Raw genomic sequence first — 50,781 nt, 5'->3', positions numbered from 1 at the left:
AATATGTTGGGCATATAAATATATTAAAACTTCAAAAAATATTGACGAAAATTATTTTTTGGAAGTGAGAGTCTAAAGTACGATAAACATACCTTAAAATAAAAATTCGCATTAAACGCACAATATGAAGTAAAAGATGGAAAAATCTAATCAGGAAAACTTAGCTGTTTCAGACTCAAATGAAAATTCATCCATTGACCTCCACAGTAAAGTAATAGGTTCGTGTTAGAATCCCTTCTGACATGAACTATAAAACTGGAGTGAAAACTAACTAAATAAGGAATGTTTTCATTGGAATATTACGCGTGAAAATAATCTAATCGATTAGTTTTACAAGCACGTGCTGATTTAGGTGCGTGGGGGCGGGTTTACCACCTTTTCTTTATTCTTATCTATAACTAATGGCTGTCAAATACGCTTCAAATAGAAATTCAATGGATCCGCAACTCATATAAACCAAAAAAAAACACGATAAACCCGTGCATTTTCCGCACAAAACCCATATGTACAAAACAAATACGATAATGATTTTATCAAACCGAGGATTATTTTATTTCAATATGTAATTCTGGCATAGTAAACTGTGTTGGTATTTTTAATACATTATATGTTTGAATAAGTTTTCAGTATCAGATTCGGCAACCGTTTAAAATGTGTTTATTACCCGTTTACAGGAGTTTTTGCGTGGTTAAACTTAAAATAATAAAACACATTAACAATATAATTATGTTTCTAAAGGAAAAGAGGAGTTCAATGAGAAAAAATGTTGGACGCTACAGAGGATAAATGTTTAATCCGAAGGGTGACGAAGTTTCATGCTTTTTCTGTAAGTTTTTTGTTGTTCTGTTGAATAGTTCGATTGAACTTTACGTTTATAGATACAAACTACACTAAACCAGTTAAAACTTGATTGAGACTGGTCGGAAATGCATTAACAGCAAAATACACGATTTCATACACGGACAATATCAACACTTCGGCTCAATACAGTAAAGAGTCAACAAGGGGCCTTGGCTTAGATACCATCCAGACACCAGTGACATCTGGGATACCCACAACCATCGAGCGAGTAACAACCACCGAGCAACCTATAACCACCAGGAAACAGACAGACACAGTGATGTCAATAACCATGGGGCAACCCACAACCACCGAGCGACCTACTATCAACGGGCGATCCGCGACCAACGGGCGACAAACAGCTTTTGAACAGAGTACGTCTACACCTGGTGCGTTAACCCCCACGTAATCTGAACAGGACAACAATAAAGCAATTCTTTGTATCAACAAGCCTTCGTGGATGATAGGTATATTATCAATAGCGTTTTTCTAACGAAATGGCATTGGTGAATAGTAGATTAAACCCAGGTATTGTTTAAAAAATCACTTTTTGTATAGGGCGCTTCTGTGGAACAACTTATTAATAATAAAGCTGGTTCGGTACTATATTTAAAAGAAGAAACCGGTATTTGGTATTTTATTAATAGAAAAAAAAGTAGTTCGAGGTCACGTGGTCAACTAGCCTAATAACTTTTGGGTTATTAGGTTACTTAGTTATCAGGCTGATTTAAAGACAGGATAATTATGTATAGGCCATTATTTTTTATTGTTTGTTTCACGGGAGCGCCCGATCCTGTTTTTCGACAAATACAAATAAAAATAAAAGTCCCTTTCGGGGTTTTTATTTACATTTTACCGGCCGACCTAGTATTTTATCCAAAACTTGAAAAAAAATCGCGCAGATTAACGAAAGTGTTGTTAAAAGTTTGTTTATAATACGGGTTGTTTCGTTGTGCCTAGTCGACTTGTAAAGCGTCAGCGATTTTCATTGGCTATTGCAGTCAATACTACACGCTATTAACCAATCGGTGAGTATTTTACAAGATTATTATATTGTATTCTCGCAAATGGCTAACGTTAACAACAACGCGGCGAATGGGGAATTAAAAATGGAGAAGAAATTATTTCAATTAGAAAAGTAAATCTTGACAACACAATTTATGACATCATTCACATATTATGTGAAACGAACATAAAAATTATAAGCGTATTTGCAGAGGTGGCACCATCGATAACATTCGATGTTATACGAAGTTTTGGGTAGGTTTAATAAAAATGCGTATTTATTAAAATCTAGATCCTATATTATTTTATTTTTTATTGATAAAAATCCACATCCCGAAAATGTCCAAGAAGAAATACTTAACGTTACTTTAATATGATGAACATGAGGACTGAACCACAGGTACTTGCATCAATAATCCCATTCCCCACCCACCCATATATATATATATATATATATATATATATATATATATATATATATATATATATATATACTATATTTAGAAAAAAGTATGCAAAAAAGCTTCTTATGAAAATGACATTGGGTCCGGATGTTAATATGTCCAAAAGTCACAAGAATAGGCGTATAGTATCCAAACCTATGAATTCCAAAGTCTGTTGTATTAAAAATCGTTTTTAATGTGCATATTCCGCCCGTGGATGAAAGTTAGAAAGTTGGTTGTTAAAGCTATTAAACAATGTCAGAAGTGTTTAAGCCTTTTTTATTTAAGTCAAATGCATACAATTTTTGTTATAAACATACTTATGATATAAACTCAACAAAAGTTTAACGATCACTTTACTACACTATACTCCTCGCGTGTTTAGTCTCTATTAAAGCAATATACATGCAAAAGGTGCTTTTACATGTACATTTAAATATATATAAAAGTATGTTAACTATTATTATAAAAAGCTTCTACAACATTGTAATGAGATATGTTAAACACCTTAAGGTTAATGCAAGTACATGTATACATAAGGTTAAATTGGCTGAGATGCTAAATTTTCAAAAAAAAATAAAATTGGTTAAGACAGTTTTATTTTTATTTTTTTTGGTTGACTGCTCACTTTTCATGCATTTATTTATATTAATCCCTCCCCCCCCGACTAATTTAAAAAAAAAATCCCGTAAAACAGATAATAACAAATCTTGGCCTTACCCGTTAACAGTTTATTATCACACAAAGCTTATTCACATTATTGAGATATGAGGTATAATATTAAATACAGATACAGGGTTCAGGACAGGGTTAGGTTATACACATTTATTTTAAAGTGTGTGCATGCTTATCATATACACATATTTACTTACAAAAAAACATAAGCACATGAGCATATTAGGATGTATCTAGAGCGATCATACTTCTAACAAAAAAATGCCGGATGGCTTATGCATACTGTGTGATTTTCTAGAGTAGAAATAATCCTAGTTGTACTACACGCGGTTATATAACGTTGAATACCTGGTTTCAATATATTTATCTTTGAATTGTGTATATATGTAATCCTTAGTTAAAGGAACTTTAAACTTATGTTCCGTAGTATTATTTATTATTGTGTTCAAAAACTGTATATATTCATATATCATATTTCACATAGATATCGAATTGTTGCGAATACTGAATATAGCACACGAATTCCGATGTTCTTTATTGAAAAGTCTACCACAGAACAGTCGTTACAAACGCAAGAATTCCGCAACTGTCATACGTCGACGGACATGTAAAGACTGGTTGTCGCGTCAGCGGTGATCTTCACCCTTCCAACCACCTCTGACCCCTGACAAACGCAACTCCGATCGAGCCTGGGTGTTCTTCTCCCTCGAAGCCCCATCCTGCTAGGTTGGGTTAGGTCAGCCATATTTTGCGCCAGGATGGACATCCACAATTAATTGGTCTATGACCTACATGCGCGATGCCGATATATTCTTTCCATACGGAACCCTTGAGTGACGTTCTGACGCATACAGTCGAAATTACAGTGCCATTTATGAGAAGAAGACCAAATTAGTTGCGTGGTTTGTTAGTAATTGCAGAACGCCTAGACGGAGGGAAGATTATATTCAATAATTGAAGAATGCCGGCTTATAGATCGATATTTATGGTGGATGCAGTCTGCAGGGATTAACCCTTCCAGATCCCGATACAATCGTATAAAAAAAACTCTGAGTGGATACTTTTTCTACTCTGCGTTCGAAAATTCCATTTACAAAGATTATGTTACAGAAAAGCTATTTGCTAATTATAACTATGAAGTCATACAAGTAGTCCGAGGTGGAACGGACTACAAACACGTCCTGCCGGCAAAGTCCTAATTATATACCGCTGATTTCTATAGTCCAGTTAAAATGGTGGGACATTTTAAAGCACTAGTGGGCAACAAACTAAATATATTGAAATGTTGGTAAAAAACACAGTCTTCAGTTGAACGGTGATCCAAGTTGCATTAAACAATTTTGAAAGTTGTGTGAAAAGTTGAATACGTTGGACGAGAAAATGAGAGTTTATACTTCTATGCATGATCACTATAGACAAGATCGATGCAAGCGTTGATAGAACCTGGTACTCGGCTTGTCGTGATGCCTTGATATACAGCTGCAAGCCTTGATGGAACCTGGTACACAGCTTGTCATGATGTATTGATTAACAGCTGCAAGCCTTGATGGAACCTGGTACCCAGCTTGTCGTGATGCCTTGATATATATTTTTTTGGCAGAGTTGCCTTTCACTACTCTTTAAGTATGGATCATGTTTAGCTTTCAATATTACATCTCTGTTGATGAGATGTCAGCCTAATTATCGAGAGACCATATTAAACATGTTGTTTGGAAAAGTGTGTCAGTTATAAGACTAACAGTTATGATAGATGGATATAAAGTTAACTCATCTTCCAAATTCAACAGCCTCTGATCGGCAATAATCGTTAAGCGTTAAACATTGGCGACGTTCGGAAAACCATTGCCTCAGCAAATGCTGTTATTTGAATATGCGAGCATTTAGTCAAGTCATTATGACGAAGCTTTAGACCATTATTTAAAGCGACACTATAAATATTTAAGGACTTGATCAATGTAAACATAAATATTTAAACTGAAACACACTGAAAGACGACAAAAAACTCAAACACAACACATGTATTTTCACTGTAGCATACGCTATAGCAATTGGCACTGCACCAGGTCATATCATTTTTTTCATCAACATGTTGAATGTAAAGTCGAATCTGTCCACCAATACGAGTTTTTTTAAGAATATCTGGCGGATATGTAACTAGGGGACATTGGTTGATATAATTTTCGGTGCAAAAACTTTTTCACTGGCGTTCCTTTTAAGAAATTTGTAAATAAAGTGCTAAAAAGGGGACAAATAATTGCATCGTCGACTTCAAATATTACAATAAATCCTGAATAATAATAACCAGGATTTTTCAAACATACATTATTATACCTCCTTTGCATATACCAAAAGATTTTTTTCATTCAAAAATGCCTTTAAACAATTATAGAACTGGATTTACTTATCCTACCGAAATTCAGCAAAATGTATCGGCAACTTTTCCAAGCACATACACCTTTTCAAAGCATATCGGGTATCCGGGGGTGTATATAGTGCATACCAGAGTTATAAATATTCATGTCTGAAACCACACGGCCCAATTCTTTCATACTCGATATGAAGCATCCTGCATAAATCTTCAACAAACTTAAATGAAATAATGCCCCCAGGGTCAACAATTGCCCCGCCCCAGTGTTCACGAGATTTACATTGACTTGTATAGAACAAATCTTTAAAATCATCGGAAACCTAAAAGCCTATCGCTTTCATATTTTGACTGTAGCATTATTTTTTTCCAGGGCTATATCTCAGCTATCATGCAAGATTTCAACATGAAACTTCATGGGTGTGCAGAAATCAATGGCAAGAAGTGCACTGCACTTTCTTAACTAAGAGTTATTGCCCTTTGTTGTTTTATAGGCTGTAATTTTTGAAGGCTGTGTCTAGCTACACGCTACAAAGATTTCAACATGAAACTTCATGGGTGTGTTTATAAATAGTAATGGCAATTCATTTGAAACAATTACCCTACACTTAAGCATTACCTATTAATTATTACCCTACACGTAATGATTACACTGTATATCATGGTATTAGCACCGATCCATAAACAAAGTTTATTTCGCGGGGGATATCAATTCAATGACTTTGCTTGTTTAACTTTAAAATAATAATCTTCCAGTAGGTCAGTGTGTATCCCATCGAGATCCTTTAGAAATAGTGCATACATAAATACATGTACAGTGAAATGTATAAAATAATTTGCAGTTTTACTTTCGTCTTATGACGTCATTTCCTTTTTGTTGTGTGTGTCTGTAACATTGTTGTGCATTTGACCGGAGACTGAGATGAGAGATGAACCACTGGGTTTCTTTTTCTTTGGTATGTGGTGTTTCTCAGAATGTCACAGCCAAAACACTGTTTGTTGTCAGTTACTGTATGTTGGTGAGATACTTTTTGTTTGAAGTTATATGACAAAGTTTTATTTTTATTGCAATTTTCAGAAGAGAACAGATTCAGTTTTAAATTGCGACGAGAGTTCTCAGTGAAAAAATGGTCTTTAAGTAAATGTGCAAAATACGATATCGTAACGATACCGCTGCGATATATCGCTATATTTCATTATCCGATCCATCTTACGACAGTCGTCGGCATAACCTTAACTTTAGATCCCGATAAGGTATACAAACAGATATACTGTATTAATTAATGCTTAAATTCGGTTTCCTTCAACACTTGCTGTAGCTACACAACATTGACATGGCATTCGTGAACACCATTAGGATAAACAACATCCCTTTGATGGCTTCTTAGATAGAAATAGGCTTTGTTCATGCAAGTTTTGAACGAAAATAATGAGAACTTAACATTATACTAAGTGAGGTATGCTTCAATCGATTGAAATCACTTGAAAGATGCAATATCTGTAATATATGTATTCATAGAGCTTAATATTGACAAGTGATAAGACCATCTATAATTTGTGCATACCATATATGCAAACAAATTACTGATAAAAATTCTGGTTTTATGTAAATGTCTTTTTTACGTCAGGTATACTGTCATATTTAATTTAGGAGTTTTTATAAAACAAATACGAGACAGCACCAAAGAATACTTCATTAAATTATGTTTTCATTACATTGACATTTTCCAACATGTAAACTAGCTTTTTGTACATATGTTTTGTCTACAAAAAGAAATGCGATTGCAACGGAATCACCAGATTTAATATGCAAGAACCGACGTTTCATAAAAACAATTTGATAGATTCCGTCAGTTAAAAGTAGCGTTATCCAACTTGAAGACTAAAAACTGACTGCCGCGATTTTCTTTGAATGTCTACATCCGCATTATGTTTACATGCAAATCCGAAGGGTGACGAAGTTTCATGCTTTTTCTGTAAGTTTTATGTTGTTCTGTGTGATAGTTCGATTTACTTTACGTTTATAGATACAAACTACACTAAACCAGTTAAAACTTGATTGAGACTGGTCGGAAATGCATTAACAGCAAAATACACGATTTCATACACGGACAATATCAACACTTCGGCTCAATACAGTAAAGAGTCAACAAGGGGCCTTGACTAAGATACCATCCAGACACCAGTGACATCTGGGATACCCATAACCATCGAGCGAGTAACAACCACCGAGCAACCTATAACCACCAGGAAACAGACAGACACAATGATGTCAATAACCATAGGGCAACCCACAACCACCGAGCGACCTACTATCAACGGGCGATCCGCGACCAACGGGCGACAAACAGCTTTTGGACAGAGTACGTCTACACCTGGTGCGTTAACCCCCACGTCATCTGAACAGGACAACAATAAAACAATTCTTTGTATCAACAAGCTTTCGTGGATGATAGGTATATTATCAATAGCGTTTTTCTAACGAAATGACATTGGTAATAGTAGATTAAACCCAGGTATTGTTTAAAAAAAGCACTTTTTGTATAGGGCGCTTCTGTGGAACAACTTATTAATAATAAAGCTGGTTCGGTAATATATTTTAAAGAAGAAACCGGTATTTGGTATTTTATTAATAGAAAAAAAAGTAGTTCGAGGTCACGTGGTCAACTAGCCTAATAACTTTTGGGTTATTAGGTTACTTAGTTATCAGGCTGATTTAAAGGCATGATAATTATGTTTAGGCCATTATATTTTATTGTTTGTTTCACGGGAGCGCCCGATCCTGTTTTTCGACAAATACAAATAAAAATAAAAGTCCCTTTCGGGGTTTTTATTTACATTTCACCCGCCGACCTGGTATTTTATCAAAAACTTGAAAAAAAATCGCGCAGATTAACGAAAGTGTTGTTAAAAATTTGTTTATAATACGGGTTGTTTCGTTGTGCCTAGTCGACTTGTAAAGCGTCAGCGATTTTCATTGGCTATTGCAGTCAATACCACACGCTATTAACCAATCGGTGAGTATTTTACAAGATTATTATATTGTATTCTCGCAAATGGCTAACGTTAACAACAACGCGGCGAATGGGGAATATTTCGAAACCAAATTAATTAAAAATGGAGAAGAAATAATTTCAATTAGAAAAGGAAATCTTGACAACACAATTTATGACATTATTCACATATTATGTGAAACGAACATAAACATTATTAGCGTATTTGCAGAGGTGGCACTATCGATAACATTCGATGTTATTCGAAGTTTTGGGTAGGTTTAATAAAAATGCGTATTTATTAAAATCTAGATCCTATAATATTTTGTTTTTTATTGATAAAAATCCACATCCCCGAAAATGTCCAAGAAGAAATACTTAACGTTACTTTAATATGATGAGCATGAGGACTGAACCACAGGTACTTGCATCAATAATCCCATTCCCCACCCACCCATATATATACTATATTTAGAAAAAAAGTATGCAACAACGCTTCTAATGAAAATCACATTGGGTCCGGATGTTAACATGTCCGTCAAAGTCACAAGAATAGGCGTATAGTATCCAAACTTATAAATTCCAAAGTCTGTTGTATTAAAAATAGTTTTTAGTGTGCATATGCCGCCCATGGATGAACGTTAGAAAGTTGGTTGTTAAAGCTATTAAACAAAGTCAGAAGTGTTTAAGTCTGTTTTTATTTAAGTCAAATGCATGCAATTTTTGTTATAAACATAGTTATGATATAAACTCAACAAAAGTTTAACGATCACTTTACTACACTACACTCCTGGCGTGTTAAGTCTCTATTAAAGCAATATACATGCAAAAGGTGCTTTTACATGTACCGTACCTTTAAATATATATAAAAGTATGTTAACTATTATTATAAAAAGCTTCTACAACATTGTAATGAGATATGTAAAACACCTTAAGGTTAATGCAAGTTTACATAAGGTTAAATTGGCTGAGATGCTAAATTTAAAAAAAAAAAAAAAATTGGTTAAGACAGTTTTATTTTTATTTTTTTGGTTGACTGCTCACTTTTCATGCATTTATTTATATTTATTTCCCCCCCCCCCCCCCCGACTAATTTAAAAAAAAAATCCCGTAAAACAGATAATAACAAATCTTGGCCTTACCCGTTAACAGTTTATTATCACACAAAGCTTATTCACATTATTGAGATATGAGGTATAATATTACATATACAAATACAGGGTTCAGGACAGGCTTAGGTTATACACATTTATTTTAAAGTGTGTGCATACTTATCATATACACATATTTACTTACAAAAAACATAAGCACATGAGCATATTAGGATGTATCTAGAGCGATCATACTTCTAACAAAAAAATGCCGGATGGCTTATGCATACTGTGTGATTTTCTAGAGTAGAAATAATCCTAGTTGGACTACACGCGGTTATATAACGTTGAATACCTGGTTTCAATATATTTATCTTTGAATTGTGTATATATGTAATCCTTAGTTAAAGGAACTTTAAACTTATGTTCCGTAGTATTATTTATTATTGTGTTCAAAAACTGTATATATTCATATATCATATTTCACATAGATATCGAATTGTTGCGAATACTGAATATAGCACACGAATTCCGATGTTCTTTATTGAAAAGTCTACCACAGAAGCAGTCGTTACAAACGCAAGAATTCCGCAACTGTCATACGTCGACGGACATGTAAAGACTGGTTGTCGCGTCAGCGGTGATCTTCACCCTTCCAACCACCTCTGACCCCTGACAAACGCAACTCCGATCGAGCCTGGGTGTTCTTCTCCCTCGAAGCCCCATCCTGCTAGGTTGGGTTAGGTCAGCCATATTTTGCGCCAGGATGGACATCCACAATTAATTGGTCTATGACCTACATGCGCGATGCCGATATATTCTTTCCATACGGAACCCTTGAGTGACGTTCTGACGCATACAGTCGAAATTACAGTGCCATTTATGAGAAGAAGACCAAATTAGTTGCGTGGTTTGTTAGTAATTGCAGAACGCCTAGACGGAGGGAAGATTATATTCAATAATTGAAGAATGCCGGCTTATAGATCGATATTTATGGTGGATGCAGTCTGCAGGGATTAACCCTTCCAGATCCCGATACAATCGTATAAAAAAAACTCTGAGTGGATACTTTTTCTACTCTGCGTTCGAAAATTCCATTTACAAAGATTATGTTACAGAAAAGCTATTTGCTAATTATAACTATGAAGTCATACAAGTAGTCCGAGGTGGAACGGACTACAAACACGTCCTGCCGGCAAATTCCTAATTATATACCGCTGATTTCTATAGTCCAGTTAAAATGGTGGGACATTTTAAAGCACTAGTGGGCAACAAACTAAATATATTGAAATGTTGGTAAAAAACACAGTCTTCAGTTGAACGGTGATCCAAGTTGCATTAAACAATTTTGAAAGTTGTGTGAAAAGTTGAATACGTTGGACGAGAAAATGAGAGTTATACTTCTATGCATGATCACTATAGACAAGATCGATGCAAGCGTTGATAGAACCTGGTACTCGGCTTGTCGTGATGCCTTGATATACAGCTGCAAGCCTTGATGGAACCTGGTACACAGCTTGTCATGATGTATTGATTAACAGCTGCAAGCCTTGATGGAACCTGGTACCCAGCTTGTCGTGATGCCTTGATTTATATTTTTTTGGCAGAGTTGCCTTTCACTACTCTTTAAGTATGGATCATGTTTAGCTTTCAATATTACATCTCTGTTGATGAGATGTCAGCCTAATTATCGAGAGACCATATTAAACATGTTGTTTGGAAAAGTGTGTCAGTTATAAGACTAACAGTTATGATAGATGGATATAAAGTTAACTCATCTTCCAAATTCAACAGCCTCTGATCGGCAATAATCGTTAAGCGTTAAACATTGGCGACGTTCGGAAAACCATTGCCTCAGCAAATGCTGTTATTTGAATATGCGAGCATTTAGTCAAGTCATTATGACGAAGCTTTAGACCATTATTTAAAGCGACACTATAAATATTTAAGGACTTGATCAATGTAAACATAAATATTTAAACTGAAACACACTGAAAGACGACAAAAAACTCAAACACAACACATGTATTTATTTTCACTGTAGCTTACGCTATAGCAATTGGCACTGCACCAGGTCATATCATTTTTTTCATCAACATGTTGAATGTAAAGTCGAATCTGTCCACCAATACGAGTTTTTTTAAGAATATCTGGCGGATATGTAACTAGGGGACATTGGTTGATATAATTTTCGGTGCAAAAACTTTTTCACTGGCGTTCCTTTTAAGAAATTTGTAAATAAAGTGCTAAAAAGGGGACAAATCATTGCTTCAAATATTTCAATAAATCCTGAATAATAATAACCAGGATTTTTCAAACATACATTATTATACCTCCTTTGCATATACGAAAAGATTTTTTTCATTCAAAAATGCCTTTAAACAATTATAGAACTGGATTTACTTATCCTACCGAAATTCAGAAAAATGTATCGGCAACTTTTCCAAGCACATACACCTTTTCAAAGCATATCGGGTATCCGGGGGTGTATATAGTGCATACCAGAGTTATAAATATTCATGTCTGAAACCACACGGCCCAATTCTTTCATACTCGATATGAAGCATCCTGCATAAATCTTCTACAAACTTAAATGAAATAATGCCCCCAGGGTCAACAATTGCCCCGCCCCAGTGTTCACGAGATTTACATTGACTTGTATAGAACAAATCTTTAAAATCATCGGAAACCTAAAAGCCTATCGCTTTCATATTTTGACTGTAGCATTATTTTTTTTCCAGGGCTATATCTCAGCTATCATGCAAGATTTCAACATGAAACTTCATGGGTGTGCAAAAATCAATGGCAAGAAGTGCACTGCACTTTCTTAACTAAGAGTTATTGCCCTTTGTTGTTTTATAGGCTGTAATTTTTGAAGGCTGTGTCTAGCTACACGCTACAAAGATTTCAACATGAAACTTCATGGGTGTGTTTATAAATAGTAATGGCAATTCATTTGAAACAATTACCCTACACTTAAGCATTACCTATTAATTATTACCCTACACGTAATGATTACACTGTATATCATGGTATTTGCACCGATCCATAAACAAAGTTTATTTCGCGGGGGATATCAATTCAATGACTTTGCTTGTTTAACTTTAAAATAATAATCTTCCAGTAGGTCAGTGTGTATCCCATCGAGATCCTTTAGAAATAGTGCATACATAAATACATGTACAGTGAAATGTATAAAATAATTTGCAGTTTTACTTTCGTCTTATGACGTCATTTCCTTTTTGTTGTGTGTGTCTGTTACATTGTTGTGCATTTGACCGGAGACTGAGATGAGAGATGAACCACTGGGTTTCTTTTTCTTTGGTATGTGGTGTTTCTCAGAATGTCACAGCCAAAACACTGTTTGTTGTCAGTTACTGTATGTTGGTGAGATACTTTTTGTTTGAAGTTATATGACAAAGTTTTATTTTTATTGCAATTTTCAGAAGAGAACAGATTCAGTTTTAAATTGCGACGAGAGTTCTCAGTGAAAAAATGGTCTTTAAGTAAATGTGCAAAATACGATATCGTAACGATACCGCTGCGATATATCGCTATATTTCATTATCCGATCCATCTTACGACAGTCGTCGGCATAACCTTAACTTTAGATCCCGATAAGGTATACAAACAGATATACTGTATTAATTAATGCTTAAATTCGGTTTCCTTCAACACTTGCTGTAGCTACACAACATTGACATGGCATTCGTGAACACCATTAGGATAAACAACATCCCTTTGATGGCTTCTTAGATAGAAATAGGCTTTGTTCATGCAAGTTTTGAACGAAAATAATGAGAACTTAACATTATACTAAGTGAGGTATGCTTCAATCGATTGAAATCACTTGAAAGATGCAATATCTGTAATATATGTATTCATAGAGCTTAATATTGACAAGTGATAAGACCATCTATAATTTGTGCATACCATATATGCAAACAAATTACTGATAAAAATTCTGGTTTTATGTAAATGTCTTTTTTACGTCAGGTATACTGTCATATTTAATTTAGGAGTTTTTATAAAACAAATACGAGACAGCACCAAAGAATACTTCATTAAATTATGTTTTTATGACATTGACATTTTCCAACATGTGAACTAGCTTTTTGTACATATGTTTTGTCTACAAAAAGAAATGCGATTGCAACGGAATCACCAGATTTAATATGCAAGAACCGACGTTTCATAAAAACAATTTGATAGATTCCGTCAGTTAAAAGTAGCGTTATCCAACTTGAAGACTAAAAACTGACTGCCGCGATTTTCTTTGAATGTCTACATCCGCATTATGTTTACATGCAATTATCATGCGGTGCTTTTGTACTGTTCAATCCACATCGAGTAATAGAAGCTCACATCTAAAAGTTGTATCTGTAAATTATGGTTCCTTTACATCCCCTCTTTGCCCAGAAAACAAACAAACACAACTCTTTTTTTTGGTACTAGCCGTTGGGACTCACATACCAGGGCCCGCATTCACCAACCCATAATAGGACTAAAGAATAAATAATAGACTGACAACCAAAAAGAATACTTCCAGCGTTTAAAAACATACAGGCAACCACTGGTGATTATGTACTCAACAAAACATTCTGCAAGAAAAATAATGTAGAAAGAGGTGGGTAATGCCAAGTCTAAAAATTGTTTGGTGAATACGGGCCCACCAACCAATTCTTCGAGTTAAAGATAAAGAATAGACTTGGAATCAAGAAAAAAAATTGTTCAGTGTTTGAATATATACAGGCCTCCACTGGTGATTATGACATTAACAAAATGTTCTACATGAAGAATGATATAGATAGAGATGCTTACTAATTAATTCCTTGTCTGACTCAAAATAATAGCAATTCTTGAATATATAAATTTAAAGAATGTTCTTTATTCTTAGACTTAATTCTAAGAATTGTTTGGTGAATACGGGTCCGTTTATTATTTAACTTAACATCCAATCCACCATCATAACATATGTATCACATAATAGCGCGCATGAAAATACAATCTTTCCTCATTCATCATACAGTATCATCCTATGTCAATTTAGTTCGATACATTTTTTCAACTTTTCAATTCCACACTCGTATATCATTTCCATAATATAAAATATTCACAAATAACTATAAAAATAAAGAGGTACACCATGCGAATTCCCAAGGCTGAATGACAAAAACTGACCACTTTTCAACCATGCATCAATATAGTCGTGCTTCTACAGCGCCTCTAGCGGCAAATTTATACTGAAGGGAACGTAATTTTAGTCTCATTCAATAAATTTCAAACGCCAACAAATACATTTATTGCTTACTTATTCAGTAAGCTACCACTTTTAATTATGCATTTCCGGTAGCACATTAAGGACTAGGAGGGTTTATTTCTGAAGTCACTACGCACTTGCATTAAACACCGTTTTCCCAGAGCGAGGCTCACATTATATTACATATCCAGAGTAAAGGATCACGTGACTTTGATGCGTTCACGGTTAAACGTCATGAATAAAAACACACCGGTGTTTTTACATGCACCCTGATATCGTTATATTAGAAAGCCGTTCAAAAGTGAGGGTCAAGGGACATGTACAGGCGCTTACTGGTCCGCACTCTCCAATTACACCAGCCTCACTCACCCTCTCTCCGTGGTTAGTTCCTATTCCGCAGGAACAAACTGTTCCCCGTCAGAAACGCTTCACCCACAGGGTTTATACACTGTACACAGCGGACCCTCTATTCATTACGTAACATTTTCCCCGCTATATAATATGGCAAAAGCAAGTTAAACTTTGGTTAAGTTTGTCATTTCGATCATGCCCTTGTTTACCTAAAATATTTAATTTCTGTAGAAAGCTTAACTATTTTTATGGCGAATTAAATTAATACCAATAAATACCGATTACATTCATTGGATACGGTCTTGGCATAAAAAAATGATTATTTGTTTCAGCTAACTATAAGCAAAATATATGCACAGCGCATTAACTCAAGGGACGTAATTCGATTTCCGAGCGCGTTTGAATGGATACCAGTTATATTTTAAAGGAAAAAAAACACAAAACAACATCAAGACATATTCAATGCTCCTCGGAATTACTGACGGGTTTTGTTTCGCAACATAACTTCTCATAAACGGTTCAAAACGACTTGAATTGTATGTTCAATTGCAAAAGGAAAGTGAACGTCTAAATCATAATTATAAACCGCAACATTAAAGTTCGCAATTTTCTGTAGGATATTGTGACAAAAACCTCACTGTAATGGTCATATTAACTAATGAAACTTTTTTTCGTTAACATTCAATGACGTAACGGTGTGTTTTTGAATTAAGGTAAACAGAACCCGTTATCCCCCCACAAGAATTTCCACCAATTTAGACAAACAATTTAAAGCAAAATAAAAATGAATGCTATAATTATGTTCCAATGAAGTCATCGGAGATATTTATTGAGCATAGTATATTTGTCTCAGTTTATAATAACATTGTCCTATAATATGTATCATGTGATGCTGTTTATAAAAATATCAGTTTATTGACAAAGTCAGCAGATTCAGCAAAAACATGCATTTGGCCACATAATAAAGATATATACAAAAAACGATTACACAAATGAAATACTAAATAAAACCATATAAAATAAATAGAGATTTGAAGATATACAAATGTACCGGGTACATCAAATACTAATAACTAAATATCTTTGTTAACATCATAAGTGTTATAAGCAAAAACATGGGAAACTAGCAAGGATATAATTTATTTAAAGATATGATTGTAAATGAATGTATATACAAGTATTCTGAATTGTCTAATGTTAGTACTGGACATTATAGATTTGAGTTTGTTGGCTGTGTGAAGGAGTTGTTTACTTTATACTAAATTCTTAAATCACGAAAACGTGTACATATACATAAGAAGTGATATTCTGATTCAAACATGTAACAGCTACACTGCTCATATTTGCTGTTTTCTCTCACAATGTTATTGTATCTACCAGATGCTATTTCAAATGAGTGAGCTCTTGAGTCTTAATTTTGTCAGAGCTTTTCTATGGCAATCATTATCAACACATTCAATATATTTATCGAATGTATGATCCGTTTAAAAGTTAACATAATGATGTAATTTACTTTGCAAATGTATGCTATCATACTTAGACTGGATATATTGATAACGTAGTCGTTGATTGAGGTTTTGATAATTGTATGTGAGGTTTACATTTTCATGCAATACACAGCTAAAGCCTAAACTGTCAATAAGGTTGTCCACTATTGTTTTAAAATAGCGTTAGCAAACGTGTTATATGTGATATTCTTATCATACATATATTAATTCGACAAACTCTCTTATAAGATCTTTTTAAGTGAGTTTATCGAATTTATAATTGTAAGAGCCCTTTCTTAACAGATAAAATAAATGGGAAACGACGACTTAGTTCGCCCAAGAATTCTGTATTTGATGTCTGTTGGCGGACACCTTATGTACATTTACAAAATTAAGTATTGTCAACCTCATTGTTTTTTCAAATACCCAAACTTCAATCAAAATGTTATTATGGGAACATCTCTATACGGACATGCATGATTTTACATTGCACAAGAGAATACACAGCAATTATCCCATAAACTGTCAAGAGCACTGATAGAAATACTGAACTAATACGAACTATAATGGAATCATTTTCATTTATAGTTTATGAGTTAAAAGTTATAGTAAAGGGATTCCAAAAGCTTATCGTACCAAATTAGCAAAAGTTCGTCGAAGCTTACGCAAATTGTGTCGTGACAAACAAATTAAGATTTAAACAAAAACTACATCATACAGAAAAAGAAGCATTATGGTTGATAAAGGAGATGCGATGATATTGCATTTAAACGAACATCTGATATCAAACCGTTTTAGCAATCTGTATTAAAACCAGTTACATGTAAGTTAAAGACAACTGAATTGAAAACAGAATATAAGTCAAGGAGCTATAATAAAAAACCCGTTTTCAAACAATTTCAGTAATACGCGAGAAACGCGGGGCCTTTATTATTATTATTATTTGCACTGTCTTGTGTTAGAAAAAACTAAAAATATTAAACATCCAATAATCTGGGCAATCTAGTTTCAAGCCACCCTTTCATCGAAATAAAGTTGTAGGAGACAAGTCAACGTAAAATTATACCAGTTATAAAAATAATTAAATAAATACAGCAATCAAATCTTACCTCGATTATAGTGCATAAGTAGTATCTATGCACACTGAACGGGAAAATATCTTTTAACCGTTTTTGCATGTAATCGTACCAGTATGTTAAACATAAACAAGTTATCGTTTTTTATTGCACGTGCTCTTTGATTTGACTATCAGGCTTGATATATAAACACCCTTTCTAGAATGAAGCAGCTGTGTATAAGAAATACGAGTTATACCATTTGAACCGTGCTCTGTGAAAAGGGGGTTTAATGCATGTGCGTAAATTTCCGTCCCAGATTAGCCTGTGCAGTTCGCACAGGCTAATCAGGGACGACACTTTGAGCTTTTATTTTTTTCATTTTCAAGAAAGTCTCTTCTTAATAAAAATCAATTTTAGATGGAAAGTGTCGTCCCTGATTAGCCTGTGCGGACTGCACAAGCTAATCTGGGACGGCACTTTACGCACATGCATTAAGCCCCCTTTTCACAGAGGGCGGCTCATTTTTATTCTACAATTTAAACAAGGTTTAAAAACACCAATACAGTTAATATATTCTCAAAATCAAATGACTTGCATAAGTTTTAAAATCCCGTGGTATGAACGGTTAATATCGGTAAAGAAAACTGTTCTCTGCAATATGTTTGTTGACTGTAAAGTTATACATGTTTGGTATGTCAATACATGAAACAACGCACATTATTATATTATAATTATTTAGGTCTGAACATGTTTTGTGGAAATCTTCCTTAACATGGATAAGGATAATAAGAACGCCGTTAACCCATGTATGCCTAGCGTCTAGAAAAGGGCCTTGTCAAACAGCGTAGACCCAGATGAGACGCCGCATGATGGGTCTGCGCTGTATACTTAAATGAATTTTTGTCAGAAATATTCTAAATATAGAAATAAATATACTGGACATACCTAATTTTTGGAAATAAATTGATCCAATTTGTAAGGAAGGGAGAGTCCACTAGGCATATATGGGGTAAAACGAGAGAGTCAAGTGACGAGTACATGTGGTGTCAGCGGGATTACCTTTCTCACAACTCACCCCAAATTACAGCGAATTACTTAAGGTCACTCCAGTGTTCACTATAAGTTGGGCACAGTAAACAGCGGACCTGCGTTCACATCGTGATTAATTACCTTCATATAATACGGTAAAAGCAAGTTAAACCTAGCTTAAGGCATATTTTTGTTTCCGATATTGTCGTTGTTTATCTTAAATATTAAGTTTCTGTAGAAATCTAAATTACTCTAAAGGCTATTTTAAACAAAACCAATAAATAAGTATAAAGTCATTAGGATATGGTCTGGGTTTTTAACATATTAATTCGTTTCTGTAAACTAAATTCTGAATAATATGAAAAGTACAATATCGCAAGGGACATAATTCGATTTGCGAGTGTGTTTGTACTGGATAACAGTATTATGTTGACTGAAAAAAAATCGACAAAACATATTTACACACACAAAAACAAAATAAAGAAGAAACTGTGTACTTATCGTAATAGCTGAACCTTAATGTTTTGCCACTTAAGATAAACGGTTCAAAATGATTTAATTATATATTAAGTCCAAAACGAAAGTCAAATGTCTATTAATATCATATATCTTGGGTATACCTGACGCGCACCATAAAAGGTCGCAATTCAGGACGTTCAATAACAATTTCCGCCTCTCACGAAAATTTGAACTACAATTAAGGAGCCGCGCTCTGTGAAAAAGGGGTTTAATGCATGTGCGTAAAGTGGTTCCAGATTAGAATGTGCAGTCCGCACAGGCTAATCAGGGACGACACTTTCCGTAAAAACTTGATTTTTGCTTGGAAGGGACTTTCTTGCAACGAAAAAAATCATAAAAGCGGAAAGTACCTCTCTGAATAGCCTGTGCGAACTGCATAGGCTAATCTGGGACGACACTTAACGCACATTCATTAAACCCCCTTTTAACAGAGCACTGCCCATTTGCAATACATCGCTTTTCATTGGGTCTGTGTCAGTTTTAAGGCTCGATATGTTTACATAAACACAAACTGTCAACATATATCATCTTTTTAATAAGTTATTATTGTTATGTTGTATGGAATGAAACAAAGTAAACATACATTTGATCTATGTGGTGGATAATAAAAGGTAGTCTCCTATTACATACTTATGGAGGAGTTGACCAGCAAATGTTTTTAGTGTTTTCATTCGAAAGCAAAAATAACGTTACAGTAAAAAAAGTGCAAAATATCAATAATTTACAGTTTTAAAGGGACCTTTTAGCGTTTTGGTAAATTGAAAAAATAAATTTTTTTTTTCAGATTCGCAAATTTTCGTTGTAGATATGATATTTGTCATAAAACAGAAATACTGAACATTTACCATGCTTTTAAATATCCATAATATGCATCTTTTAACGATTTACAAACCTGAAAAATATCAAGCGTTGCAACGCGAAACGATTGAATAATTTAGAGAGATCTGTTGTTATATTTTGTGACACTACAAGGATTGCTTATATAAAGTATCAAATACATCACTCATTGTAAGTGCGCTGATGGCCGAGTGGTCAAAACATAAGACTTTTACTAAAGGGGTCAGTGGGTTGAGCCCAGTTGAAGGTTACATTTTTTTTTTCTTTAATTGTATACTTGTTTTTTAATGGAGCTTTTAGATCCAATGTTTACATTTATCAATACATGTATAAAGCAATGAATAACAAACTTCAATACATCCCAAAGTCTGTGAAAAAGTCCCTTTTAGTAGTGATATATCAACAAATGTAACGCATATGTTCAAATTAACAAAGCGAAACCATTATTTTAGACTTTGTTGTTCCACGGCATACCGCTGCGTTTCGAATTGTAGTAAACATAATCTGTTATCCCTACACAAGTATAAACACACAAAGAATGTTTAGCAAAATACAAATTATTGGCTTACAGATATTTACCATAAATATTTATTGAGCATGTTATATTGTTCCTATATATAATTCAATGTATTCTCCTATAATATGTGCTATGTAATGCTATTTATAAACAAGTTCTGTTATGATTAGAAGAATATCTCTTATGCATTAACGGATTTGTTAAATTTCAACTGAGTATTTATGAGTATTTACAGGTAAACCCTAAACTGCCATGAGCACTGGAAAAAAATACGAAACCGAGCATATTTTAAAAACTTTTATGGTTCACAATGTCAACTTGCATAACACACGATCATCTATAAATACATATGATAACACTGTTTACATACAAAGATTAATATCAAACAATAAAAGTGCTGCACAGAATTAAGTATCGTACATCAAAACTTCTACATACATTTTTCACATTACGAGTACTTAAAGGGCATACACACTACACACAACAGTGTTTTGTACACTATTTTATTCAAAATATTAGTTTCTACACATCAAAATATTTGCTTGTTGTGCTAATCTTTTAAAAAGGCCTGTTTTCATATGTTTAGATGCAACCAAAAAAAAAACAACAATACAATAATCTGGTGCATTTCTACTAATGAAGTTGATTTAGTCCAGTATAATACTGAAATTGTATTGAGTAGTATTTAGTAAAAAAGTGCATAACTTTCTTCAAGTTAAACACTGTCATGGAAAGAAATATATGCCAGTGGTAAAAAAAGAATTTCATATGTTGGATGATACGTGAAGATTCTGTGATAATAAATGAGTTTAGAGACCTTAAACAGGGAAAGGTGCGTCTTTTTTAAAAAGAAAAGGGCAATAACCCAAAAGTGCCGGGACCTAGTTGACTGGTTATTGAAGTTTGCATCTATTTTATGTCAACACAAATTTGCAGAAAGTTTCAAGAAGTTTCAATGAAAACTGTACCAGTCAAAAAGCATTAATCAGAAAACAGCAAAATACTCAATTAAAACTTAATGAGTTTATGAGCAGAAACTGCAAATTTGTCATTTTTTAAATAAAGGCAAATATGTCTTAAGTGCCAGGTGGGAATTAGCTGGTTCTCAAACTTAGCCTCAATTTTATGTAAAAAATAGTCCATATGTTTGGTGAAGATTCCATGAGAACTGTACGACTTAAACAAAGAAAAGCCACACGCCCTCAACTCTGACAAGGATGTTTGAATACGCCCCCTAAAGAGATGGGAGGATAATAATAATCTGTTAATTAAAAATGTCACATGTTTAAGTAAAAATAAATCAGGAACATGTGTATCCACTACGTGGATGTGAGAGTTGTTGCATGTAATGTGTTTGACATTTGATTCAGCAGTTTTGAGGTGCAGATGCGTTTAATTTTTTTATAATTTAATTCCATTTCCAAAGTACTTGTATGTCACACACTTTTAAAAATGTATTTAGCAAGTACATAAATGCACATTTCCAACAAAAGAATTATCTGTGAACAAATACAAGTCTAGAGTAGAGCATTCACAATTAATTATATTCATGATAAGGAGAACAAATGACTTAAACAATAACCATCAAGACTTGAAAAGGTATTCAGTTAATTTAGATGAATCCAATACATTCAGCATTTATGTAAAATTGAGGAAGAAAAATAAATATTGAATGTAGCAATTGCTTCTGGTGGGATTTAAAAAGGATAGGGTGATGATTTGTCAAATGGGAAGTTAAGGACAGGCCTTCATATTATCCCTAAGGCATATTTTCAATATAGAAAGTGTTGTATAAGTATATGTTTCATATCAAATGTATTTATATTTTAAAAATTATTTCTATATACATAAAAAAGTTCTGCTGTGGAAATGTAATCAATTTATTGAACTTCAAATAAAATTGCATAATAATGCAATCAGATAACAAAAAGGACATAGTGAGTGCCCAAGGGGGCAGGGAAGAACCTTGGTACAGAAGAGTGCTGAGCCCTTCTGTTAAGGTAAAGCTGGAGCAATGAATGTAGCTAAACAATTTTGTCGGAAATCTTCTAACAAATTGGCATCACTCACAAGTGTACAGTTTAACCCATTTATGCCTTGTAGACTCTCCCATCCTTTTAAATTGGATCAATTTATTTCCAAAATTAGGGATGTCTAGTATATTTATTTCTATATTTAGAATATTTCTTACAGAAATTCGTTTAAGCAAACAGCGCAGACCCTGATGAGACGCCCCATCATGCGGCGTCTCATCTGGGTCTACGCTGTTTGCAAAGGCCTTTTTTCTAGACGCTAGGCATAAATGGGTATAATATAATTTACAAGCCATTGATAACATGTCCTGTTAATAGGTAGGTTATATAAAAACATTGTATTATCATATGAACATGTGCATTAACAATTTATATTCTGACAACACTACTACAAACTATTTACAAGAATGAGAAGTTACAAAAATCCTGCAGATATGAATTAACCCTTTCCACCATAAGAAGCATATGAAAATGGCTTTTGAAACCAGCATAAAACCAGAACAGCCAACGAGTAACTCGCAGTCTTTTCAGGTTTTATGGCGTTTGCTGCTCATCAGTATCTAAGGGTTGGAAATTAAGCCTTTAAAACTTGAATTTAGTAAGAAAGGTATTAATTTAATTTAACTTTCTATTAAGCGACTTTAAATGCGTTAAAATACATATCTAAATGGTAAAGGGTTAAACGGTTACACTTTCTACATATTAAACAATACAATAACATTTAAAGCTTCTATCCAGCAAAAATATATACTAATTCATTTAAAGTGAATGAAGTCATTTCACCATAAACAATTTTGGTGGCGAAGGAAATAAAAAAAAACATATGTTGTGTTGCATGCTGTTTGCAGGTCATTTATTAAAACGCAAAAAGTGTCTCAATATTGAATATGAATTTTTTTAAATCCTGGTTGAAATTAAAGCCAAGAGTTGGCTTGCATATTCTTGAACTTGAAATGCATGCTGTTTCTTATTTGTATTATGCACCTGTTAGTTTAAAAAACATTATTATCAAATTTTTAGTTTGAATCTCAAAAAACATTCAAACTTTGTATGAGACATCTCCAAAACACTGGTTATTACAAACAGTCCAAATAGGTCAACATTATTGATTAAATATTATTTACCAAAACACAGACAGTTTTGTTTCAACTTAGGAACAATGGATGTTGGAATCAGCTTCGTCACAAAACCTTTGTGGAGGAAAAACACCCTTGAAATGTTTAACAAAAAAAGTTTAAATACATCCACAAAAATTGAGATTTATTTCTCAAGCAATTTAGGCTTAAAAAAGGAGAAATTGTACTTAAACAACGTACATGTAATTTCGCACTTATGGCTTAAAGATTTATTCTGGATTAGCAGATCACTTTTTTACATCTGATAAAATGAGCTATTATTTCTTTATCATTTTAGGCATCAAAAAAGAGGACATTAACTAAAACGATGAAAGTTCCCAATCATGGCTTTACGAAACTCCAGGAAAACCAATATCCTAATAACTACCCGTTCACATGTTCTCTTTTTCTCTCACAATAAATTTAGACATGGAGTTATCCTGAGCGCAGGTCAGTTTCTTGTCAATGTCTTTTATCTGCTTACGCTGAACGATGTGCGCGGGAGAGTTTATGTCGACTGTGCGCGTCGACAGAGGCGACCTTGTTACGTCCTTGAGCAGGCTGGAGGGCTTTGCAGGAATGGCGGCCATCTTGGAATCTGATGATGAAGTCTTTGAGGGGAAGAGCTCTTTGGGCTTCGATGTCTTCTGTTGCTTCTTCTTTTTCAGTTTTGCATTACGTGTCATGTCTGAAAACAGTTATTTTGCATGAGTTTTTCAAAGCAATTTTAGCCGTTTTAGCCTGATTTTTATTAGTGAATTAGATTAGTTTTTCAAAGCATCTGGTCAACCTGAAGAAAAGGCTTGTAAACCTGGTGAACAATTCTCTGTTCACGCAAGAAATGAGGTATTGAAAGTTTAAAAATAAAATTCCGGGAAAAATGTATGTATGGGCAATTTGGAAAGTCTGTTTTATCATTATCAACTCATCACACTCAGTGCTTATGGTGGGCAGTTGTAATGATTGGTTGTAATTGTCAGCAACAATTACCTTTGTTTAAATGAGCAGTATCGGCCGTGCTTTATGAAAAGGGGGTTTAATGCATATGCATAGTGTCGTCCCAGATAAGCCTGTGAAGTCCGTGCAGGCTAATCAGGGACAACAATTTCTGCCTAGACTGGATTTTTGCTAAGAAGTGACTTTCTTTAAACAAAAAATACCATAAAAGCGGAAAGTGTCATCCCTAATTTATTCTGTGTGGACTACACAGGCTAATCTGGCAAGAAACATTACGCATATGCATTAAACCCCCTTTTCACAGAGCAAGACCCGTATCATCTTCATCAGTCACTCACAGTAAAATTTTGGTGGATTGAAGTTTCAGACAAGTTAAACTTAAAGCAAGGTCAAATTTGTTCAAAAACGTGATCATCTGGTCAAATAATGATATAAACCAGGGCTTTTTTCCTTCTGTGAGAAAGACCGTTTTTCACAGATTTGGACAATTCACGACTCAAATTTTCACAATTTTAGAAAGTTTGAAACTCTTTTTTTTTACAATTGTATAATGTTCTTGACTCAATTTTTCACAATTGAACAGTTCACAACTCATTTTTTCTAAAAATGGGGTGTGGGGGGGGGGGAAAGCCCTGTAAACAACTATTTTATCAAAACTCTCAGAGCTCCTTGAAGTTCTTTGAAGCATTAAAAATAAAACAGAAACAACTTTTGACGACGAAATTGCAATTAATTGCTTAAATTACACCAGTAAACACATTCAAGATTGGTTTCAATTAAAGAAAAACAAAATAAATATTTTGAGACTTTATCCTTAAACCAAGAATGATTTCTTGTTGACACCATATCCAGCCTTCAAAGCAACATGTAGCAAGAGTTAGAAACTAGCATTTTGAAAAGTTTGTCCTACCTTATTCATTCAATTCTTTTTGGTACATAGAAAACAAAGTTTTATTTTTAAAATCTACGGGTACATGACAAAGGATAGAGTCCATTTATGATTACATGTAGCTGTAATTCAGCCCTTGCTAAGTTTCCTAGCTTGAACTGTACCTAATATGAGTTGTTTGTCAAATTATAGAGTTCATTAATGATTATAAGCCCTTGCTAATGTCCATGCTTGTACTGTACCTAATATCAACTGCTCCCCAGTGGGCACCAGTCTAGTGGACTCGCAGGTTGGGAAGTCTTCAAGGGACAGATCTTCAATGCCCGTCACTCCAAGGTGGTGTTCTGGAAGCAGGGAACCATCTTCATCACATGACTTGGTCACATGATCAGTGGGTTCGTTGTCAAGTGCATTAAGGTCAAACCTGTGTACTGAAATAATACAAGAGGTAGCTTTTTTACATTAATGCAAAAGTGCACATTTTTTTTTTGGGGGGGGGGGGGGGGGGGTCGAATTCCAAATGTGAAATAGTAAATATTTTTCCAAAATGACAGCCTAAAATTCCCAATTGAAAGTGTCCCCCCAGCTAAAAATATTTTGGAAATTAAAGTTAAACATGTAGCTTATTTCCTTATGCAGTTCTATTCATTGAATCAAAGTAAATATGGTATTGAAAACATTAATTCTTAATTAAAATGTTATTTCCGCAACCAATGCTTAAAATGGTGAAAAACAACACTGGTGTATTCAGGCAAGTTAGATGCTGCGCTAAAAACCAAACAGCAGTGAACCTGATAATTATACAAACATGTACAATGACATACAAAGCTTATTTGTCAGGGTAATCACTTGTGTCAGGGCAACAAGGAGTGATGCAATAAGCAAGAATAACATGTGAATAACAGATAAGTTACTTGTTAAAAAGTTTAAGAAGTTACAAATAATGGTAGCTTGTATGTTATCAATATATCACAATCTTACAGTTATAGTTATAGATGCACTTGCATTGTTCAACACATGAAAATTATGAAGCAGAGGTCAATCTAAGCAGTCAATGTTTGTTAATTTCTTAAAAAATTTATCTCAATACATAATGGTGTGTATACATCCATTATACAAGTGTTGTTGTTTCTTCAATCAGTACGATAAACTAGTTTGATTCAGTGAGTGGATGTTGGTGTGCAATACAATAACATTGTTCAATCCTTAATTTATCAATCTGCATTTTATCATGCTCATCCTTTATTTAATGTAGAAATCTGCATTTTGTCATGCAAATAATTATTTAAAAGCCGTAATAATCAAAATACTTTGATAAAGACAGGTTTAATTGCACCAGTAAGAAAACAAACACTTTTCAGGACCCGTGAAACTAGAACTTTGTCACAGATGTGACGAATACCCCCACATGCCGCATTGACACAGAATATTTTGCATGTTTGCATCACAAAAAACAGTGGACACCATGCTCGATGTTTAAAATGCACTAAGTGACCCATGACCTAGTTTTTGATCTGGCATGGCCCATGTTCGAACTTGATCTACACATCATCTAGATACAATTTCTGACCAAGTGTGGTGAAGATCGGATAAAAACTACTTGAAAAAGAGAGCGGACACCATGCCGAATGTGTAATATGTACTAAGTGACCCAGTGACCTAGTTTTTGATCTGGCATGGTACATGTTCGAACTTGGCCTTCAGTGATTTTTTTAAACCTGCGAGTCCTGCGTCCTGGACTCACAAAAACCACTGGGGATGCAAAGTTTCGAATTATATGAGTCCCAGAAATGCATTGAAATTTCTAAAAAAATAATATCGTTTATTAAATGCTTTCCGGTGGTTTATAGAGAAATATCAGTGAATTAAAACTGATAATTTCACTGTTTCAAACAGTGAAAATTATCAGTGAGAATTATCGATAATTTTCATTGTTTGCTGTGAAATGACGTCATTTTTTTGACGAAATGACGTCATTATCCCAGCAAAATTCGTTAGTTAAACTCTTGAACAATGTATATAAACGGTGAAAAAATGCATTAAATAAAAAGAAAATTTGTTGGATTCGGCGGATTATCCATTTTAATTCACTCGTGATCATAGAAAACATATTTTCTATGATCACTTGTGAATTAAAATCGATAATCTACCGGATCCAACAAATATCCTCTATTTAATATTTGGACTCATTCTTTAAAGTTGGGGACTCATAGATATGCAAGGTATCGAGTCCCAGGACTCAGATCTTGGCATAGAGATAATCTAGATAAAACTTATGACTAAGTTTGGTGAAGATATTGGATGATAACTACTTGAATTAGAGAGCGGACAACATGCTGAATGTTTAAAACGCACTTAGTGACCCAATAACCTAGTTTTTGACCCAGCATGACTCATATTCAAACTTGACCTAGACATTATCTAGATACAACTTCTGATCAAAATTGGTGAAGCTCGGATGAAAACTACTTGAAATAGAGAGCAGATACCATGCTAAATGTTTAAAACGCACTAAGTGACCCCTTGACCTACATGTAGATTTGACCCGGCATGACCCATATTCGAACTTGACCTGGGCATCATCTAGATACAACATCTGACCAGGTTTGGTGAAGATCTGATGAAGACAACTTGAATTAGAGATCGGACACTTAATATTGACAGACAGACTGACTGACCGGCAAGTTAACTCCTATATAACCCCCTAAACTTTGTTTGTGGGGGTATAAAAATGGGGCACTAAGTAATGCCATGCACATCACATTGCAGTACTAAATACCAGTTTTTCCTCCATTTGGGGCAGCAAGAGGGGTCCTGTCAATGCCCACCGTGGGTGACCTGGGGTCCATCAAGTCTTGCAGCAACCCTTCTGGGGTTTTGTCCACGACTATGGGTGTGCGGGTGATATCGTTGGTGGGAGAGCGTGGGTCAACGGAGAGGACTCGACTCCTGTTGGTGTACGGTGGGGAGTCTGGACTCTGCAGTAGTGAAAATACCAATGAGTCTTGCTCTGTATTAGCAGGGTTAACCCTTTGCATGCTGGGAAATTTGTCGTCTGCTAAAATGTCGTCTGCTGAATTTCTAAAATTAACATTTTCTTTGATTTTTGTCAAAGAATACTATCAGAATAGCAAACAGCTTGGATCCTGATGAGACGCCACGTTCTCATCTGGATCCAAACTGTTTGCAAAGGCCTTCAAAATTCGGTTCCAGCACTGAAAGGGTTAAATGCATGTGCATAAAGTGACATCCCATATAAGTGTTTGCCGTGTACACAAGCTAATCAGGGAGGACACTTTCAGATTCTGCCATCTTTGGTATTTTTAGATTAAAGAAAGTCTCTTCTGTCCGAGAGAAAATCCTGTGAAGCAGAAAGTGTCTTTCCTTATTAGCGTGTGTGGAGTGAGGGACCAAACTTTATCCACATGCATTAAACCCAGTTGTCATAGAGCTATGCTAAAGTGTTGATAAAATAGGAACTCCTTAATTATTTTCCCAAAACTGCTTAACCAATATTCTGCATAATGCTGCATATAACAAGTCGATTTAAAAACACTGTTTCTTCATTAGCAATCAACCTACATTTGATGATTTCTGTTTGTTTTTAAAACTTTTAATTAAAGTTAAACTTTCAACATAATTATATGTTACCAAGAATATAGACAACACTAATTTGGATCCTACTTTTATTATACAACCTGTAGAAAGTTAGTATGTTCTTTTTATAAATGGAATAGACAAAAGTTGTATAATGTTTAACATGCTCTTAGGAATAACATAACAATTTATTTCTGTGAATGGAGTATCTTTACTTAAAAATGTCAATGTGCTTAGAAAACTAGGTGTTGTCTTTCAATGAAACGCAATTGCAACTTCAGCAATTGATGTTTGATGGAATACAATCTATAGAATAATATTTGTATACATGTAGCTTGCAAATCACCCTGGGCCTTACAGCATAATTCTGTTTGACAAAATTGTCACCTCATGAAACATATGGGGTGTTGTCACAGATTATTTAAAGCCATTTGAACTTGATAACATGTTGATCACATTCCTTGACTTCAACAAAGTCTTTTTAGTTTCCAACCTCAAGTATCAGCCAAATTTTTTATATTTTAATTCACTATTCTCGGTAATCGGCTATGTTGAATCGAATTTATAAATGTAGAAGATACGCATTTCAAGATTTGATTAGCAAAATAAACAATGCTTTATCAATGACTGAAATGAAATCTTCCTCAAAACAGGAATACTTACAGTGAATCGGATCGTTTAAACAATTTCTTGAATGATACATAGCGGACAATTGGAATTTTCTTATTAACCCCTAAGCCCATTCCAAAAATGTTCTACACTTCACAGTATCTCAAAAATGTTCAAGGACACACACACACAAAAATTGCAATTATAAGAAATTCTTACCCCTTCCTGTGAAATTTCCTCGTGGCTGCTACTGGCTCCCATGTTATAACAAGCTTATTTGGCTTCGTCTAAAAATCTCTTAAATTCTGAAAACAGGAAGGCTTAAAATTAACTGCATAAAGCAATATGTACCTATCTAAAATAGTGGGTTTTATAATACACTGGACCTAACATGTTTGGGGTTTCATAAATCATTTGGCAATAAAAAAACACTAGCATATTAAAAGCATGTGCCCAAGGTACTTTATTGATCTGGTTAATATGCCCAATAACAAAAATGAAACTTTGCAAGAATTATAATTTTCTTTCTCCACCCATTTTTGGCATAAATTTTTTTTAGCCATTTTGTAAGCATTTTTTAATCAAAGTCTTCAATGGGATACATCGCTTATGTTTTTTTATAAACAACCAATATCACACTATTCCCAACTTGAATGTTAAGTTTTAATCTATAGGAACGATAAAAAATAAACATACACTGTAATTCCAATATGAGCCACAAACCGGCATAGTAAATAAGTTTGATACTCATATAATATTGCCATGTTGTGTTGTCATTGCATCATTTGCTAAAACATGTTATTATTAAAATATTAACTCTTCACTTGTGTTGTACCCCTCATGACACCCTGTCCATCCTCATTTTTCTGAAACATCTCACATTTGGTACTTTGGGGGAAAAATAAACAAATATAAACAAACACACTCAAGTATTAATTTTGTGTTATTGATGTATTTACCAAGTTTAATTAATATATTTAACCTTTCAAGTTTAAACTGCTATATATAGAGCCGACTATAAAGTACGTCATGCTCCAGTAGGGGGAAGGGGGTGTAAGAAAGTGTCACACTGTGACAGTTTGTGACATGGGGGAGGGTATGGTCAGGCCACGTGTGACATCACACATTATTTTTTAAATTTTATTTCTAATTTATTATGTTTTTTAGTAGAATTAGATAGCTTTACAAATAATTTTCAATGATTTTGTGATAATGTGACATGCCTCTTTGTTTTAAATGAATAGGACGGGAGCTATCGATTAAGGAGAGAAAACTCAAAAATGTTGTTTGAAAGTCTGTCCAAGATTATTTCTCATGGACAAACAGGCTGGAAATATTGCTTGGTTATTGGCCGGCTTCACGTGAGTAAATGGCTGGACAGATTTCTTTGAAGTAAATGTTTTTTGAAAGGTTGTCCAATTGCCCATAAGAGGACCAATGGATGCTTTGGATTTAAGCTATTTTTGCGGCCCACAAAGAATGGTCTATGATAAATTCTATTTAATGACCTTGAGATCAGGAATCATATTTTTTTCGGTTTTGTCGGTCCTAGACCGATAGGGGTCATGAAAGACCAATTGAAAATCCCAAAATCTGATTCTGTTTGCTAAAATTCCCATGTCATGAAATTGATTACACGGTGTGCATGCTAACACACCCTAATGACACTCTTATCTCAAGTAGGTGTGATAACTTGTGAACAGCGGATTAAAGACGCATCCGAAAAGATGCGCCTGAAAGCACGTGCTGTAACTAAACAAAACATGCCAATACATTTTCCACCAGCGTAATAATTAGAGCTGCAACGATTCGATCCGATTCATCGAAAATCGATTCACAATGCTTCGATTCGATTACGATACCAAACCTATCAAATTCGATTCGATTCTTTAACATATATACATATATATACATAGATACGTAAAGCGCGCTGTATTCTGCCTATTGATACAGGTAGGTGTTGGTTTTTTCTTTACCTGTAATTACGACGCGCACGATTGGCTGCTTATTACTTTAGTCATCCAATCAATAAGCCCGTTACGGTCTACTTTAGGAAAAAGCATCAAAATGGCTGAACAAGTTGTTGCCGACAAATTGAAACTATCAGATGCGCCTAAGAAGCTAAAATCAAAAGTGTGGCAGTATTTTGGGTTTCGGGATGGTAGCCCTACCAATAAAGCAAAGTGTAAACTGTGCTTCATGGATGTGGCGTACGCTAAGTCTGGCTCAACCACTAATCTAATGCAATATGCCAAACGCAAACACAGCGATTTTCCTCCTTCTTTATAAAGTACCGGTAAACGGCACTTTCCCAATTACGAAAAAAAAATAAAAATTTCCCAATTGCTGTCCTTAAATTCCCAATAAAAGGTAAAAAAAAAAAAAATTTTTTTTTTGTTTTTTTTTAAAGCAACATTTTGTTAGTTTCCCTTTGCAGCTCTATAGCTTGAACCTAGGTTTATATAATATTGACAGCTTGAAAACACTATGTTATCAATTTTAAAGTATTTGGGAGCAAAAAATCAAATACACCAATTTCCCAATTTGAGGTTTTCACGACTCGATTTTTCCCAATTTTGAGGTTTTCACGACTCGATTTTTCCCAATTGGACCGGTACGAGTACTTTTCCCAATTGGACAAGGAAAATCGCTGAAACATAACGTTGATTTAGCAAGACTAAGACTAAGAGGTCGCACGAGTGCAACTAATCAAGTCGCCAGCCAGAAAAGTAGTTATATTTCTGTTGGAGTTTTGTTAAGTTTATTAGAGAATGTGATTTGTCCTACAGGTAACAGGGGATGCTGTCATGGCACAGTGGTAGACATGCTTATAGCGGTTTTGGGTAAAAGTATAATAGTGATAATACTACCATTCAACTGATTCCAGATACGTTCTTCTGATTATTTTTTTTTATATTATTGTGTAATCAACACAATCTTCTAGTCAGAAGTTTTTATATTAAAATTTAGTCCTAATTTGCTATTCTTTTTTATGTGTTTTATTGAAATCACATTTGAACAGAAATGTTAATTTTGAGGCATAAGAGTGAATATATGATAAAACTAGGTTTGAAGATGAATCGAATCGAAAAAATCGGTATCGGAGTGTCTGAAATCGAAATCGAATCGAGCTGTTGGTGAATCGTTGCAGCTCTAGTAATAATCCAGTTATATAATTATGAATGAAAGTCGCTGATCTGAATGACAGAAAGGCCGAAAGTTATTTTTATGGTCGGAACTTCACATGCAATAGTACACAAGAAAAATAATATACATTGTTAATGTATAAATCTTTAGTAAAACCGTGTTAGAATCGAAATAATTCGTGTACTTTATAGTTTGTTGTTGAATAACTCACGACCCGAAAATTAGATGCGTTGTTTCAGATGCTTCGCTCTCCTGATTTAATCCCTACTCATCTAAACTATCGGCTCTGGGTTATTCAGGGCCCTTAATCCATTTTAAGGGAAGCGAGTTGCTACCCATAGCAGGGGGAATTTTCGCGGTGTTTCCCTTTTGGGGGGATTTTTTTACTTACTCTCTAATTATTACATTTGTACATGTTTGCACTATATTCATTGCTTTTTTCATAATTTAGTATGTTTGGCAAGATTAAATTAAAATAGAATTGAGATATAATAATCATGAGAAACATCTAATTATGAAAAAAGTAAATTTTTTTAGGGGTAGTTTTGCTCCAAAAAGGGGAAAAAGTATACTTTTCAGGTGGGGGAATGCGGCCGAATTTCGGCCGTGAATTTGACAGATTGAGGGCCCTGATTATTTGACAACAAACTATAACGTACACCAATTATTTCTTAATTATTTGGTTTGTTATTTCAGTAGCCAACCTACGCACAGACATTTGTTTGGTTCAGTGCATGTTTGTAAGCTATTATCGAGTCAACAACGATTTATAACATCAGTATAAACTTACACGGATTTATAATATTGACAACAATGAAAAAGTCTGATAAAACAGCACACAAAACAACATTAAATAGCAAATGATAAAAACAGTTGAGAAAACTCGTATGTTCCGTTTTAAATAAAGCCTAGGGGAATTTTACTTGTACATTTATTATACCACCTTCATGAATGGCAAAATCAATGGTATATATAATTATTTTAACGTAATTTGTCATGATTTCGGACATAAATTTTCGGATACTTTTTCCCCATTTATATCCAGACCGATTGATGTTGCAGGAAAATATGATCCCTGCTTGTTATGATTCCAATATCAGAGGGTGGGGACTTTTTTCATGGCTCCTTTTCAATTTTTCTCTCATTAAACATGATTATATATATTTATTTGAATATATTAGGCTCCTAGGCCCATATACTATCCACAGGTGTTGGGCGCGTGGCCAGGTCACTTTAACACTATCAATATGTCATTAAACAACTTTTTTCATCAAAAAAAAAAAACCTGATATAATACATTATATCAGAATTAAAATAAAAATGATTGATGAAAAAAGTTGTTTAATGACATATTGATAGTGTTAAAGTGACTTGGCCACGCGCCAAATACCTGTCTATCTATCCAGGGTACGTTACTTCCACCTCATGTGTGCCAGGGCCCTCATTTTTACCGCTGAATATAGGCGGCTTCCACCATGAAAAAAGTATACTTTTTCCCCCTTTTCAGCTAAAAATTCCCCCTCCAAAAAAAAAATAATGTTGCCAGCTGGTACTGGTATGGTGCTACTAACCTTTGATTCAATGTATATTTATGTAAATCACATTAAAATATAGCAATTTTAGGTGTTTAATGGTTGGTGAAAAGATCTAAAATTCCCCTTTTTCCCCCAAATGACGCGAAATTCACCCTCATGAGGGCTGTGGGTGGCTTCCCCTAGCCAGTGATTTTTTTGCTTTAATTTGTTACAGCCTGTGCCATTTGAATTGAGAAAACTAGCGCGATAAACCGTGAAATTGGGAAAAATAGCGCGATAAACCATGAAATTGGGAAAAATTAAGCATTATAAATAGGATTATAAGTAACAGAAGTGATATTGTTTTTAAGTGCATGTTCAGGGGAGTTTCCTAGGAAAGGAGTCTGGTCAAATTGGGATTTTTTTTAATCAATAAAAGTGGCAAGTTTGGGAATGATTTATGGACAAAAATGACTAAATTCAAGTTATATATTTTGTAAGATGTTTAAAAAAATAAAGTTGAGACCTAGATTTAAAAAATCATAATTAAGTTATATGAGACTTCTTTCTAAAAAAAAAAAAAAAAATCTTTTTTTCGGAAGTTGGGCTTTTTTTGGGAAATTTGGGTCAGATTTTGGGGAAAAAACGTGTATTTTTGCGATTGGGAAGCAGCCGAAAATCGGCTGTAAATTTGAGCAAAAAAAAATCACTGCTAGCGCCAAGAGAGGGCCCCGTGTGCTAGCAATAATTTTTATAAATTGGTATACAAAGCAGTGCTCCAGCTGGGCCTAAATCGAAGGGCGCAGCCCCCTGCCCTCCCGAACCTCCGCCCTGCCCCCCCTCCTAAAAAAAAAAAAAAATAATTTTTTTTTTTTTTTTTTACATATGATTATTCATAAATCTCTTATTACATTGTAATTAGTTTAATCCTCATTGTAGAAATTATATTTGAATGGTTTAATAATAATGGGAATAAGACAATTATTTATAACATATAAATTAACATGCAATAGAAAGCATTCCAGAAACACCCGCGCGCTTGACCGTGCCCTTTTCACAAAATACTGCGCGTCGAAAGTGCCCTTTTCACAAAATACTGCGTGTTGAAAGTGCCCTTTTGACAAAAAAGCCACCCTGCCCTTTTCAAATTCTAGCTGGAGCACTGCAAAGTGACAGTCTGGATAACCTCATAATGGTAATTTGATGTGACAGAAAAATCGCTGAATTCACAGACTGTGACAGAGCATCTGGACCTCTCAGTCCAACTTGTTGACGCTCTCAAATATTAAGCTACTTTTTTATTGGTAATTTTTGTAATTTAGCCCATATAAAAAGTATTTCTAAATTCTTTGCACGTCTTATAAATATGACTACTGGACCTCTAATTTTTTTATTTCGTATAACCAATGAAATGCACTGCCGTGAATGGTCTTTGGAAATGAAATTCAGGTAGAAAACAAAAACTGACAGTGTGTATATGTATAGAGGATCATGGCAAGGAAAATATCCACTGTTAAACTTGCGAAACTTCTAAAAAAAAGTTTTAGAAAAGACAGATTTGAAAAATAAACGTGATTAATGTCTATTTGAATCAACGATCGCGAAATCATATGACAACCTGCTTAAACGACTCTTAATCAATACAACCAGACATGCATACAAATATAAATCGCATAATCTATAACCTATCAAAATACATCATATCATATGTATGAAGTGTTCAATAATCAAGTAAATAACAAGTTTTACACATTAAAAATATATGTTTACATTTTTGAAATTCGCACGTTCGTGGTGACATTCCACTTATTATGACAGGCTACACACAACTATAGAGAAACTGTTGGAGGGTGACATTTCCAATGTAATACATCGCAAATCGAAGCACAACAACCGTGGAAAAGTTAACCAATTTATGTTAAAAACTGTTCTTTTCATTAACCTGTTCATAATAGACTTATTTTGCAATAAATTTTTACTCCGAGGAATAGCGCCCTGCCTATAGCGTTAGTCATTATAAATTGCAGCTGTAGAGTCTTTTGATGATTTTTCCTTTGGCAGACTCAGATTTATTCTGAACGCGAATTATTTCAGCTACCTATAGCGTATGCCACGGTATTCTCACAACACTTAAAGGAATAATCATTCGCGTGTAAACACCATGTTTATATATAGGATAAATGGTACGATATACAATCATATTTGACTTCAATTCTTCTCATTTGTACTTTTGTACAACGAAAAACCTTAAATTTTAACTGTGGTCACAACCAAAATCAACGCCACTGTCTGTCGTTATTACTTCGGTTATTTTTGCCGTAAAAATCATTAAAGGGCTCGTCCAACAGATTTTGGCATTTATTGAAGCATGCCATTAAATGCTTTATATTGATAAATTTAAACATTTGACCTACAAATCTCCAGTAAAAAACAAGAATACAATTAAAAAAAGGAAAAACAGTAACCCTCAACAGAGCTCTAACCACTGACCCCTGGAGTCCTGGAGAAAAAAGTCTCCCGCTAAGACCACTCGACCATCCACGCTCATGCTTAGAGCGGATGTATTTTTTACCTATATAAGCAATCCTCGCAGTTTCCCAAAATATAACTACAACAACAGAACTTTCCAAATTATTCAATCGTTTCGCGTCGCACGACGCTTTATAATTTTCGGGTTTTTAAATCGTCAAAAGATGCAAATACTGGATATTTAAGAGCATGGTAAATGGTCAGTATTACTATTTCCTCAAAAATATCATAGCAAAAACAAAAATTTGCGAATCTGAAACAACTTTTTTTAAATTTTGTCAATTTACCGAGATGTAAACAGTCGTTAAACTGCTGGACTACTGACATCCTCAGTCGAGAGCCACCGATCACTGAATGTTTCGACCCATTAATCTCGATACATTCTCCTGGTGGTGGGTCCGCAGGGGTTGATCAATCCCCTACGTGTCAGTAGACGGCTGCCAGCTCCTCTCTTCTCTCCTCAGCCAAAGCCATCTCGATGCTCTCTCCGCTGCATCCCCAAGTCTGTTGACCGCTCGCTTTCTGTCTCTTCCTGTCAGGCCAAGTGCAGTGAAAAGTCTCAAGAGAGACTTTGACGGAAAGCCTCGGACGCCGACCTCCACTGGGAATAGCCACATGTGCCACCCCTTCTCCTTGCATTCCCTCTGCAGATCAGCATATTTTGCTGTTTTCCTCTCCATCGCCTCATCACAGCGCGACTCCCAAGGAACTGTGAGTTCAACCATCACCAGACACATGTCCTTTGCCGACCAGATCACCATGTCGGGGCGTTGTGTTGTCTGGACTACACTTGGGAAAACCAGCCTGCGTTTCAGGTCAACAGCCATCTCCCATGACTGCGCACGATCTAGGATCGATGCTGCTTGCGCCTGCTGCTTCTTGATGGTTTCCCCTTCCTTTACAAACTGCATCTTTCTGGTCTCTTTCACAGTCCTCTTCTTTCGCCTCTCCCTTTCCACTATGTCTGCCAGTTCTTGGAGGACCTTGTCGTGTCTCCACCTGTATCTTCCTTGTGTAAGGGCTGTCTGGCAAGATGATAGTGTATGTTCTAGCGTGCCTATCTTTCCGCAAAGTGGGCAGGTTGGGTCGTCACGTTTTCCCCATCTGTGCAGGTTTGCTGGTGAAGGTAGCAGGTCGTAGACTGACCTGAGCAGGAAACTGATGCGCAGAGGTTCGCTACGCCAGATATCCGCCCATGTCATCTTCTTTCCTGTAGTCTGCCACTTTGTCCAAGCACCCTGGCACCCCATTGCCACTGCCCTTATGCCTCGATCTTCTTCTTCGGCCAGACGTACCTCTGCCTGGACCATCTCCCTCCTTGTCCTACTGTCCGCCTTCTTCCAACTCCTCGTCTCCGCAGAGCCCAGACCTTGTGTTCCCACTGCCGTTGTTCCCACAATGTCTTTGTGTCGCAGGCGGCTCTCGGCTTGCGCTACAGCCTGGCTAGCGGACCACTTTCTTCCCGTCCTGGTCTCAACACCTGCTCTACGGACCATGTCATCCATTGAATCCTTCAGCGTCATGACAAGTCTGGCCTTTGCCACCTTGTACTCCTCCACCAACGAACTCAATGGGAGCTGTAGTTGATTTGATCGTCCATAGAGTCCAATGTTGCTGAAGCTGGGTGGTACGCCAAGCCACTTTCGCAAATGCCTACTAATGGTTCTCTCCAGTCCTTCCACCACTGTTGTTGCCACCTCATAAAGCATCAGTGGCCACATCAGTCGTGGGAGAAGTCCATTCTGGAATAACCAGGCCTTGAATTTGCCAGGTAGTCCGCTTTTGTCAATCTGCTTCAGCCCTTCAGTGAGCTGGTTCTTGATGCGCTTGATGTTGTTCCCATCTTGGAGTGTAGCATCATACCACTTCCCAAGGCATTTAATGGGGCTGTCCATTATCGATGGTATGTCCTCACCTTGCACTGTCAGATTGAATTTCTTGGTTGGTTGGCCTTTCCTGATAACAAGTGCTCTGGACTTTCTGGGTTTGAACCTCATTTTGGACCAAGTTGCTGCCTCTTCTAGGGCCGAAAGCATCCACCTTGCTTGGATGTGGGTCTTTGCTGTCAGAGTGAGGTCATCCATGAATTCCTTAACTGGAGGTAAGTAGATTCCTGATGCTGCTTTTTGACCACGTGTCTCTCTCTTCGCCGCATTGATGATGAGGTTCATACCCATCACAAACAGGACCACAGAGATTGTGCATCCTGTGACAATGCCTTTCTCAAAGCTTTGCCATGCTGTTGTCTTGTCTCCCACAGCAAAGCGTAGCTTAATGCCTCTGTAGTAGTCTTTTACCAGGTTACAAACGTGTTCTGGTACATGATACTGCTCAAGTGCCTTCTCAATCAACTTGTGGGGTATTGATCCATAAGCGTTGTCAAGGTCTAGCCACACTACAGTCAGGTCATAATGGTTCACTCGTGCCTCCCTGATCACTTGGCTGAGAACACTGGTATGCTCGACGCAGCCTGAAAATCCGGGAACTCCACCCTTCTGAATTGACGTATCAACGTAGTTGTTGTCAGTAAGGAACGTTGTCAGTCGCTTGGCTAGGACTGCAAAGAATATCTTCCCCTCTACGTTGAGCAGAGAAATGGTCCGGAACTGACCAATATCCTTCGAGTCCTTCTCCTTTGGGGCGAATATTCCCTCCGCTCTCTTCCAGCAATCCGGGATTTTGCCCTTTCTCCAAATAACTCTAAGTAGGGTCCATAGTTTCCGAAGAATGCCAGGGCACATCTTATAGACACGATAAGGAATGCCATTCGGGCCTGGGGCTGAGCCTGTCCTCGCTTTCTTCACTACGTGCTGTACCTCAGACAATGATGGCTCCTTTGTGTCCAAAGGAGTTTCTGGTGGGTCTTCTGGTTCTAGCCTTGAACAGTCACCCAGTGGAACCTCCCGTGAAGGATCACTGTGGACATTGCGTAAGTGCTGTTCTATGTCCTCCATACTGCTCTCTAATGTTCCTGATCGTTCGTTGTCAAGGATGTCTTTGGAGAACTGGTATGGATTCTGGATGAATCTAGCTCTCTGTTTCTCCCTCTTCCTTTTCCTCTGTCTTGTTTGCTCAGCCTTGTTGAGAGTGCTCAGTTTCTCTCGTAAAATGCTTCGTAACTGTTGGAGTCCTACTTTCTCTTCTTCCTTGGCTTTTCTATACTGCCTCTTTACACTTGTAAGCTCCTTTCTGGTCTGTTTGATTAGCCTCTGTCTTCTGCTGATGATTGGGGCTGGCTTCTCTGGCTTCTTCTCAGCCAAGCCAAACCTCTCTTTGCTTACAGTATAGATGAGGCCCGTCATTGCTCTTATCTTTCGGTCAGCTGGACCCTGGAGGGTTGTTTCCAGTATAGCGGAGACGTCTCGATCTAGCTCCTGCCACGCTCGCCGGTCTGTCGTCTTGGGCCATGCTATTCGCGGGCGCCTCTTCTCATCATCTCCCGGAGCTGTTTGTACTTGTGGTGCTGGTTCTGCATGTGCTGGAGTGTCATCCTCCAGTGGGGGAAGCAGATCAAGAAGAGGGTCATGGTCGTCCTCTTCCTGCTGCCTGCCCTCGGTGTTTGAAACCAGATTCTCAGAAGCGTAGAGGTTCCTAGTTCTATGGGATTCTTCCCGACTTGGATCCTCCAACGTCTCACCAGGTGTACCACCTGAGCGTTGCGTCTGGGTGTCTGATTTCCCACAATCAGTCCTGGCTTGATGTATCCGCAGTCCCCTTAGATTCTTGCAGATCTTGTCACATTTGCCACACTTCACTACTGCTACTTCTCCGGTCAATGTCCGTTGTACAAGCCTAGTCGTCATCGGTGTATCCGTCCTTATGAGTCTCTCATCCTCCCCCCCCTCTCGGAAGACTCTGGGGGTATTCTTCTGTGTGTCAGTCTGTAGCTGATTTTGTGGTTGTTCCTTCACAGGAACTGCATTCAGGGCTGCCAACCCGTCGTGCCCTTCCCAGGCTTTCCTTGTGGTCATCTGTCTTTCCAGCGTCACCGTTCTATTCTCGGTTGTCATCCAGTCTTTCCTAGAAGTCACTGGTAAACCAGATGTGGAATGAGATGTAAACAGTCGTTAAACTGCTGGACTACTGACATCCTCAGTCGAGAGCCACCGATCACTGAATGTTTCGACCCATTAATCTCGATACATTCTCCTGGTGGTGGGTCCGCAGGGGTTGATCAATCCCCTACGTGTCAGTAGACGGCTGCCAGCTCCTCTCTTCTCTCCTCAGCCAAAGCCATCTCGATGCTCTCTCCGCTGCATCCCCAAGTCTGTTGACCGCTCGCTTTCTGTCTCTTCCTGTCAGGCCAAGTGCAGTGAAAAGTCTCCAGAGAGACTTTGACGGAAAGCCTCGGACGCCGACCTCCACTGGGAATAGCCACGTGTGCCACCCCTTCTCCTTGCATTCCCTCTGCAGATCAGCATATTTTGCTGTTTCCTCTCCATCGCCTCATCACAGCGCGACTCCCAAGGAACTGTGAGTTCAACCATCACCAGACACATGTCCTTTGCCGACCAGATCACCATGTCGGGGCGTTGTGTTGTCTGGACCACACTTGGGAAAACCAGCCTGCGTTTCAGGTCAACAGCCATCTCCCATGACTGCGCACGATCTAGGATCGATGCTGCTTGCGCCTGCTGCTTCTTGATGGTTTCCCCTTCCTTTACAAACTGCATCTTTCTGGTCTCTTTCACAGTCCTCTTCTTTCGCCTCTCCCTTTCCACTATGTTTGCCAGTTCTTGGAGGACCTTGTCGTGTCTCCACCTGTATCTTCCTTGTGTAATGGCTGTCTGGCAAGATGATAGTGTATGTTCTAGCGTGCCTATCTTTCCGCAAAGTGGGCAGGTTGGGTCGTCACGTTTTCCCCATCTGTGCAGGTTTGCTGGTGAAGGTAGCAGGTCGTAGACTGACCTGAGCAGGAAACTGATGCGCAGAGGTTCGCTACGCCAGATATCCGCCCATGTCATCTTCTTTCCTGTAGTCTGCCACTTTGTCCAAGCACCCTGGCACCCCATTGCCACTGCCCTTATGCCTCGATCTTCTTCTTCGGCCAGACGTACCTCTGCCTGGACCATCTCCCTCCTTGTCCTACTGTCCGCCTTCTTCCAACTCCTCGTCTCCGCAGAGCCCAGACCTTGTGTTCCCACTGCCGTTGTTCCCACAATGTCTTTGTGTCGCAGGCGGCTCTCGGCTTGCGCTACAGCCTGGCTAGCGGACCACTTTCTTCCCGTCCTGGTCTCAACACCTGCTCTTCGGACCATGTCATCCCTTGAATCCTTCAGCGTCATGACAAGTCTGGCCTTTGCCACCTTGTACTCCTCCACCAACGAACTCAATGGGAGCTGTAGTTGATTTGATCGTCCATAGAGTCCAATGTTGCTGAAGCTGGGTGGTACGCCAAGCCACTTTCGCAAATGCCTACTAATGGTTCTCTCCAGTCCTTCCACCACTGTTGTTGCCACCTCATAAAGCATCAGTGGCAACATCAGTCGTGGGAGAAGTCCATTCTGGAATAACCAGGCCTTGAATTTGCCAGGTGGTCCGCTCTAAATCCAATCTGCTTTAAAATGAAATCAAACATGAAGTTAGAAAGATCCTACATACCATCCAAAGCCAGGATATCGAGGCATTTAATAATGAAATACCACGAGAATAGCCGATACTATAGGGGTTAAGTATACGATGTTGATGCCACAATGTGCCCGTGCAATAAAGGAAAAAGAAGTTGGAACAAAGATCTGTGAATCAACAGTATTTTAACTTAGTGAATGAATCTCTGGTTGACAATGTAAGATTTGTCAATCTCGCGGAAAGCATGAAATAGCTATACTAATTGTCAAGTGTATGTACATTACTCATTTCCGTTTTACTATTCTAAACGAAACCAGTGATGTTCGTGAAGGACCACCGCAGCCAAAAATGTACACATGAAATACCACAAACATGCGATCGAACACTGTGGTCCGCGGAATTTCGCGGTGAAACTACTCGACGTTATCTAGATTACAATGCATGAAAACTTCAATGTCAACTTTCTATAGAATGAACATGTTTATTAAGCAATTGCATGTTTGACATAAAGACATGAATCACAAGTTTGATCTGTTTTAAATATAAGAATACAAAGCAATCGTTATTTAGGTCCCTCCCCACAAAAAACATTAAAAAAAAACAAAACAAAACAAAAACAAAACAATAACACAAAACTACAAAAACGAGAACTCTTTTTTTTTATTGAAAATGTATAAAAAAGCACCGTACTTCAGTTTTTAAAACGCAATTAGACCTACATTTTATGTCAAATCCTGGAGATTTAAAGACGGTTGGGAAATTTTAAAACTAAAATCCATAAGAACGTTATATATTCAAATATTTTCAATGGACGATGAACATATTTCAACCACGATGTTTATGTACATTTAAGTTACGCTATCAAAAGCAGAATAATGATTTGATTTTGCTTACATTAATTGCTTTAGAATGTTTCATTTGTCTGATAGACAACCATAATAAGATAAGCAAGTGATTACATGTTAAATTATTTTGTTTGCAAATCGTACATGGTTTGACTCGTAAGAAGACTTTTTGGCAGTTTGGAGAAATTTCAAACTGGTAAGGAATTGAAGCACATGTGTTTTCTTAAAGTGTAATCATCTTTTTGACAGGGTAGTGCATTTGCATGTTAGACCGACATAACACAAGTGTCCATGTAGTATTAACAGTGTGCAGTATCAACGGGTTTTTCAAAGGTTTACACACGGGCTGGAAGAATGTTAACACACCGTTAAAAACTTTATTTTTGCAAATATGTCAAGTTATTGAAATAAGTTTGCAAAAATCTTTAGTGAATAAAAGACAGTTTTCTTGCAGATTTTACCGATATTTTATTATTGAAAAATAAAACCTTGAATACGTCTTAAATCGGTGCCAAAATTTAACGTCGCGTGCTGCATCTCTGTATACACGAATGCAGTATTGATCGACTCTTTGGCCAAGAACAAAGGCTAATTAAATAAAGTAATTCTGGTGTATTTCACATTGCCATTAGCAGAATAAATAACTGTCTTTTATGCACTAGTTACATTTCTTTAAAAAAATGTTTCAACAAAGATATTTGAAATAAACACCACTTACCGTTAAAGTCTAACCGTCATCCCCAAATAGTCAGGTGATTCTTCACCCTGATTAAATAAATTACAATGTACACGATGTTCACATAAAGCGTTTAAGACAGTAAGCATTTTCTTTATTCATATTTTGTTTTAAAACAGAAAGATTTGTATATAAATGTACATGACCCTGCTAGCGGATCTTAAAAAAATAAATAGCCCCGATCCACATCGTTAGCGTCGCGATACCAGGACGACCAGCTGTTTTGTCGATGTCTAATACATCCCCGCGGTAACCCCGATTCCAGAAGGCCCTTTTTAGCATAGTCAGCACGAAAATCGCTGTTACGAGCTATACCGTACGTATGAGAGTGGCTATATGATTTCGTGTGTGTGTTGGTCAGAGCTTGTCCCGACTGTAAATTCATCGTTCAATAATAAAAACTGAAAATAGATGTTCACCGTATCACTACGGTGTGAGGCGCGTAAGACCAGTTTCACTTAATCGAAAGCCAATGTTACACCAAGAGGTCAAAGATAAAATGCCTGCACAAAACGTTTTTTCCGCATTGTCACTTCGTCATTCACAATGCAAGTTTAGGACAACTTGCCATTAATGTCCAAATGTTCAACAAAGGCGGTCTTTCGCGTATAAGGTCCTATATGAAAGGTTGAGATCCCACTTTAGGATCAAATGTCCATGCAAGTTTGACAGATGACAGGTTGTCCTGACTTTCACTTCAGTAATCGCCCATACGTAGGTATCGGCACATGCGTCAACAAATTAAATATCATAGTTTCTGCTATAGTTGTTCAAACTTCAACTTCTTTTTTGTGTTTGCGGTCATTGTATGACCAAGTTCCATAACTCTTACCTGCATTTTAGGCAAAGTATACCCCCTTTTGTACGAAGAAAAGCATGTCTTACGTTTTCTTTCAGCTACGCCACACTTTCTGGTATATATCCACTGCAGATACTGAAACACAACTATATACAAATATCTCTAGATCTATGGTCTTAAACAATGGTCACTGACCATGACCTATAACTGTGACCAGTATTTTAGCAGGCGTTTGCGCCTTTTGTACTGATAAAAGTCAGAATACCTGTGGATACAAAATGAAATTCATGTATGGTTGGTTTGTAGCAAGTATATCATATATCTGTAATAACTAAACATATTCAATATTAATTTCATAAACCTCTTCGTTATCATGATGGTAGATCAATGACCAAGGCTCATATCTCTAACATGTCATTTAGATTTTTTATCCCTTTTCGTGGCAATAGCTCGTGTTGGTTAACGGTTGCGTGCATCTTCTCTATATTTTTATAACTGCTGCATATGTTCAATTTTAAATCAATGAACGAGAATTTCTTAGTGGTCGCTGAGTAAGGGCTTTTTAAATTGCAATATAGAAGAATTTTTATCCTTTGTAAAAAAATAGGTTAAGGTTTGTTTCGCTGATACATTAATTTGCATTGACCAAGCGTGATGAAACATCGAATATGGCAGCCTGCATGAAGACCGTGTATGTTTGACCATTGGTCATCGCCAAGGTTACAGTTGCTTAAAATTGCACGTAATTTAATACTGGCATGATGAATTAACCCAAATTAAGACATGTTGTTTCTATTCTCGCTGACTGCTTCACCGCCTATTAGGGGGCTTGCTTTGGACCTATTGTGAGACATATTTTATCATTTCACATACACAACGTTTGTAATTTGCATAAACGATCATGGGTTTATCATATTACATGCACTTAATCATATGTGTATGGAAACATTCTGTAAGCTGACGAAAGCAAATGCGTATTAGGAAAATGGGTCGACCCGAGTTTAATTAGCTTGAACTGTTTGCTTTTTATTATTGGTATAATGTGGTAAAATTAATCCAGTCATTAAAAGCATTTAAAGTTAAGGGAAGTTAAAGGAAGTATTTAAATTCATCTCCTAGTGACTTTATAAAGGTCTAGAATAACTTGGTGGATTGTGTTGTATGAGCATTTTAACATATAAATTATATAACTCAGTAGAATATGATTTCCGGTTTTATTATTGACTATTGAATCATACTAATTTTCAAATCTCCCAAATCATTTTGATAACGTTTGAAACAACACATATGTCTAAAGAAACAAATCAGCTTGATTTCGGGCGTCGGTATTAACTCAATTTCAGACAATTCTACTATAACTTCTGGTACTTACCGGCCTCGCATTTGTTTATTCGAGGCTCTCTCAACGTTTGTATTTAATGAACTAAAATCTGTTAAAGGGGCCTTTTCACAGATTTTGGCATGTAATAAAGTAAGTAATTAAATGCTGTATATTGATAAATGTCAACATTGCATCTAAAAAGCTCCAGTAAAAAAATGGAGAATACAATTTAAAAATAAAATAAAAAGAGTGACCCCAACAGGACTCGAACCACTGACCCCTGGAGTACTGGAGTAAAAGTCTACCATGTAGACCACTCGGCCATCCGTACTCATACAATGAAGGATGTATTTTATACTGAATATAAGTAATCCTTGTGGTTTCACAAAATATAACGACAACAACAGAACTCTCCAAATTAGCCAATCGTTTCGCGTTGCAACGCTTTATAATTTTCAGGTTTTGAATTCGTCAAAAGATGCGTATGATTGCTATTTTAGAGCATGGTAAATGTTCAGTATTACAGTTTCCTCACAAATATCATAACTAAAACGAAATTTTGCAAATCTGAAACAACTTTTTTTAATTTTGTAAATTTACCAAAACGTGAAACGACCCCTTTAATATGTGGTTCGTGTTCAACAGATCCACTTAACAACGAGTGTTCATAAACAAACGTATACTACATAATAATAATAATTCAAACGGACAATTTAAATACGGATGTTTATATCGGAAATGTAAATATATTGCTTAATAGACATTCGTTGTTAAAACACCGGTTTTCATTAGGTGGGAAACCAGTATTTATAAACCCTTGCATAAGCGTTGAAACGGGGATTATTATACCCAATCCAATTTTGTTATTTAGCTTACTTTTATCAAAAGATATTGTGTCTTTGGGAGTGCATGCGTAAGAGAGGAATGTGGGCTGTCCGTTCATTAGTCTGTCAGGGTTTCTGTTCTTACAGACGCATGACCGTTAACTGTTTGTAAAATGAATTACATGAACCAGGCTGTGCCGTCATTCAATCGACCATATTATATAATTTCCATTGTAGTCTATGCACTCTGCGCTATGCATCTAAAATAGAATAGTTTATTACCAATCACGGATCTTTTAGGCATGTACATACCGTAAAGGTATCGTACAACAATAGCATTCACTATTCATTACGTTTATTGTCCCAATATTGCTACCTTAAATATGACTCAAAACTGATTTTTAAGTTAAAAAACCCCCACAACAACACAGTAACAAAATACAATTTACACTCTGTAGTAAATGTTTGAAATAAACAGAGATTCACACAGTAACATGTTCAGAGTCTACTCATTCCCAATCAGGCAATACTTCAGACGCAAAATAACTAAAAGATGAGGAATGAAAGCAGAAAGCTTTAAGAAGATGGCGAGTGATAGAGTTCTGTCTAAGTAATACAGTAAAACGTCATGCCGATCGTGTGATGAAAACATAACAAAGCTGTGCGGCAGTCGCACATTGTCAACTAAATGACCGCCGAGCAAGAAATGCTATTCTCGAGCTGAAACTGCGCTATATGTTTCCCGATAGTTAACTCAGTGATCCATAGGAATTTATTGGACACATTTTACGATTCAGGGCAGGGGTAATACATAATACGATGTTAAAAGAGGTATATACACAACTTAAAGCCAAAGCTGGAAAAAAATCGAATCATGAGAAAACCTGCCTTTATGACATCGCGATGTAAACGAGTTTATTCAAGTTATTCAGCCGCAAAGTTAACAAAATATCCATCGTCTTCTAATAGGAATGTTTAAAGTTATTGTACCAGACCTTGACTTGTACAATAACAAAATTACTAATACATTTCGCATTTCATAGTTGCAATTCAGATTTTGATTCTGGTTCATAAATGACATTGTTAGGAGGTATTCTTGAAACATACTTCATTGTTTTTATGTTCAGTGTACACAATTTCAGTAATATTGTTTTTATTGAGAATAAAAAAAAAAAACTAGTTCACGTACCTACAAATGTGCAAAATAAAAAATACCAAATACGTCATTGAACAATCTGACACTTTTTTTTATTACCGACGTCAAACATATAGCTGACGCGATTCTTCAAAAACAAATATATCGGTAAATATATGTTACGACTGCATTCATTTTTTCGGGATATGTTAAGCAAAATTAAAATCACATATCATACCGTTAAGGCGTTTTTTTCATGACACACTCATATATATTGAGTGGTTTAAGTAACGCACAAGATAACTCAATATTTCACTAGGTCATTATCGCAAACTTCAAATAAGCCTAATGGTGCAATAGAAATCAATAACGATAATGTAGTTTGGCATCGTCAAAACAACCCGATTTTCAGATCGACAACATTTCGGTATTCGATTAACAAGAGAACGACAGTTCCTCCGCATGTTCTGAAATATTAACTTCTACCGTTTAACACGATCGTTAGTAATTAAGGAGCAAATTCTCCTGACAAAATCGTTGGCATCGTTCCGCTTCTCACCGTCTCATTCGGTTTTGTATAGAGGTGTTAACCGTAATGTAACATGCAGTTCTGCTAATACATGCCGGACATTTGTATGAGTGCATGGCAAGGCTCCATTCATTTGAGTTTATTTATTATATTGCACTGTGCGTTTTCGATTGATTTGCATATCGCAGTTTACAATGACGGTTGGGTTATTCACCTACAAAAATATTCGACAACATAATTTAATAAAACACATTTTTAAATGATAAAACCTAAACATATAATTTGAGCTGAACTGAGATGAGCTGGTTGTAATCCACAAGCATTTCCGACTCAATCATCGCAAATAATGAAACACATTAATACATATGTTCATACGTGTATGTTGATGTATTTTTCAATAATAATTATTTAGTAGATTGTTATATTGGTCCTATCGAATTTTCATTCAAATGAATTATTTAAAAGTAGAATTATATTTTGTGCATAAGTGTAATAATCCAAAACTCTTCGTCATATTATTTGCAACTGATAAGTTGTTTGCCTAAACAGCGTTTAAACGAAAGCACAGGTATAGATACGTACCTTATTAAATGTTCAATATTTCACAAACACATTCATGATTGGCATTTATTTTTTTTTATTGTATGTTCACATTGATAAAACATATGTGATAAAAATGATAATGAGTCCTATAAAATTCCAAATCGAAAAACAGACAGTTACTATGTTTCCAAAATAGTATTTCGACAAAAAGATAAATATAGTTGTGACAAATGTTTATTCACTGATTTAGTATGTCGTTGGAAAGAAATCTCTTTACACTTGTATTACTTTTCTCTTATGAAGAGTTCTGTGACCAACCGTTTCTCGAGCAGTTGTTTAAAAATATAACATGGCTTACTTGCAATATTGAATTGAATAGCGCTGAAATATATATATATATAATTATCCAGAAAAACACTAAATGATCGTATATGATGATCTATAGAGGCAAACAAACGGTTTGCAAAAGGAAGATAACCCGTTTATTTATGCTTTATAATATTATACAATTTCAAATATATGAAGCGCACAAAGGAATTAGATATACTTAAATGAGCACCAAACAATAGAAAAAAACATATTTCAATACACTAGACAAATAAGCTGTAAGTGAGATCACAAAAAACATATCGAACCTGAGGTGCATGTAATACAATTATTGAATTTCAAAAAAGAAGATTAAAACGCTAGCAAATAAATCAGAAATGTTGTCACAATTCAATTCAAGACATAACATAAACAAACACATATTGTCAAATAAATCTTTAGGAATACATATAACTTTATCTTGCTATACATTATTAGATTAGATGGATACGATAACCTCAACATATTATTATGGTAAAACTGATTATATCTAAGAACACAATAGTTTTTCATCATAGTTTGTTTTGGAATAACCACGTTCCGTAGTATAACAATGAAACTCCAGCTGCTGGAGCAGTATTGAATTTTCATTAAAACAATTAATTGGTCCTTTTTTTAAGGCAAGTGACCGATTGCCCAAACAGTACAAAACAGCAGTCAAGTCTAAACTATCGTATGTAAAGTGTAATAACCTGTCAACTGTATGTACGTTGTAATTAAATAACCGGTGCGGAAAAGTGATACCAGTCATCCATATCTTGTGTTATCCGATATTTAACTTTGATATAATTTGGTTTTTTTTCCGATTCTAACACGATTATGTTTCCTCAGCTCACGAGTAACATATTTGTCTATTTAGTATAACCCGTCATTTTAGAAAACAAAATCTTCGTCTTTTTAAATAACTTCATCTACAGATAACACGGTCTTGAAATTTTCGCGTTTGTTTTTAAATACAATAATATATCTAGAATGCATCGTAATATATTTTGGTTTAAATAGGGTATGCTTGAACTTAAGGTGGATACCGATTTTGATAGAGCGCGTGAAAGTGCGTGTATTTTTATTGTACTTGGAATTACATGTATTCAGAACTACATTTATGATATACACTTTATAAATACCATATACATAAACAGATCTTAAACACATATTACGTAAAACCAGTTATACAATTTAAGATTAGGCGTATTGAGAATTAGAATTCGATCGGCGTATAATGTGGAATATGCCAAATATTACAAAATTTAGCGTT

General features: G+C 35.9%; 3 protein-coding genes across 3 annotated transcripts; all 3 read right to left on the bottom strand.

Annotated features, from left to right (window-relative positions):
• Positions 1-20,752: 20,752 nt before the first annotated feature.
• On the bottom strand, positions 20,753-36,147 carry LOC127871598 (cell division cycle-associated protein 3-like). The gene is made up of 5 exons (XM_052414686.1): positions 36,102-36,147; positions 29,890-29,975; positions 28,244-28,442; positions 25,707-25,895; positions 20,753-24,306 (listed from the first exon to the last, which is right to left on the bottom strand). The coding sequence occupies exons 2-5, from the start codon at positions 29,929-29,931 to the stop codon at positions 24,011-24,013; spliced, it is 726 nt and encodes a 241-aa protein (XP_052270646.1). The 5' UTR covers positions 29,932-29,975; positions 36,102-36,147; the 3' UTR covers positions 20,753-24,010.
• Positions 36,148-37,279: 1,132 nt separating this feature from the next.
• On the bottom strand, positions 37,280-40,870 carry LOC127872620 (uncharacterized). The gene has a single exon (XM_052415949.1). It carries the CDS (start codon positions 40,868-40,870, stop codon positions 37,280-37,282), a length of 3,591 nt encoding a protein of 1,196 aa, XP_052271909.1.
• A 288-nt stretch (positions 40,871-41,158) lies between these two features.
• Positions 41,159-42,343, bottom strand: LOC127872619 (uncharacterized). The gene has a single exon (XM_052415948.1). It carries the CDS (start codon positions 42,341-42,343, stop codon positions 41,159-41,161), a length of 1,185 nt encoding a protein of 394 aa, XP_052271908.1.
• Positions 42,344-50,781: the final 8,438 nt, after the last annotated feature.

The sequence above is a fragment of the Dreissena polymorpha genome, chromosome 3, assembly GCF_020536995.1.
Source record: "Dreissena polymorpha isolate Duluth1 chromosome 3, UMN_Dpol_1.0, whole genome shotgun sequence".
Classification (NCBI taxonomy): Eukaryota; Metazoa; Mollusca; class Bivalvia; order Myida; family Dreissenidae; genus Dreissena; species Dreissena polymorpha.
This window is presented reverse-complemented; position numbering and strand designations above follow the sequence as displayed.

Coding starts and splice junctions, on each gene's coding strand:
- LOC127872620 (XM_052415949.1), bottom strand. CDS start 40,870: ATGACAACCGAGAATAGAACGGTGACGCTGGAAAGACAGATGACCACA.
- LOC127871598 (XM_052414686.1), bottom strand. CDS start 29,931: ATGGGAGCCAGTAGCAGCCACGAGGAAATTTCACAGGAAGGG. Junction 28,443..29,889: donor AGGAAATTTCACAGGAAGGG/GTAAGAATTTCT, acceptor TCACTACTGCAG/AGTCCAGACTCCCCACCGTA. Junction 25,896..28,243: donor CCCAAATGGAGGAAAAACTG/GTATTTAGTACT, acceptor GTATTATTTCAG/TACACAGGTTTGACCTTAAT.
- LOC127872619 (XM_052415948.1), bottom strand. CDS start 42,343: ATGTTGCCACTGATGCTTTATGAGGTGGCAACAACAGTGGTGGAAGGA.